The sequence below is a fragment of the Zea mays genome, chromosome 3 (genome assembly GCF_902167145.1).
Source record: "Zea mays cultivar B73 chromosome 3, Zm-B73-REFERENCE-NAM-5.0, whole genome shotgun sequence".
NCBI classification, from domain to species: domain Eukaryota; kingdom Viridiplantae; phylum Streptophyta; class Magnoliopsida; order Poales; family Poaceae; genus Zea; species Zea mays.
Window position 1 is genome coordinate 118,736,591 of NC_050098.1, and position 72,089 is coordinate 118,808,679.

General features: G+C 44.6%; 1 protein-coding gene across 1 annotated transcript; it reads left to right on the plus strand.

The window, feature by feature from the left end:
• The first annotated feature begins 19,316 nt into the window (after positions 1 to 19,316).
• Positions 19,317 to 40,352, plus strand: LOC103652139 (uncharacterized). The gene is made up of 6 exons (XM_020550872.1): positions 19,317 to 19,514; positions 19,596 to 19,808; positions 19,910 to 19,945; positions 20,108 to 20,233; positions 21,642 to 21,681; positions 40,270 to 40,352. The coding sequence occupies exons 1-6, from the start codon at positions 19,317 to 19,319 to the stop codon at positions 40,350 to 40,352; spliced, it is 696 nt and encodes a 231-aa protein (XP_020406461.1).
• Positions 40,353 to 72,089: the final 31,737 nt, after the last annotated feature.

Consider the following 72,089-nt stretch of genomic DNA (forward strand, 5'->3'; position numbering starts at 1 on the left):
AGTACTATTGCCTGCACTAGCAGAAGAGGATGATTGGAGATGAAGTTGCCCAGTTTGGGTCCTGTACATTTACGCCGAAGACCGGCAAGACCACGATGGAGGTAGTTGAGTTGGTTCCTTGCGCCCGCAACAAGTGGGGCAATTGGCATGAGTTTTGGTTTTACGTCGTGGAGGGTACAGTCGAAGACCATCCGGGGCTCGCCGTGTCCGAGATGTGCTCGCATTTTTACTCAGCATACCCGCCTTTTGAAGTGGCGGAGGAGGATGCGGACGAAGGGGCCCTTCGGTGCGCCGCCGGCCTGAGCAGCGGGCGCGATTTGGTTGAGGAATTTGTGGCATACGGGGTATGGCCTTTGGCGCATGGCTGGGCGTTGGGCGAGGTGTGCCCTCGCCAGATGCCTTCCCATGGTGGGAAGCTGGTGCGAAGTCCTGCCTTCGCGCTTGAGCTGCATAGCCACGATCCGGCTGCCTTTGTGCGTGAGGCGGAGGATGGGGCGGTGCGGATCGTTGGTCGGTACGTGCCGAGGACAGAGGGCCAGCGTAGCTGGGATATTCGCGGGTCGAATGACCGCTTGAACAGGGTTTTTGAGTTGAATCGTCTGCCGTATGGCGGTTATCCCGGCCAAGACGATGTGGATCGTCGCGGAAAGAAACCAATGGTAGAGTCTGGAGACGACCCCGCGCTGGCGGCCGCCCCGTCCTCTAAGAGGAGGAAACTAGGTACTGCTATGGGAGGACTTGGGGTAGTTTTCCGATGGTTTTGCTAGAGAATTGATGAGGACATGCGCGGCCCCGGGGGGAAGGATGTCTTCGCCCGAGCTCCGGGAGTCTTCGGCGCGGATGCTGAGGGTTACCGGGGGTTGGTGGCCTAAGAATGTTCCTATCCCCCGCGCGGCCGACGAAGACTTTTTTACATCTCGCATGGTTCGTGAATGGAAAGTGTTTCCTTACGGGCGGAATATTGCTGCTGTTGTGTCGGCAGTGATGGACAAGGATCGCCAGGGAGCTGCAGAGAAGCGCCAGGCGGTCGTCAGGCTTCATGAATCCAGGCCGAAGAGGCAGCGGGGGGCTGCGAAGGATACTGCCCCCGGTGGAGGCAAGCCACCGCTGGCGGCGAAGTCGGCCGTCCCTGCATCCAGCAGGGCGCCGGAGGCTGCGGGTGCCGCCGGTGGTTCCAAGTCTGCGAAGGCTGCACCGGCGTCCAGCAGGGTGCCGAAGGCCGCGAAGTCGGCCCGAGAGTTGCCGCCGCCGGGCAAGCGCGTCGCCGACTTCGCCACCGACATTAGTGTGGACGATTATCTTGTTGGTAAGTCATTGGCTCGATTTTTTTTTAATTTGTTGATACGTCGCAGGGTCGGACGAAGGCCAACTTGTTGTTGTTCCGCCTGCCGCGGCGACCACGGCGGCTGCCGTGGTGCCAAGGGCGAAGGGCGGTGCTCTAAGTGCCGGCGGCGAGATGCCGGCACTCACTGCCGTCAGGGACGAGGCGGGTGCTGTGTCTCGCCGGCTGAAGGAGGTGAAGGAGGCACTGAGTCAGGTACGTTGAGCTAGACTTCGGTTTTTTTACCGGCTTCGCCGGGGCTGTGGTCTTATGTGTGTCTTGTAGGCGGCTGACTTCGCAGACCGCACGGCGTCGGGGGCCCTGACGGCAGTTGTGTCTGCCGAAGTCGAGAGACTTCGGACGCAACATGCTGACGCCGTCCGGGAGAAGTCGGCCGCCGACAGTAAGTGCCGCAAGCTGGCGGACAAGGTGGCCGCGCTGGAGGGGGAGAAAACTGACCTTCGGCGCCAACTGGCGGAGGAGAGGAAGGAGGCCAATGAGGCCCTCGCCAAGGCACAGGCTGCGCAGGCGGAGGCCAATTTGGCGCAGGTGGAGGGCAGTCTTGCCAGGGAGCGCGCCGAGCAGTTGGAGGAGCGGCTTAGCGCTCTGCAGAGCCGCGTGGAGAGGGCCGAGGCCGCGATGCGCACGGAGGCTGAGCGGACACGCAAACAGCTTATGGATTCATACCATGAGCTGGGCGCGCGGACCGCTGACTTCGAAGTGCCGGACCGAGAGCCCGGACTTCGCTGCCTGGAGTGGGTACAGGAGGAGTTGCAGGCGCTCACCACCATCGTGGAGGGGTTTATGTCTTATGCCTCCCTGGTCACCTGCGAGGGGGCGATGAACGCGCTCTCTCGCGAAGGGTGCCGGCACTATGAGGTCTTCGACCAAGCTGATGAGGATTTCGAGCGTGATATCTACACGGTTGAGGACCCTATAGTGAAGGAATCCGCCAGAGCCCTCTACGACCGGATGTGGGGCCCCTACGGTCGAGAGGTGGTCAGGGAGCGGGCCGAGACAGCGAGGGGTCAGGTAATGTTTGGCTTTTGTTTGGTGTTTGTTGAATGTGGGCTATGTATGGGTTTGCTGAATTTATGTGCTGTGTCTCAGGCGGCGCGTGGTGAGAGGGTGGATGACTTCGGGGCTTTGAACAGCGTGCTGCCTGACCCGGAGCCGAACCCGACGGAGGCTGTGCCCGAGGCCTCCCTGCCGCCGCCTCCGGAAACCGCCGAAGGCGCTTCTGATGCCCCCGCAGCCACTGCAGCCGGCGGAGGCCCGTCGCCAACTGCCGCGCCGAGGGCTGAGGATCCTGTGGAGGTGGCGGCGGAGTCGACAGCGGGGGAGCCCGCGACGGCTGGGTCTTCGCAGGTGGCGTAGTGGGTGTGGGTAGTTTGGGAATTTTGGATATGTTGCTGAATCTTGGTTGCTGCGCAGGTTCAAGATTTTGGGCCTGCGCACGCAACCGCTACTACTAATTTTTTGGCGGCTTCGACCGTGGATGATGGTAATAAATCGGATGGGTCTGCATCTAAGTTTTCTGATTTTGGTGACTCTAGGAGCTCGGTTGAGTGGACTGAGGAGTCGTCGGATGAGGACTTGGACTACTTTGCGGCCTTGGATGTGGCAGCGGCGGAGGCTTCGCCGCACGCTGCGGATGCTGAAGTTGTGCCTGGTCCGAGTACTGGGCGTAGGCGGCGAAGGGCGGTTGCGAAGCGTAGGGTGAGTGGGGCGGACGGCGGTCGGCTTCGTGTGAGTAGGGCTGGCCGGCAGGAACTGTTGTCCTTGCCGGCCGCCGTGAGTGCAGGTGAGGGGGAATTGCGAAGTCTTTTTGCGGGTGAGGAGCTTAGGATAATGTTATTTAACTATAGGGAGATGGGAATTATTCCGAAGGTTGAGCCGATGTAGAGTGTGATGCCTTCGCTTGTACATGTGCAGTGGCTTGTATAATGAAGTTGTGTGTCCTCGCACATTCGGCTATGCTCGCGAAGGCGTTACGTACTTGGTCAGGTGTATTTGTTATGTTGGACTGGTGCGCATGTAGTCGGTCTTTGCGCGGACAGTTTGGTTAGTCGTTTTCACTTTTGTTACGCTTCGTCCGGCTGCGCCTTTGGGCAACTGTTGCACGGATAGTCTTCGCGGAGGACTTCGATTTTTCACACTTGTTGCGCTAGCCCGGCTGTACCCGTAGGCGACTTCTGCACGGATAGTCTCCGCGGTAGACTTCGGTTTTTCGCACTTGTTGTGCTAGTCCGGCTGCACCCTTAGGCGACTTCTGCACGGATAGTCTTCGTGGTAGACTTCGATTTTTCGCACTTGTTGTGCTAGTCCGGCTGCACCCTTAGGCGACTTCTGCACGGATAGTCTTTGCGGTAGACTTCGATTTTTCGCACTTGTTGTGCTAGTCCGGCTGCACCCTTAGGTGACTTCTGCACGGAGTTGTCGCACGCGAGGGTGGCTAGCGCTGAGCCTCGCGGTGACTTTGTATTGGTCGAATGTCGAAGACCGTCGTCGCGGTCTTTTTTCAACGTATGTTTTTGCGGGGGATTTTTCACTTGTATATTACATGGCTCTGCCTCGTTAAAAACCTCACCCCCGGGAGGAAAAGAGTGCGGGCCAGAATAAAATTGTTTTCACGAATTACAAGGGCGAATCAGCCCTGATGAGTCAAACGAAAAATTTGTGGAGATTGTCGATGTTCCAGGAGTGCTCCAGGTCTTCGCCGTTTGGCGTTGCGAGCCTGTAAGCGTTGGGGGAAGCTTTCGTCTTGACAATGAAGGGGCCCTCCCACTTGGGCTCCAGCTTGCCCCTGGACTCTGTCCGAGCTGTTCGGACGAGTACGAGGTCCCCTTCGCTGAATTCCCTCGGGATGACTGCGTGGTCGCGCCATGCTTTTGTCTGGGCTTGGTATTTATTTAGAGCCTGTTGGGCGAAGACTCGGTCTCCATCGATGAGATCCTTCGAAGTGGGCTCGTCCACGTCGGGGACGGCTGACGGAACTGTTCGCGGGGACCCATGTTTTATTTCTTGTGGGGTCATGGCCTCCGATCCATATAGAAGGCAGAAAGGAGTGAACCCGGTCGCCCTGCACTCAGTCGTGTTTAGCGCCCAGACCACCTCGGGTAATAAATCGGCCCACCTGCCCTTTCTTTCGTCGAGGAGCATCTTTTTGACAGCTGTGAAGATTTTTCCATTGGCGCGTTCCACAACTCCGTTGGACTGCGGGTGATAGACTGAGGCGAAGGCAAGCTTGGTGCTAATGGAGAAGCAAAAATCCTTGAAGTCTTGGCTGTCAAACTGCTTGTCGTTGTCAACTGTTAGTTCGGACGGTACTCCGAAGCGGCAAACAATGTTTTGCCAAAAGAATTTTTGGGCAGTCTTTGATGTTATTGTGGAAACAGCCCTTGCCTCGATCCATTTGGTGAAGTATTCGACAGCGACAAAGGCAAACTTAAGGTTCCCCTGAGCCGTGGGCAGGGGCCCGACGATGTCCAGGCCCCAGCGCTGGAGAGGCCATGTGTGGGCGATCAGCTTTGTAAATTGCGAGGTGCTGCCTGATCGAGGAGAAAACTTCTGGCAGGCTTCGCAGGACCTTGTGACCCGATTTGCGGCGCAGATCATTGCGGGCCAGTAGAAACCTTGGCGGATCACCTTAGCAGCTAGGGCCCTTGGCCCTGCGTGAGAGCCGCAGGTACCACTGTGGACTTCGTGTAGGATCTGGACACCTTCGGTTTCGGTGACGCATTTAAGCATTGGCTGACTGACCCCCTTCTTGTAGAGTTGGCCCTCAATCAGTGCGAAGTCCCGGCTTCGATGTTTGAGGCGCTTGGCCTCGCTGATGTCGGTTGGGTGATAGTACCCCTGTAGGAACATAGTTATTGGTGCCCGCCAGTCTTCGGTCATGATAAGGTTGACTATGCGGTGGCCCTCACTGTCATTGGTTATTTGGAGCCCTTCGGGGCTCCAGACGGCTGGCGTGCCGATGACATGGAAGAACACGTCGGAGGGCAGGGACTCGCCTCTGGCGGCAGCCTTGGCCAATGCGTCAGCCTCTTTGTTCTTGGCCCGGTCCACATGCTGCAAGGTTAATCCCTTGAATTGTCTCTCGAGACTTCGGATTGCCACGAGGTATTGCATAAGTGCGGGGTCCTTGCTGCATAGTCTTTCTCGACTTGGCCGGCAACTACCTTGGAGTCTGTTCTGATGATGTAGGTGGTGACCCCAAGGGCCCTCAGCTTGCGGAGGCCGAGGATGACTGCTTCGTATTCTGCTATGTTATTTGTGCATCTGTCAGATTCCAGAGCGAAGCTGAGGCGTGCTGCATATCTGTGCTTGACCTCGGCTGGTGAGGTGATGACTGCAGCGGCGCCTGCCCCCGCATGGCACCATGCTTCGTCGCAGTGGATCGTCCAAACCTTCTCTGCGGACGGGTCCGGCTGTGTTATTGGCCCAGTCCAGTCGACGATGAAGTCTGCCAGGACTTGTGACTTGATGGCTGTCCTGGGCTCAAAATTGATGTGGTAGCCGGAGAGTTCGGCCGCCCACTTGGCAATCCTCACCGATGCTTCTGGGTTTCTGAACAATTCGCCGAGTCCCCTGTCTGAGGTGACTCGGACCTTGAATGCTTCAAAATAATGGCACAATTTGCGCGAAGACATAACAACTGCGTAGGCAATCTTCTCCAGTTCTGTCATGTTACATTTGGACGGTGTCAGCACTTCAGAGACGTAATAAACTGGGCACTGCCTGATCACGCCCTCAACTGTCTGCTCCTGCACCAGTGCCGCGCTGACCGCATGCGGCGAAGCCGCAACATAGAGCAACAGGGGTAGCGAAGAGTCGGGGCTTGTAAGGACTGCCAACTCCGACAGGTATTGTTTTAGTGAGGCGAAGGCCGCTGCCTGCTCTGGTCCCCAAGCGAAGTCTTTTGCGCCACGGAGAGTTTTGAGGAAGGGAAGACTTCGCTCAGTGGATCTAGAGATGAATCTGTTGAGGGCGGCCAATCTGCCCGTCAGGCGCTGGACGTCTCTGGCGGACTGCGGAGGCGTCATATTTATGATGGCCTGAATTTTGGTTGGGTTGGCCTCGATGCCGCGGTGTGATACCAGGTAGCCCAATATTTTGCCTTGGCGAACGCCGAAGATGCACTTTTCCGGGTTTAGGCGGAGTCGTGCATCTCGCATGTTCGCGAATGTCTCGGCGAGGTCAGCGAGATGGTCCTCCTTGCTCTTGCTGGCGACGACGATGTCGTCCACATATGTGAATATATTTCTGCCAACTTGCCCTTCAAGCACTGTTTTGGTAAGCCTGGAGAAGGTGGACCCGACGTTCTTGAGTCCCTCCGGCATTCTGATGAAGCAATATGTGCCGAAGGGTGTTATAAAGCTGGTGCTAGCCTTGTCTTCCTCCTTCATGTATATCTGGTGGTAACCGGAGAAGCAGTCGAGGAGTGACATGACTTCGCATCCGGCCGCGCTATCGACTATTTTGTCAATCCGCGGCAACGGGAAGTTGTCCTTTGGGCAGGCCTTGTTGAGACTGGTGAAGTCGATGCACATTCGCCACTTGCCGCTCTTTTTCTGCACCATTACAACGTTGGAGAGCCACGTGGGGTAAGCCACCGGCTCGATGAATTTGGCTTCCAGGAGGCAGTGCACCTCTGCCTTGGCGGCCTCTGTCTTCTCGTCGGACATTTTGTGAAGCCGCTGTTTTTTCGGTCTCACCGAAGGGTCGATTCCCAAGTTGTGCTCAATTATGGATCGGCTGACCCCGACCAGGTCGAGGGCTGACCAGGCGAAGACATCTTTGTTCTTGGACAGGCAGCAGAGGAGTTTCTCCTCTTCATGCGAAGTGAGGTCTTCGCTGATAGTGACTATCTGCTTGGGTGTGGCCTGGTCGAGGGGGACAGTCTTGGTCCCGTTGTTGCTCTGCAGCTGTGCCTTGTCGTGCTCTTTGTCGGTTGGGCTGACGGACGCAGGGACCTCGCGCTGGGCCGTGAGGCAGTGCACATTTCTTTGTCCGGGGACGAAGTCCCGCTCTATGTTGCGCGCGGTCTGTTGATTGCCGTAGACCGCAATGGCGCCTAACGGACCTGGTATCTTCATGCACAGGTACAGTCCGTGAATAGCTGCCTCAAACTTGTTGATGGAGCCCCGACCCATGATGGCGTTGTACGGATATACCATATCCACAATATCAAAGGTCACTTGCTCACTTCGGGCATTAGGTGCTACACTGAAGGAGAGAGGCAGCTCTATTTTGCCGACAGGAAAAGTGCCCTTGCCGCCGAAGCCATACAACGGGTTGTCCGAAGGCTTGAGCAGGCTGTGGCTTATGCCCATGCGGTCGAAGGCATGGAGGAAAATGATGTCTGCTTGACTGCCATTGTCGACTAGGACTTTGTGCAGATCCCAGCCTGCCACGCTGCAGTTGATAACCATGGCGTCGATGTGGGGGGCGCTGCGCAGGTCGACGTCTCGTGCGTCGAAGGTTAGCGGTACGTGGGACCACTTCGTCTGCACGACTGGGCCGGTGATGGCGACGTGGTTGATGCTGCGGTAGTGGTCCCGCTTCTGCCGCTTTGTGTCGAAGTCGGTGCTGGACCCCCCAGTGATCATATGAATGACTCCGCGATACGGCTGATCGGCGAAGTCCTCTTGTTTTGGGGCGTGGGGGTGGGGGATGTTCTGATGTTGCTGGTGTGGAGGTGGCGGTGGAGGTGGTACGATTTGTACTTCCTGGTGGTGTTGGTATGCGTGGTGCGGTGGATGCGGGGCGGGGGCGTGGATGTAGGGTGGAGGGGGTTGCTGATAAGTGTGCGCGACAACTCTGGGGTTGTCGGCAGGCTGCGCCCGTGCCATCCTGTCTTTGGTGGCCTTCGTTTCTGGGCAGTCTTTGGTTTGGTGGGCGCAGTCTTCGCCATGGAAGAGACAGTAGAATCGGCGCGGCGGCTGCGCACGTCCCCGACCCCTACCGCGAGTTCCATTTCCGCGGCCCTAGGGGGGATATTCCGGGCGGCGAGGGGCGTCAGCAGCGGGGTGCTGGTTGGCGATGTTGTGCACTTGCTGTTGATTGCGGCCGTCTCGACCGGAGTCTTGCTGCGGAATCCTCGTCCACGTGCGGCTGGACTGTGGAGCATCTTTGGGCTTCCTTTGAGACTCAACCTTGCGCCGGTGGAGCTCTTCGGATTTGGCGTATTTTTCAAATAGCTGATATAATTCCTGGAGGTTCTTGGGCGGATCTCTGATGCAGTGGCTATAGAGGACGCCGGCGCGAAGGCCACTTATGGCGTAGTGGATGGCGATCTGGTCATCGACTGAGGGCAGCTGTGACTTGAGTGTTAGAAATTTGCGGTAATACTCCCGCAGAGTCTCCTTTTCCAGCTGCTTGCAGAGCGAGAGTTCGGCCAAGGCGTCGGTGTCTGGGCGGTACCCTTGGAAGTTGAGCAGGAACTTGTCCCGGAGGCTTCTCCAGGAATCAATGGATAGCGGAGGCAACCTGGTGAACCAGGTGAGAGCTGGGCCTTCGAGGGCGATGATGAAACACTTGGCCATCGTGGCGTCGTCCCCTCCGGAAGATGCAACGGTGACCTGGTAACTCATTATGTATTGTGCTGGGTTAGTGCTGCCGTTGTACTTGGGATAGGTCCCTGCCCGGAAGTTGGCGGGCCAAGGCATCACTTGCAGATGTGGCGCCAGGGAACTTCGCTCGTCGAGGTAGTTGACCCCTTGGAATGGCGCGGCGTGCATGAAGGTGTGGTCGCGCTGGGGGAAACGCGGGTCTTCCAGTTGTGCGCGCTGTTGCAGGGGTGGCCCATGCTGCAGGCCAAGGTGGCCTTCGCGCGTGTCTTCCAGTTGTGCGCGCTGTTGCAGGGGTGGCCCGTGCTGCAGGTCGAGGTGGCCTTTGCGCTGCATCAGCGCGATCTCCCGCTCGAGGTCCTGGGCCTTCTGCTCTTCGTCGCGTATCATTTGCCGCACCTTGGCTAGTGCGGACACGCGCTGGCGCTTGGCCTCCAGTATCTCTTTTTGCCTCTGGAGATTGCGGTTCTTGAGGCGTAGGGCGCGCAGCTGTAGCTATTCTTCCGCCGAGACGCCGAGGACCTCGCCGTCCTTGGTGAGGTCCGCGCCCTCCGGTGGGGCGAAGCCTTGGGGGGGTTGCGATTGTCCTTCAGGGCCGCAGGTGCGGAGAGCATCGTCTTCGCAGGTGCGGAGAACGTCGTCTTCAGTAGCCTCGTGGTGAGTGGAGTGGGTGATGGCGAGGGCCTTGCCTTTTTTTGCGGCCAGCAGTGCTGCCTTCGCAGCCTCATCAGCCTTCGAGTTAACTTTCTTGGGTGCCATCGCGGGTGGTTTTTTCGTCGCACGAACGGTGGGCGCCAAATGTTGGAACTTGCTCTCTGTTGCAAGGGGATCCAACGAGAGGTGTAGTGACGTAAACAGGGTTCTCGCGCTCGATGGCAATAGCTCTGTTAATCTAGCCTCTCAAGGGCACTGTGCGGGGGTATTTATAGGTATCTGAGTGCCCAGCGTCTTGTGTTAAGGACGCATGTGCCCTCAGACACCTAGGTTATCCCAGAATATTCCCATAAAGCGGGGTTACAGACTGTAATTATAGAGATGCCTTTATAAACTAGGCCCGTAACACGCAGCGGCCACGCAGGGCCCGTTACAATGGGCCGGATCACACGTGGGCCTCCATGCTGGACGAGGCCGCACGGTGGGATGACCTCGTCACAGGTCTTCGTCCGATGTCGTATGGGGCGAAGGGTGTCCCTGCCCGTCGTCTTGTCTCCGTTGGACCAGCGACCACGGCGAAGGCCTCGAGCGAAGGGTGGCGTCTTCGCCTTCGCCCCAACACCCGGCCCACCAACTGGAAGGGGTATTTGTTTATTTGGCAAAAAAAACTTGTGCCCGCGGAGCTTCGAACCAGAGACCTGCGCCTTTCTTCGAATCGGTGTTACCACCAGACTACTCGCTTGTTCTTGTAAATAAAGAAAGTATCGTTCTATTAACAGGTGTTCCCATCTGTCGTTCTGTTAACAGGTTTTCCCAGCCGCCATTCTGCGATCTGCATGGCTGTTCGCCTGTTCTGCTTCTGCCTTCTGCGATCTGCGCTTCTGTGATCGGCCTTCAGGTTACAGGACACAACGACGATGGCGTCTGTCGTCCGCTTGATCGGCAACTGGGTAGCGTCGCAGCGAACGAGCAATCTTGTCGCCTGATCCATTGATCCATTGGTCAGTTGGAAGAACGGCGTCGTCGTGAAAATAGCGAGGGCAGAGAAGCTTCGGGCGCGGCGTCGTGCGTAGAGCTACGACGGGCATGGACAGAACAGCGGCAGGACGGGGAGAAAAGACAAGGTTTGATGTGTTGTGTTTTTGACAATAAGGTTCCATGTGCGTTTTGAATTTTATTTCGTATATGCATGTGTTTGATGTGGTTTTCAATTTTGTTCAATTTAATCATAGTTATGGAGTTAATGCAAGTTTTAATTTATTGTCAAAATAGATGGATATAAGATGGGTTTATGGGAAACAATTCACACCTGCATATGTGAAAGGAGTTGAAGAGTTCATGAATTTTGTTAGTGAAAGATACCCAGAAGACACACACATTCGTTGTTCGTGCGTGAATTGTCTTAATCAAAGGCTGCGACCTCAGAGTGAAGTAGAAACTCATATACACATTTATGGAATGTCAGCTACATACACGTAGGGCTGACAATGGGCTATAAATTTTGCACTATAAGATTTAAGGATCGAAGCGGGTTAGGATCAGGCTCTATTTATAGTCATTTTTGAACTATAATTTATTTAGGGCTTTGACATTTTGTGAAGAACTATTTGGATCACGATCCATTACCACCCCTACATACACGAGGTGGATTCATCATGGGGAGTCAGCAGATACAGAAGTTGAGGGTATAGAGGAGGATGTCGAAGGATATGATCATGACTTTGGGATACATATGGATGTGGACGATGATGTTTATGATGATGATCATGGAGTACCTGAGATGATCGGTGAACTGTTTGCAGCGGCAGAGGCTGATGGAGAAGAGCCAAGATTTGCAGGAGTTCTTGGAGATTCAAAGAAGGCGCTTAGTCCGGGTTCTAGCCATTCAAAATTTTCTTTTATGGTGAGGATGTTGTATATGAAGTCTCGTTATTGGATCAGCAATACAACATTTTCAGCAATGATGAAGCTGATGTCCGATGGATACCCTAACAGTGAGTTGCCAAAATCATATAATGAGGCCATGAAATATCTTAAAGAATTGGGCCTTGGATACGAAAACATCCATGTGTGCAAGAACAATTGTGTGTTGTTTCGGAATGTTAATGCTAAATTGAATGAGTGCCCAGTATGCAAGGAGTCTATATGGAAAGATGAAACTGGTTCGAAGCGGGTTCCACATAAGGTTTTGAGACATTTTCCACTGTTGCCAAGGTTGAAAAGAATTTTTGCTTCAAAACAAACTTCAGAGGAAACACAATGGCACAAGAAAGTGAGGAAGCCAGTCGCCAATGTGATGAGCCATCCAGCTGATGGGGAAGCGTGGAAGGACTTTGACCGAAAGTACCCAGGTTTTGCAAATGATCCGAGGAACCTGAGGCTACCCTTAGCTACCGATGGATTCAATCCATTTGGCAACATGAGTACCCAGTACAGTATGTGGCTAGTGCTTGTGACACCACTTAATCTCCCACCATGGGAATGTGCGAATCCAACAAACTGCTTTATGTCTTTACTCATCCCAGGTCCAAGATGTCCAGGAAAGGATTTTGATTTGTTCCTTGAGCCCCTAATTGAAGAACTGCTGAAGCTATGGAAGGGTGTCAAGACCTATGATGCATGTACTGGTAGGAAGTTCGACCTTCGTGCTGCTATACTATGGTGTATACATGATTATCCAGCGCTGGCCACGTTATCTGGGCGAACAACAAAAGTGTATTATGCATGTATTTATTGCGACAAGAATCCGTTGTCTCTGGCAATAAGGAACAAGTTATGCTACATTGGACATCGTCGTTACCTTAAAAGGACACATTCATGGCGGAATAGCTTGGATTTCAATGGTAAGCGTGAAAACAAGGTTGAGCCTGGTAGGTTCACTGTGGATGAGGTCCTACAAGAGCTAGAGAAGGTGAAAGATGTCAGGCTAGGGAAGCAGGCTGACATTACTGGAAATAAAAGGAAGCGTAGTGACAGTCCAAAGATTTATAGCCGGAAATCTGGGTTGTGGCAATTTCCATATTGGAAAGATTTGATGCTTCCACATAATCTCGATGTGATGCACATAGAGAAAAATGTATGTGAAAATATTCTTTGTACACTACTTAGTATACCAGGCAAGTCCAAGGACACACATAATGCAAGGCTAGATTTGTATGATATGGGCATAAGACCTGAACTGCACTTGCAACAAGATGGCAACTCGGCCTGCAGGGCTCCACCTGCTCCATATGTGTTGGGGAAGGATCAGAAAGTCGAGTTTTGCAAGTTCCTCAAAGGTATCAAGTTTCCTAATGGATTTGCGGATAACCTAGCAAGATACATAAGTGAAGATGGTTCAAAGGTGGTTGGAAAACTGAAAACACATTCTTGCCACATACTCCTACAGAGAATCATAGCCGCTGGCCTTAGAGGACTGGTGAGGAAGGATGTATATGAAGCAATTGCAGAGCTGGGGACCTTCTTCAGGGAACTATGCAGTAGAAATCTACGGATAGATGTTGTGCAACGACTAAAAGGAGATATTCCATTGATCCTATGCAAGCTTGAGAAAATCTTTCCACCTACCTTCTTTGATGTCATGGTGCACTTGAGTGTCCATCTTCCCGATGAGTCAATGCTTAGAGGACCTGTTCAGTATGGATGGATGTACCCAATAGAAAGGTGACTAGGCACTTTGAAAAATTTTGTTAGGAACAGGGCTAGGCCGGAAGGATCAATTGCTGAGGCATATATGGCAAGTGATACCTTAACATTTTGTTCTAGGTACATGAAGGATGTTGACACTAGAGTTAACCAGGATGATGATAGTGGTACAGAGATGCCATTGCCTAATGACATGTCTGTTTTTAAGCATGGTGCTACTCTTGTTGGAGCTACTAAGACTGAGTACATTGATGATGCTATCATGAATAAGTTAGTTTGGTATGTGCTACATAATGCTGATGAAATACAGGAATATTTGAAGTAAGTTAGTTTGGTATGTGCTACATAATTTATGTTATATTTATTAAATTTGAAAATATTCTTATGAATAAAGTATGCCATGCAGTCTGTACAGGGAGGAGCTATCGCAGCAAGGTGCACGTCCAAATGATGTTGATCGAGTGGTTCAACAAGGATTTGCAAAGTGGTTTATGTCCCATGTAAGTCACTAAACTTTTATGTTATAGGTTTACTCAAGTTTTTGGTATGCATATGTAATTACTCAGCTGAGTAATTTTGTTGCAACAGATTGAGAAGAAGCGTAATGAGAATCCAGAATTGGTTAGCGAAGGACTATGGGCACTGTCATGTGGCCCAGCTCGGCGAGTTAAGATTAGTACAGCTTGCAAGATTAATGGAGTGCGGTTTAGCACAGTGGATCGTGAGAAGTTCATGCAGACACAAATTAGTGGTGTAATGACTGAAGGTGAACATAATGGGGAGAACATAGATTTTTATGGTGTCCTTAAAGAGGTAATTGAGTTACAATATAACTCAAATTATCAAGTTCGTCGGTCAGTGTTTGTATTTCGATGCGATTGGTACAACCAAGTAGGAAAGACTGTGGGCATTCGAGATGACAGACATTTCAAATCCATCAATGTGCAGTCATTTTGGTACAAGTCCGATCCTTTTATCTTGGCAGACCAAGCGAAAAAGATATTTTACCTGCAAGACACAACTCCACAATGTAAAGATTTCCGAGTTGTGCAGAAATTTGAACATAGGAATATTTATGATGTGGCTGAAAAATATGAGGGCAGTAATGATGTGCATCACGATGATTATTGTTCTGATACTGAGCATATAGTGCAAGAAGGTGATGATAATCAGGTTCTGCACAATGTTGAAGGTGGAGAAGCCAGTCTAATTGAAGGCAATTTAGAGGAACTAATAAGAAAAAAAGAAGGAAGCTGCTATTATTCTTGAAGATAGTGAGGATGAGGAGGAAGATGATACAATGCTTCAATATTTTAATGATGGTGGCGACGACAACAATGATGACATGTCCATAGAAGATGAATATGAGGATTTCTAGTATTGATAGTTGATTTATGAACTGTTCAGTTCAGATTAATACTGAATTTTCAGAACTGAATGTGTGTCTGAAATACTGAATTTGTGGTGAACTAAATTTGTGGTGAACTGAATGTGTGTTCTGTATTTTCTGTATTTTCAGAACTAACTGTTTCTTCACAGTCAGTTCATGTTCATGTTTTGACAATAAATTAAAACTTGCATTTGATCTGAGCATCTGAAAATTGAACTGACCATCTGAAAATGCACAGAACTGACCATCTGAAAATTTTTAGTTCATGTGATCTAAGCTAGGTTTATGGGAAACAATTTTCAGTTCATGTGATCTAAGCAAGTTTTAATTTATTGTCAAAATAGATGCTTAGAAGATGGGTTTATATGATCTAAGCTGGGTTTATGGGAAACAATTTTCAGTTCATGTTCAAATGCACAGAATACAGTCATTTTCACAGAACTGACCATCTGAAAATCTAAAAAATGAACTGAAAACTGACCATCTGAAAATGAACTGACTGTATTTTCACAAGTTCATTTACAGTCATTTTTAGTTCATTTTTAGACTGACTGTTTCAAATAGAAATGACAGTTCATGTTCAGATGGTCATGTTCAGATGGTCCAGAACTGATACATGAACTAGAAATGACAGTAAATGAAAATGACCATCTTTACATGTTCAGATGTTTAGAATTCAGATTTCAGATTACATTTTGTGCAGAACATGAACTGGGCAGTTAACACTATTATGCTAGCAGCTAGAATGGAGTAAGCTAAACCATAGTCGAAATTGTCAAATCGATCGGTTATTAGTCTACTGCTTGTCTGTGCAGATGTCAGGACCAAATGCGCTCGGTTACATCTGAACTGAGAGCATTCAGAACTCTGAACTTTAGACTCCTGGACAGAGGACAGTTGATGCTAAAATATAAATGCGCTCTGCTACTAATTAACAAACTTGACTAGTGCAATGGTAACCCCTTGCTACTGTGAACCATGATGTCTTGTGTTTGAGCTTGGGGTAGGTAGATTTTTTTGTGTTTTGTTGACATTTTTCAATCATTTTTGTATTTTTCTTTTATTTATTTAGATGTATAGCACCAGTTTCTCCAAATCATTTCAACTTTTTTTGGGGTGTTGATGGAGGTGTACCATGATGTTTTGTGCCGGTGCAATTTTTAGAACTAGTTTAACTTTTAATGTAATTATTTGTTATTTTACTAAAGAATAAGTGGTAAAAAACCTTAGGTAGCTAGAAAAATCTAAAAACTTGCATGTACACTTCATTTTGGTGTACAATGTTGACAAAAAAATTTCAATTTATTCTGACAAAGTGGTGACATACATCCTACAAAAATGCATACATCTCTCACATAGAGCCTAATTACTGAGTGAGAGATGTTCATGCTTGTGATGGATCTATACTACCACTTTCTCCAAATCATTTTAAACTTTAATGGGATGTTTATTGAACCAACCTATGATGTTGTGTGCATTTATGCATTTTCAGACCTAGTTTACCAATTACTGTAATTATTTGATGCATTTTGTAAAGATATTTGTTACAATACCATAACCTAGCTAGAAAAATCTAAAAACTTGCATGTACACTTCATTTTGGTGTACAATGTTGACAAAAAATTTCAATTTATTCTGACAAAGTGGTGACATACATCCTATAAAAATGCATACATCTCTCACATAGAGCCTAATTACTGAGTGAGAGATGTTCATGCTTGTGATGGATCTATACTACCACTTTCTCCAAATCATTTTAAACTTTAATGGGATGTTTATTGAACCAACCTATGATGTTGTGTGCATTTATGCATGTTTCGGACCTAGTTTACCAATTACTGTAATTATTTGATGCATTTCCTAAATATATTTGTTACAATACCATAACCTAGCTAGAAAAATCTAAAAACTTGCATGGACCATTCATTTTGGTGTACAATGTTGACAAAATAGTTTCAATTCATTCGGACAAAGTGGTGACACACATCCTAAGAAAGGCATACATCTCTCATATAAGGCTAATTACTAAGTGAGAGATGTTCATGCTTGTGATGGATCTATACTACCACTTTCTCCAAATCATTTTAAACTTTAATGGGATGTTTATTGAACCAACCTATGATGTTGTGTGCATTTATGCATTTTTCAGACCTAGTTTACCAATTACTGTAATTATTTGATGCATTTCGTAAATATATTTGTTACAATACCATAACCTAGCTAGAAAAATTTAAAAACTTGCATGGACCATTCATTTTGGTGTACAATGTTGACAAAATAGTTTCAATTCATTCGGACAAAGTCGTGACACACATCCTAAGAAAGGCATACATCTCTCATATAAGGCTAATTATTAAGTGAGAGATGTATAGTACCACTATGTCAAAAATATTTCAAAATATTATAACATGATCATAAACCAAACTAAGGTGTCCATGAATAGATAATTGCAAAAAAACATAGAGAGAAATAAAAAACAAAGAATTAATATAAAATGGTAGGCAAAACACAAAAAATGTCTCCTTGCAGGTGCTTGAACCTTGGAGCTTGGTCTCTTAGTCAACAGGTAAAACCATTGAGCTATGTACATGTTTTCGATATATACCCAGCGCTAATATACTTAAACGCATTAGCCTCCGCATTGCCAAACACATTGGGCGCCAAAAAACATGTTTCGCCGTTGTCACTAAAACAGACGCCGCTCATCCTCTATCTCCCCCACTATTTTCTCCAAACCTAATCGTCGCCACCGGGACACGACCGCCGTCGACAACCTGCCCCCTCGACCAGGTACCTCACCGCCGCCGCTGGGACACATCCGCCGTCGACGACCTGCCCCCTCGACCAGGTACCTCACCGCCGCCCCCTTACCTCTCATCGCGTCGATGAGCCGCGTCGTCGCCGACTTCACTCGCCGCATCCCGCTCTATCTCATTGCCATCCACATTTCTCTCGCCCCTTCCACCTAACACGCCCCATCCACATTGCTCTCGCCAACCCCTAAACCCTAACCATCGCTGGATTTGGGTCATCACAGACGACCTTGATGGTGAACAAAAGGAGGCACAGAAGTCAGAAAGGTCCAACCCCTAAACCCTAACCATCGCTAGATTTAGTTTAATTATTCATTCGTTGTTCTCAGAGATATTGTAAATTGATTTATGTAATCATTGTGCACTGATACAGTTGTGTTTGGTACCTTACATTGTGTTATATGCAGTCACATCCATGTTTTAGTAGAGAACTTATGTTTCTAGTACTGGTAGAAAGAGATGAGAATTTCTCCAATTTTTTGTTCATCAGCTTGTGTAAATCTACATCGCCTAATCAATGTACTAGCTAGTACTTTGAACATTGTTTAAGCCTGCTTAAAGATTTCCACAACCAAACAGGCGAAGTACACTGCAGAAGCCTAGATACAGGCTAATGCAAGCCACCAAAGAGTCCCATAATGCCTTTTTCCTTTACTTAGAAGCCAACAATTACGTAAATCAGGGGAAAAACAACGGTTATAGTGCAACCACAATTATGAAATTGCACAATCATAAGCAAGCTTCATTATGACTGAATCTACACATCTTATCTATTTGCTTTTAGTAAAATCCTTCCCTGCAAATAGTAGTACCTCTTAGCTTTTAGTAAAATCCTTTGCATTATCTAATACGCACAATATGCTTGTTCTTATCTATCTTGCAAGTAGTTCAACATGAGCGAACTGCTTATGAGAGAAGACGGGATAAACAAGTGGAGGAGAATATAAAGAAGATGCAAGATTTGGGTCTGAACAAATATACTTCTGTTCTAAATAATTCTGTATCACCATCTGCATCAACAAAGGGGAAAATGCAGCAAACAAGATAAATAATAGTTCAGATTCGGATTCATATGTCTCTTTCTATCTCCTTGACGATGATGATCAAGGAGATACTGATGATGACACTGAATCTTATGAGCAGCCAAAACCCCTGGCAATGAAGGTGCTCCTTCTATCTTCAAAGTAGTGGATGGCAAATAGTTGCATTGCATTTCAATGTTTTTAATCTGGTGTTTAATATATGCTCATGCTTTTTAGATTCATCTTCTTTACTTCATACCTCTTAATTAATATATGGTCTTGCTTTTAAATGCACATGACTATTTTTTTGTGGACAGTATCCTAGAAGAGGTAGAAACACAACCCTTGCTTCAAAGAAGAAGATAGACCCCAACATGGCTCCAGGAATTAGGTTCAGCAAGAGAGTGAGGGCAGGTCCACAACTAGAGGAGCAATCTTCAAAAAGGCTTCACTCTATAGAGACAGATGGCCACAATGTACAGGAACCAACAGATGGTAATGATGACATACCAAACAGCCCTACTACACCTAGACTTGCTGATCATTTCAGCAGAGCTGCAGAGGAAGCCATGGCATCTGCTGCTCATGACAGTACAGGTGATGCTAAAGGCAACAACCGTACTACACCTGGACTTGCTGATCATTTCAGCAGAGCTGAAGAGGAAGACATGGCATCTGCTGCTCATGACAGTACATGTGATGCTCAAGGCAATGTAGCTAGAGATGAAGAAACGGAAGGCAAGTTCTAGTTTTTTCAGTCAAATATGGCATCTCTTTTGCTGATTTGCATGAAACAAAACAATTTCATTATTCAATAAATGTGAATTCTATTTTGTAGCTCCTACACAGTGAGCACCAAGGAGACCCAGGGCAGCAACTAAGGGAAAACAACTGGACATGATGACTAAAGTTATGCAAAGGAGACTGCCCATAGCTGTTGAGGAAGGCAAAAAAAGGCCACATGAACCTGTTCAAGCTGCCAAGTTTGCATCAGAGGCTGGCATCATTATTCGGGAAACCATGCCTATCCTAACTCGTTGGAAAGATTACAAGGACGACCAGAAATACTACAACAGCTTTGTGTCACAGCTAAATGTAAGTGCATTACTGATTCTATGGTTCACTTGTATACTGCTTAACCTGAATTGACTAACTCTGGAATTGTCATATGCATAGGGGCGCTTGTCCGTTAACACTGAGGACAAGGCAACAAAGGAAGCTTGCACCGATATGCTACGCTCTGCGGTAAAAAACCAGCGTTATCGGCTCAAGCAGAAATACTTCAATGGTGTACCTGCAAATGAGATTAGGACAACTTCTCCTGTATCTTACATGACTGATGAACAGTGGAGGGCATTAGTTGCAAAGTGGTCTGATCCAAAGAACATGGTATGGATATCTTGTCATATATTGTTCTTTCACTATAAGTTTGCAAAGGATCTTCACATATTGAACCTATGATCTAATCTGACATGTTCATTCTCTTGTAGGAAATAAGTGAAAAGAACAAGCAGAACCGCAGTCAAGTTAAGTTTCATTAGGCTACAGGTTCTCACTGCTATGTGGCACACTTACATGCATATGTAAGTAAATATTACCTTGTACTACTACCTGCACTTTTGCACTCAACAACTTCTATTGCATTTGATCTGAGCAAACTTCGCTGTGATTGTTTATCCACGAAACAGAAGCAGAAGAGAAACAGAGAAGAACCCAGCTTAGATCAGACTGAAGAACTAGATGCGGTGGACGCCTTCAAGACCTGCCATACCAGCTCCAAACGTGGCCTGAGTGAACCGGCAAGAGAAGCACTTGTAAGTTCATTTGTTTGCTTTATTTAGTGTAATTTTTATGAGATCATATGAGGGAGGTTGGCTGTGGGTCGATGGAATGAAGGGGAGTGAGATCGATGAGTGAGATCGCGTGTCCCATCCCAGGGGAGTTCAGATTTTTTGACTTCGTATGATTCGTTCGTGCCAAGAGCTTAGAGAGGCTACAATTTGTGAAAATGCAATTTCATCCAGTAGTGAATCGATCTGCCATCAAATTATTACCTCCATTTGTCTGCTAGATAAAGTTGTCCTTGGCTTTGACTTTTTTTTAGATTATAGGGTATATACACTTATTTCAAAAGAAAAAGAATTTCCCATCATGAACAATCCGATGTTTTGCCATTCCCTTAGAATTTCAAAAAACAAATGTTTTCCTCGGCTTGAAGAGCAATTATGGTTTGTTAATCGCTTTAACAGCTAACTAATTTAGGACCCCTTCTTCGAGTTCTATTTTTTAGTGTTTTCTCTTTCTGAAATGAAAGTAAATATCATAGTCTATTTTTTGTAGGACCCGTGCACTAGAAATGTATAGCTTTTAGAGTCTTTGTTAAGCAAATCTTCTTACAAAACCTATGGTTCTCTGGAACAGTCTTTAGCATACAGAGTTTTTATGAAGGTTGTTTGATAGACAAAGCTATCAGTGACCCTGTTATTGCTTCTTCGTAAATGCAGAGTATGCCAACTTTTGTGAAGACTCAAGAGAATAAAAGTCAGTCATCAAAAAGCAACCCACTACTTAGCCATTCCCTTCTAGTATAAGGACAGAAATATTCTTCGTAGCTTGGAGTAAAAATGTTGGTTTGCTAATCACTAAAACAGATAACTAATTAAAGCCCTTCTTCTCCCATTTCCCTTATGCTTCCATTTTACTCAAAAGAATTTGTGCTGTTGTTCAAGGGAGTACTGTTTCTAATCTAATGGAGGCATGTTTGTAGATCGCCCAGCATTAATGTATCTGCACTTTTCAATAGAAATCATTTGGTTCTATTTTTCACTATTGATTCCTGAAATATAATAAATAGTCTTGGTTTCTTACTTTTTTGTCCTCGAACCTTCTTACTGTTTATACGGCAAACCAGGTGCTTATGGTGTGGTTACATTGCCATTCTCAGAGACTAAAGCAAGCGTTGAGGAGATTGGGACAGCGCCCGATAGGGCGCTATCTTTGTCTAGTCTGCTATAATTTGTCATCACTAGATGTCACATCTTATCAGTTTTTAATTTTCAGAAACTATATATTTCAGTAACTGTTTTCACATTATTGTCAACGACAAATCTGCTATAATTTGTCATCTCTACATGCCTCAAATTATTGCAATAACTAACAATTGGAATCTTGCTGTTGCTCATTAGCATTAACATGTAATTGTTTCTGTCCATGATATTTCAGTCTCATATGGAGGCTTTGAGGGATGAACCTGTTGCTGAAGGTGAGACGATATATACAGATTCCGTGACGCAATACGAACGTCATCAATGATAAGATCTCTACTAGTGTCTAACCACCCAAGTGGTGGTCATCTCTAAATATGGTGTTATGTCATATTTGTTTCTTAACTCGTGCACGTTATGTTTTTCGTGAACTAAACACTTTAACTTATCTCGTTGTTCCTATTTGAAATGTTTGTGTAAACTATGTTGGTGATGTGAAGTTTGTGATGTGTGAATTGATTGTCAATGTATGTGTTTTTAATGTGTCTGTTCTATGTGATGATTGATATATATGTTATGTGTGCAATTGTGGAGAAATAATGACCTCATTTGGTGCTGGTTTTGCAGCAGCATAGGTTAATCCCCGTCGGTTATGGTCAAACAGACGGGGATTAACAATTAATGCCCGTCGGCCCAGTAACTCCCGTCGTCCACGGCTGGCCGACGGGAATTAATTGTTAATCCACATCAGCCAGCTGTGGCCGACGGGAGTTGTTGGCCGACGGGCATTAATTGGTAATCCCCGTCGGTCAGCCATGGCCGACCAGAATTAACCATAATGCCCGTCGGCTTGTAAGTGGCCGACGAGAATTACTTATTCCCATAAGCGCCCGACGGGAATAAGCGTATCCCCAATAACTGATGCCCGTCGGCTTAGGACCGACGGGAATTAACCATATACCGACGAGAATTAGTAATTCTCGTCGGTTTAGAGCTTATTCCCGTCGGTTCTTAGCCAATGGGAATTAAGTGGATTCCTGCAGTGGTAGGGCTCTCTAGAAAAGTGGTCCGATGCACACGAACACAAGGTCCGGTGCACCAGGCCACCGAATCCTTCTTCTGGTGCTTCTGCGTAAGTGGTCCAGTGTGCACGAACGCAAGGTCTAGTGCACCCAGACTGTGTACTCATCTATTCTTCTAGTTTTTCTTCTCCAAAATATTTTTGATTATTCCAAGAGTATTACCATGACTTAGATAAATAATTCTAGTGACAATCCAACTAATCTAAGTCATGTAACTTTATTTATTTGTTCTCCAACTTAGTTTCTATTTATATGAGTTTAATTCATGGATACACACACTTAGCAAACAAGTTAGTCCATCTGTTGTGTTGGTCATTAATCACCAAAACATTTAGAAATGGCACAAGACATATTTCCCGTTTCAATCTCTTTCTTTTTGGTGATTGATGCCAATATAACCAAAACAAATAAAATATGACTAACATAAAATAATTTCCTATGCTAGATAGGTTCATGAGTATGCAAAATTAAGTTGAATTTTGAATGTTTTGGCAAAATTAACATTTTGGACCACTTTGTCTCACCAGGATTTAAGGGATAAAGCCGGGTGCGTCTCATATGTGCGCCAAAGACGAACATCACATATAATGACAATATATATAGATTTATCATAAATTTCATTATTACATAACGGAAGTCTTACAACAATAAATGATAATAATAAAGCGAGCTAAGTATTATTCCTGGGCGCCACAAAGCTGACTGGGAGACGCCACCTAAATCAACTCATACTCCTCATTATAGGGCAGCTCCTCTTGGACCACCTGCTCTTCACCTTTGGGGGGGGTTTATATACCGCAAGAGTGAGCTCACAAAATATCATAGCTCAACAAGTTGTGTGGAATAATGTGCATGAACTCACCAAAGGTGGGAGTTCATGTGAAGTGTAAGGCTGATCAACAATAGGGGTTAAAGTTGAGCATTGCTTTTAATAAGTTGGTCAAATTTTATTAGCAGTTACTTAATGTAAGTAAATACCAAACCAGAGTAATAATAGATCAAAGTTAATTATAAATCCCAATGTGATGCAAATGACAAATTGAATTTAATTCTATAATTTAATCATGCAAGAGTCTTGAGTTGCTCATGACCTCGAGCACGGGTAGTATACCAGTTTTACACTCTATAGAGGTTGTACCTTGTACCCACAAGTCATGTATCTTGTCTAGCCTGGGTTTGCAAGGCCCTTAGACACTGCTGAGGTGAATGGCTAGGGATCCACTACGAGGCCTTTACAAAGTTCCACTAGTTTCAGAAAATAGGCTACAGATTCTAGGAAGAGCAATGCAGGAATCCCCCGTCTGACCACCATCGCAGAAAAATCAACCCGAGAACCTCCCTACACGCCTACTCCCCTACTGCCCTTGCCCCTTTCGGGTAAGGTAGTCCTCCACTAGCTTTCCTAGTTAGTCAGCCAAGGGCATCCCATTCCACCCTTGTGGTGGTACATGTTTCTCAAGTTAAGTTCGATGTTCCAATTAATATGGTTGTCTTATCATGAATAAGAATAAAACAATAATAAAGAATGATCAAGTGTAATAGTTATCTCAACATCCAAAACCATATATAGCAATAGCAAAGACTACCCAAAAGTTCAGGGGTAAACAAGGTGAAAAGATACCCATCTAGGGTGACCTATTGGGTCCCACCAAAATTAAACATATGCATGATAAAATGATTATATAGAACATTATTGGGTAAATAAAAGTGGTCAAGAGCACAACTTGCCTTTAATGAGCTCCTGCTCAGCAACTTCTACCTGTTGAACACCAGAGTCCTCGACCACTGGCTCTTCTACACGCCACAATACAAATAAACATGGAACCAGGGAGAAATTAACATCACACCAAACATGAATACATAATACATAATAATAATCTACGCATCCAAACGAGATCGTAGGAAAAAATCACTAAATTCGGAGTTACGGATTTTAAGTTATGATTTTCCGAAGTTCTTAAGTATTTGGTACAAAATTAATTAAGTGAAAATTTTTAATATGGTTTTCATGCTAGAACAGTGTTACTCAGTGATAAATAATATTATTACCAAATTATAGGAACTAGAATGGACTAAAAAGAAGTTAGCATGAATTTTCTATGAATTATACAAGTTTCTACAATTATTTTTGCATTAAAAATCACTTTCGAAATGAATTTCTCTGATTTTATATTTCTCTAGACCGCTCTTATAATACCGAGAAGCTCGGGGGTTAGTTCACAAATTATCCTAGACTCAGCCTACAGCCGCACTGGACGGTGGGTTTATTCTTAAAATCACCAGGGTTTCTTACGCAAAATGCCCAGGGCGAAGGGGTACTGTCCGGCCAGGACCGTTCGATCAGAGAGCAACCACCAAGATTAGATTATCTAATAACTGAACTGTTGGGAGTCTGCTTCGTCGCCAAGGTCCTGTAAGAAGAAATACATTCGGAAGATCAACACAGAAGCAATGCCGAAGCTACCATCCATGGAGCTTCGGCATAGTGACACGCCTTGAGACGAAGGGCTGCACCGACTTAAAGAGGAAAAGATCGATGAGTCCATGATAATTTGTGTCATGATTGTAACTTGTTATCAAGGACATAAATATAATTTTGACCGGGCTACGCCTCGTGCCTATAAATAGGTGAACAATACCCCCATACTATTCACGCTAATTTGTACTCGCTCGTGCGTCACGCTTGTACCGACACCTCCTGTCAAGCCGAAGGTACAAATGTAATCATGTGTTATTCTTATTCATTCATGATTATATAATAAAAGATATATTATGATGTAATATGATTATCCATGTTATTTCTCATGTTTCATATGCTTCATCTTTCATTGATATATGCTGTGATGATGAAGGTACGTCCTTCATAACCTTCGTCCGAAGATCATTATATCCTTAGGGAAATAATGCTTCGCAGGACGAAGGGCATTAACCATTAACCTATTTTTGTGTTGCCTTGTTCTTAATTCATAGCATTTGAGAACAAGTCCCCAACATTGGCGCCCACCTCCGGTGAACTCACTTCCACTTTTGAGCTAATGGCTTCGTTCAACAACCAAGCTGATGTACCTTCGGCTACGAAGCTGGTACTTCCGATAACATGTGGCTCAGGTTAAGAGCCGGCTAACAAGAAGCAGAAGAAAGAAGCACAGAGAAGGGTACAACATGTTGGGGTGCAGGGACCCTTCATCAAATCAAAATGGTCCCATATCCCAATCACCTTCTCCTAGGATGACCTTCAGCTCAAAGATTACCCTCACAATGATGCTATGGTCATATCTTGTGTCATCAAGGGATTTCTGGTCCATAATATTCTGGTTGATACAGGCAGCGCAACCGATATCATATTTGCTAGGGCCTTTAGACAAATGCAAGAACCAGAAGATAAGATTCATGATGCTACACATCCTCTATGTGGCTTCAGAGGAAGGCAGATTGTAGCACTCGAAAAAATCACAATGCTAGTAACCTTCGGCTTCGTTCATAACACAAGGACTGAACAGGTCGTATTTGACATTGTTGACATGGAGTACCCCTATAATGCAATCATTGGTCATGGGACACTTAATGCTTTCGAAGCAATACTTCATCCAGCATATCTATGCATGAAAATACCTTCGGAACAAGGGCCCATTGCTATTCATGGGAGTCAAGAAGCTGCCAGAAAGGCCGAAGAAAACTGGACAGATTCAAAGGCAATCCATAATATAGATGGAGCTGAAGCCTGTGAACAGTATATATACAAAAGAGAGAACGCTGCTTCGGCAGATCAGCCGAAGCCTATGCTTCTGTGCGAAGATATAGCAAAACAAAAGGTACTGCTGGGGTCTCAGTTATCTAAAAAGAGGAGAAGAATTTGCTAAGATTTTTATTCAGCAACAAAGATGTCTTCGCTTGGTCAGCCAATGATCTTTGTGGCGTCAACAGAGATGTCATTGAACATTCGCTCAATGTGGATCCATCTTTCAGGCCAAGAAAACAAAGGCTTCGGAAAATGTCTGACGATAAAGCTGAAGGTGCTCGGAACGAAGTAAAGAGGCTTTTAGTGCTGGCGTTATCAGAGAGGTGAAATACCCAGAGTGGTTAGCCAACACTGTTATGGTGAAGAAGGCCAACGATAAATGGAGAATGTGCATTGATTTTACAGATCTTAACAAGGCTTGTCCAAAGGATGAGTTCCCATTGCCAAGAATAGATTCTCTAGTAGATGCAGCAGCTTCGTCAGAGCTCATGAGTCTACTAGATTGTTACTCAGCCTACCACCAAATCCGGATGAAGAAGGAAGATGAGCCAAAGACTAGCTTCATAACCCCTAGTGGTATATATTGCTATCTTCGGATGCCTGAGGGGCTTAAAAATGTTGGAGGAAGTTTCAGCAGAATGACAGCCAGAGTCCTTCATTCTCAAATAGGCAGGAATGTGCTGACCTATGTTGATGATATCATAGTTAAAAGCACGAAGCAAGAAAATCACATTGCTAATTTGCAAGAGACATTTGCCAATTTCAGGCAAGCTGATTTGAAGTTAAATCCAGAAAAGTGTGTTTTTGGGGTAAAGAAGGGCAAGTTCCTTATCTGTCTGGTATCAACGAAGGGAATTGAAGCTAACCCAAGCAAGATTGAAGCTATCCTTTGGATGGAACCGCCAAGTACAAAGAAAGGGGCTCAACGGCTGGCAGACAGATTAGCATCATTAAACAGATTCATATCCAGATCAGCAGAAAGAAATCTGCCATTCTTTGAAATACTGAAGTTAGCCGAAGTCTTTCAATGGGGCCTAGCTCAGCAAAAAGCCTTCGAAGAATTGAAGCAATATTTGATTGATTTAACAACATTAACTCCACCTTCGCCAGGGGCTCCATTGCTATTATATGTTGCAGCTTCGTCTTTGAAGTTTTAAGTCTGTCAAAGAAAAATTATATAGAATTGGAGAAGGTGCTATATGCTATGTTAATGGCCTCCAGAAAGCTTCGACATTATTTTCAAGCATATCGCATAATTGTTCCTTCGTCACAGCCTCTGAAGGACATTATGAGGAACAGAGAAGCTACTAGAAGGATTGGGAAATGAGCTGCAGAACTTAATGAATTCACCATTGACTATGTGCATAGATCCTCAATTCAGTACCAAGCGTTAGCAGACTTCATTGCTGATTGTACGGCAGGGGCTCAGGAAGACGAAATTAACAAAGACGCTGAAGCTTGGACGGTGTTCTGCGATGGATCCTGGGGAACCTTCGGTGCAGGAGCGGCTGCTATCCTAGTGGCACCTTCGAAAGTCAGAACATGTTATGCAGCCAAGCTTGACTTTAGTTGCACAAATAATATTGCTGAGTACAAAGCACTTCTGTTGGGGCTTCGGAAGTTAAGGGCAATGGGAATAAGAAGGGCCATCCTGAAAATTGATTCTCAAGTCATTTCTGGCCATGTAGACAAAAATAGCAAGGCAAGAGATCCGAAGCTTGAAAAATATCTGGATACAGTTCGAAGGTTGGAGGCTTCGTTCGAAGGTTTTTCTATCAAGAATATTCCAAGAGGTGAAAATGAGCATGCAGATCTGCTAGCCAAATCAGTGGCTCAGGGGCTTCCTCTACCTTCGGAAGTGTTTTTTGAAACGATAAAGGCACCTTCGCTTGAACTCATGGAGAGAGCAGTGCTTGTCATTTCTCCAGTACATAGTGAAGATTGGAGGACTAAAATTATATCTTTCCTCCAAGGTAATTGCCTTTCAGATGACGAAGCTTATAATAAGAGGATGGAGGCAAGGACAAGACCGTATGCGATAATAGAAGGGGAATTATATAAACATGGAGTCTGTTCTCCACTTCTCAAGTGTTTATCAAGAGCTGAAGGTGTTGAATTAATGAAAGAAATACATGCAGGTCTGTGTGGATCTCATATTGGGTCTAGGCCATTGCTGGGAAAAGTGTTTAGACAAGGATTCTACTGACCGAAGGCAGCTTCGGATGCAGCAAAGTTAGTTCAAAAATGTGAAAATTGTCAAAAATGTGCAAGAGACTAGAAACAACCTTCATCTCTCACTCAGTTAATACAGCCCACCTAGCCATTGCAAAGATGGGGCCTGGATTTGCTAGGCCCACTTCCGCCAGCGCAAGACAATTTGAGATATGTTGTGGTGGCTATAGAAAATTTTTCTAAGTGGATTGAAGCGAAGTCTTTGGCAACAATAACTTCGGTTACAGTCCAGAAATTCTTCTAGCAGAATATTGTTTGTCGCTTCGGCGTGCCGAAGGCTATAACTGTGGACAATGGAACATAGTTTGATGCCGAAACTTTCAAGGAGTTCTGTGATCAGATTGGCACGAAGATTCATTTTGCATTAGTTAGGCACCCGGAGTCAAACAGGCTGGTCGAAAGAGCAAATGACATTATAAGACGAGAATAATGAAGCTAATCTTCAATCAGCCTAGAGGAAAGTGGCCATATGAGTTGATTAAAGTGGTGTGGAGCCACAATACAACCATATCAAGATCAACAGGTTTTACACCTTCAAATTATTATTTGGCGACGAAGCTATAACCCTAGAAGAAGCTAAAGCGGGGTCAATAAGAACAGCAGCTTCGGAAGAAGACAAAGCTGATTACCATGTGGCAAAAGATACTATAGAAGGGACCAGACTTTAGGCTATGGAGAATATCAATAAATATCAAGCCGAAACAATAAAATGGCGCAATAGAAAAGTTCGATTGAAAAATATTAAGCCAGGGCATTTGGTGCTTCGGAGAATGGCTAATCCGGACACAGTAGGCAAACTACATCTGAAGTGGGAAGGACCTTTTCTGGTGGTATCTTCGTCAAGGCCCGGTTCTTACAGATTGAAGGATATGGACGGCAATGACATTCCTAGATCTTGGAATGCGGATGAGCTTCGACGATATTATATGTAATTTGATGTAATCTTTTTTCATTTTTTTCCTATGGCAACCTTTTCCTTTCCAAAGGGGGAGAAAGGTTTTTAATGGGGCCATAGCTTGTAATTTTTCTTTTCTTATTCAGCTTTACGATAGCAAAATCCCCCAAAAGAATGTAAAATGTAAAATTTGAGCATGCACCATCGAGTGCAGAAAAAGAAAAAAAACCAGGGAGAAGCTCAAAAGTCGTCCCTAAGGGGATGTAGAGCATGACAAAGCTACAAAAAGTCGTTCCCAGGGGAGCGCAGCGTATGTTTTCTGCTCAAAAGTCATTCCTAAGGGAATGCAGAGCCAAATACCACCGAAATATAAGGCGAAGAAGTTCAAAAGACGTTCCTAAGGGGATGCAGAACTTATACCGCCGAAATAGAAGGCGAAGAAGTTCAAAAGACGTTCCTAAGGGGATGCAGAACTTACACTGAAAAGTCAACGGTGAACACCGAAAAATAAACGGTGAAGAAGACTCCAAAGTCGTTCCTAAGGGGATGCAGAGTCTGGGTGTGGCTTCGTAAGCGTGTGTTTGGACATTCATTTGCACATTACATCACATCATTCATTGCATTCATACACATTCATTTAGACATTCGTAGGATCATCATCATCATATCATAGTGTACAGACAGTTGCTTTGGCTCTAATGACAAGGCTTTGATGAGTACAAAAGAAGCAAATTTACGCTTCGTTGTGTACGAAAAGAAGGGAAGGTGTTTTTCGCCTTCGGCTCAAAAAATACAAGTTTTGTCCACATCAAAGCGGTTCATACATGGATGGAAAGGTAAAAATATATTACAAGGTATGGACAAATTTACAGAGTAATGTTTGATTCCTAAATTATAGTATCTTTTACAAGGTTAATTCAAAAATTTCTCTAGAGCTTTTTCGCAGCAGTGTCTTCAGCTTTATCACTTCATCATTATCCGCCAAGCTTCGGATCATTGCTCTTCGGCTTCGGCATCCTGTACATAACAAATCGGTATAAGGTAAACACAAATCTCAAGGACAAGGTAAGCAATAGGTACAAGTGTATTACCAGCTTGAGATGACTTCGAGCTTCGTCACCAGCTAAGTCTCGCCCACCCTTCGTCCATATTTGAGTTATGAATCTATTTCCAATGCTTCGGGCTAGACTAGGGATGTCAGTTAAATCCGCTGGTGACAGGCTGAAGTTTGGCCTATTCACGATCTTCCCATGCGTGCAACCAGTCTTCATGAAAGCAACAGCTGTGCCGTGAGAAGCTAGCAGGGCACAGAAGTCAACGTGCCTAGCTACAACTTCGTCAAGTGCATCAACTTCGCCCTCAATGTGTTCGAAGGTGCCGGGCAGGTCTTCAACCGAAGGTTCAAATTTTTCAGAATTGGCTCCAACTGAGTTGAAGACCTATTTCAGCAGTTGCACGCACCGGTTGCCGAAGTCTAGACATTTGTCTTTTAAGCTCCTTCAATAATTTTTGCAAATTCGAACTATTTTTGACTTCGACTTTAAGCTTCGTATCGAAAACCTTCCTTTCTTGCTCAAAGCTTTCTGATTTCAGGAGGAGTTCACTTTTTAATCTGGCAATCTCGGCTTGGGCTTCTGTTAGTGAACCCTCCATAGTTTGAAGAACAAAATCTTTCTTTTCAAGAGGAGCTTCATGATCTTTAATTTTGCTTTCCAAACCTTCAATTATAACCTCATTTTTCTTATCTTCGAGGTCCTGTTGCATCCTCAAGGCTTTACTTAGTAGCATACTCTGTGCAAAATAACCTTCATCAGCAATCACCTTCATCGTAAAACAATGAAAAACTGAAGAAAATTTTTTACCTTGAAATTAGAATAGAATAAACTACCGACGATATGTTGTCGTCGGTAGCGACTGATGTCAGCTTCAAGCTTCGGGAAACCAACACTCTTCGACAGAGTACTGATAACCTTCGCTCCAGTTTGATCTCGGATGCATCCTAAGCTTTCTTCGTTAATGCCGCCGAACAGTAACGCTCCTGGCTGGTAGCCACAGGATATAACATAATCCCGCAGCTCCTCTTTCTCAGCCTTAGATAACTCTTGACCAATTTTGTTTTGAAAATTGAAGTCTTTTTTCCTCCGAAATATCTTCAGCAATCTCCTTCCCTTTTCTAGGCACTATGGCCAGGGTTTCTTCAGCAGCTGCAGCAGCTTCTTCTGCGGCCATATCCAAGAGTATTCTACCAATATCAGATAATGTGCTCTCCAGATTTGTGGCTTCATCTGTTGTAGCTTCGACAGTTGTAGCTTCGGTGGGAGCAGCTTCGGTAGATGTAGCAACTTCGGCAGCTAGTGTTATTTTTGACGCTGAGGTCGGTGGTGGCGTTTCTTCAATTGCTTGCATAACAATAACAATCCTTTGCTTTTTTTGCCCAACCGTCTTCTTCGATACCGAAGGCTCGTCCTTCTTCTATAAAAGCTTTGTTAGTTCTGGCCCCAGGGGACTTAGCAGCCTAATAGGTAAGGATTCGGTCATTACCTTTAAAATTTCTTCCACTTCAGTAGCAGAAGGTGTCGAAGGAGATTCCTCTTCTATCTCAGCCCTCTTTGGCTTTGGAGTTGCTGTTTTCCTCTTCTTCGAGGTTGTCACCTTCGACTCAGGACTAGATTTTTTATTTTGCAAAATTTTTTCATCTTCTTTTATCATCCTAGCAGCTTGTCTGTTCTTAGCACTGACAACTCTTTTTTGCTTTGACCCTTCAACACCCTTGCTTAATCGTTCATAGTCAGGGTATTCAAAGTTCAGCGCATCCATTACTCGATTCAGCCTTCGCTTCGGTCGGGTGCCGAAGGCTGCAGTCATCAATTGATCTTCTTTTTTAGTATAGTTGCCCAAAATTTCGTTGCACATAGCCTCAATCATTTCCAGCCACTCTTGGCAAGGCTCTTTGAAATGTTTCTTGAACTTGAAGTGGTAGGGCAATCGAACAAGTTCATTCTTTTTTCTTTTCTCCCTTCAGCTTCGGCATATTCCATTCACTTAACGTCGGAAATACCCCATTGGCTAAGTATTCTTGTACTAGATCTCTAGTGCCGATCTGCTTAGTCACAACTCTAAATTCTGCCATAGCCTGTTGGCATGGTGACCCCGATAACATGCGGCACAGGGGCCTGGTTAGCCCGAAGCTTAAACTCAACGGGCTCATTATCAACGTCTTCAATTTCTCTCTTTTCTTCTCATTAGCTTTGATATAGAACCACTCACTTTTCCAGCCGGTTGGCCACTTGGTGCGGTAGCTTAGCACCGGGGCCTTCATATCCTTGCGGTAAGCGAAGTTGTAACAGCCAAAATTCTCATGAAGCCCATCTTCCCTGGCCTTCGTCTGATAATGTAGCTCATTTACTCGGTAGAAGGCTTCAGCATTTGGATCCATTCCCTGGGTTCGAAGGGCCCAAATGAATATACTGAGCCTAACGATAGCGTTAGGAGTCAGCTGATGAAGATAAATTTCATAATTATTCAAAACTTCACCACTCATCTCATGAAGCGGAAACTGCAATCTAGCTTTGAAAAAGCTTTTGAAAACTACTACTTCATCATTTTTATGCTCAGGGGTGGTTTCTTCGCTGGCAAAACGAAGAAGCTTCTTCTCTGTCTCCCCAAAGTAACCGAGCTTCATCATCATCGGCACATCGGCCTCCGAGACAGTAGATTTTTCAAAGTCCAAGTGGCTGGGTTTGGCTGGCATGAGAGTGTTATAATATTCCTCTTCTTCATCAACATCATCTTCTTCGATGTCAGCCTGTTCAGCTTCGGTAGCAGGTGCACCTTCGTTAGTAGCTCCCTCTGTCACAACCAGTCCCGATTGTCTCATCACTTCAGAGATCGGGGCAGTCTCTGTGGCTTCGGCTTCCTCTCCGTCACGGGTCACTCTAGCAGTTGAACATACTCTGGCCATCAGGTGTTGAATTTCTTGCAGTTCTTACAAGTGTTGATGATTTTTACAACTGTGAAGAAGCTCCCTATTATGCTGAAGCTAAATCAAAATGATGCTTTGCTTGAGAATGTGATGAGAAAGCTTCGGCTATGGTTCAATTTTTCAGCAGCACAACAGTGCAATGGCAATGAATGCTGTGGTAACTTCACACCTACCCGTCTGTTCATATAGTGCTGCAGATGTGAAGGTGAATCGTCAACTCGCCCGCACCCGTTCAATAGTCACCCGTACCCACTGAATGGTGGACCACGGTGCGTGGGAGATGAATCGCCAGATTGCGCGTACCCGCCGCATGGTGGGGCCACCTAACGCTCGGAATATTTTAATCGTTTCTCGGCAACGAGCTCAGGGAAGGTGTTTTTCGGACCTTCGGCATTCCGAAGCCTAGGACAATTTTTCACAGATCAAGCTCGTTACGAAAAATGATCTAGCACCGCGAAGGGGCTATTGTTGGAGGTCTGCTTCGTCGTCGAAGGTCCTGTAAGAAGAAATACCTTTGGAAGATCAACATAGAAGCAATGCCAAAGCTACCATCCAGGGAGCTTCGGCATAGTGACACGCCTTGAGACGAAGGGCTGCACCGACTTAAAGAGGAAAAGACCGATCAGTCCATGATAATTTGTGTCATGATTGTAACTAGTTATTAAGGACATAAATATAATTTTGACCGGGCTACGTCCCGTGCCTATAAATAGGTGAACAGTACCCCATACTGTTCACGCTAATTTGTAATCGCTCGTGCGTCACGCTTGTACTGACACCTCTTGTCAAGCCGAAGGTACAAATGTAATCCTGTGTTATTCTTATTCATTCATGATTATATAATAAAAGATATATTATGATATCATATGATTATCCATGTTATTTCTCATGTTTCATAAGCTTCATCTTTCATTGATATATGCTGTGATGATGAAGGTACGTCCTTCATAACCTTCGTCCGAAGATCATTATATCCTTAGGGAAATAATGCTTCGCAGGATGAAGGGCATTAACCATTAACCTATTTTTGTGTTGCCTTGTTCTAAATTCATAGCATTTGAGAACAAGTCCCCAACATGAACCGATATCTAATTCTACCCGTGGGATTACAGATCCACGGTGCCCAAGCATCCACGTCATTGACCAATCCCCAAACCGTTGGCCGCACGATCAACGATCCAGATTACTTCTGCAAAACAGCTACACATCCCCTCGCCCTAGCCATTCATCCCTAGATCAACAGCCACGATACTATGAACCGGAATCTAATCTTGATCCATTCGTCATCACGGATCAACGACCTGGATCAAACCCCCGAACCGGTACTCTACATTTAATCTCAACCGTCTCTTGTCGTATTAACGGATCACGTTTAACTCCCTATCTAGGCGACCTCGACGGTACCGCCGCCCTTGATTCGCGATGGCGCCATCGCCGGCGCACGCCAACCTCGCCCTCACGCACCAATACTCCCTCCAGAGACTTCCTACGCGTTGCAGAGGATGATTCAAGCACAAGGGGTGGACTTACAGGGAGCGAACTACGCACACGAGGTCTGACCAAGGCGCGCGGTGACTTTGCTTCTCCGGCGAGCAATTACCGGCGCACCGAGCTCCGATCGCGCCAAATAAGGCCTCGCACGCACACTAGAGACCGTGCATGGACACCCAGGCCAACTATTGCGACCACACCGGTGATGTCGACGCGGAACCACGATGGTGACGAGTTATCCCCGTGCGAAACGCGGTGGCGCAATGGTGGCAGGCGAGAGATTGGGGATAAAGGAGGTAGAGGGAGAAAGGAGCACACAAAACCCATTTGTACCTAGTCCGGGAGGGCGGACAGGTCAGCCCACGCCCGTGAGTTTCGCGGTGGAGCAGTTGCATCGGCCGAGTTCCACGGCGGGAGGGTGGAGCTGAAAACGCGGAGGCTGATAGTGGGTCCCGACCGCCAGCTATCAATGTCCCATGCCCGAGCACTCGCGAGGCACTCACTAGGGGGCCCGCAAGTCAGTGCGCCAAGTCGCGCGTGGGCACGGTATCGGGCCACGCGGAGGCAAATCGCGCAAGTGGGTCGAGTATCCATCACTTCGGGCCCAACATGAGTTTTCCTATTTTCTTTCTTTTTCCTTTTATGGTTTCTTTTCCTTTTTATTTTTAGAATTCAAATTTGAATTCAATTTTAACTGTGAACTTATACTCATTTTAAATGTACAAATTGAGCATAGTATTATGGAAGGGGTTTAATTATTTATATATTTGTATTCTTTATTTTTGTTTAGTATCCTTCCTTCCTTTTTTCCAAATTTTAATTTCCAAAGTAGGTTTAAATGCCTATTTCACCCTTTGTATAATTCTATTATCATTATCTTTAGGAGTGAATGCACAAACAAATAAACTTTAGCATGATGCATTAATTATTCACTTAGAATATGGTTGTTCTCATGTTCTAATAAATATAGACAAAACACATAGAAGAATTTTGTCCTTTAATATGGTTTACATGTTTGAGTATTACAAATTTTACCCCCTTAAAAAGAATCTCGTCCTCGAGATTAGGAAGGACTAGGGAAAAGATGGGGAAATTCGATTCGAAGCTCTTCTTCTCGCTCCCAAGTAGCCTCATCTTCACCGTGGTGACTCCATTGCACTTTGCACATCTTTATCACCTTATTCCTTGTAACACGAGTCAAAGTGTCGATGATCTTGATAGGATACTCCGTGTAAGTTAGATCACTCTGCACACTGAGCTCTTCCATTGGTAGCTGTTCCTCGGGGACACGGAGACACTTCTTGCGTTGAGACACGTGGAATACATCGTGTACATCAGATAGATGATCAGGTAGCTCGAGCTGATAGGCCATCTCCCCAACTTGCCTAAAGATTCTGAAGGGTCCAATAAAGCAAGGGGATAATTTTCCTTTGACTTTAAATGTCCTCATTCCATGAATTGGTGACACCTTTAGATACACGTGGTCACCGTCTTCAAACTCCAATGGTGTTCTTCGATTATCAGCATACCTCTTTTTCCTAGTTTGTGCTACTCTCAAGTTCTCCCGGATTATATGGACTTGTTCTTCTACCTCTTGAATAATCTCAGGCCTAAAGAATTTCCTTTCACCAGTCTGATCCCAATACAGAGGAGTCCTACACTTTCTGCCATATAAAGCTTCAAATGGTGACATCTTCAGGCTGGCTTGGTAACTATTATTATAGGAGAACTCAGCATATGGTTGACTCTTGTCCCAACTGCATCCATGTTTAAGGGCACAAGTTCTTAGCATATCCTCAAATACTTGATTAGTTCTCTCAGTTTGGCCATCAGTTTGAGGATGATAGGCCGAACTGAAGTTCAACTTCGTAGCAATGTTCTCATGAAGGCCTTTCCAAAACCTTGAGGTGAATTGGGATCCACGATTAGAAACAATCTTCTTCGGTGCCCCGTGTAAACACACAATTTGAGCCATGTATAACTCTGCCAGTTGAGAACCTTTATAAGTAGTATTGACTGGAATGAAGTGAGCCACTTTGGTCAATCTGTCCATGATCACCCATATAGAATCATAACCCTTCGAGGTGCGAGGCAACCCGGTAATGAAATCCATACCAATTTTTCCCACTTTCATTTGGGTACCTTTAACGGGAGCAGTAGTCCAGCTGGTCTTTGGTGTTCCGCTTTGACTCTTTGACATACATCACACACAACCACGTGTGCAGCTACATCTCTTTTCAGCCCATACCACCAGTACTTTTGCTTCAGATCCTGATACACCTTAGTGCTACCAGGATGAATAGAGTAATCACAGTCATGGGCTTCCTTCAGTATAGTCTCACGGAGGCTATCAATCTTAGGAACACATATCCGATTCTTGAACCATATTGTGCCTTGCTCATCCTCCGTGAATTCTAGACCTCTACCTTCAGTAATCAGATCTTTGATCTCTTGGATTTTAACATCACCAATCTGACCCTTGTGTATTTCTTGCTCCAAGGTAGGCCCCACTTCAATATTTACCCCTTCAGTGTGTAACTATTCCCAGGTCGAGCCTTCTAAAATCTTAAACTAACTCATCGGGTAGCTGGGCAACAATAGCTGCATGGACACGCTCCTTTTGACTCAAGGCATCCGCAACCAAATTCGCCTTGCCCGGATGGTAATGAATATCCAAGTCATAGTCTTTAATGAGCTCCAACTAACGGTGTTTCCTGAGGTTGAGATCTTTCTGAGTGAAGATGTATTTCAAGCTCTTGTGATCGGTGTAGACTTGACACTTAGTTCCCATTATATAATGTCTCCATATCTTGAGCGCATGTACTACGACTACCAGTTCTAAGTCATGAGTGGGGTAGTTCAACTCATGTTTCCGCAATTGGCGAGACGCGTAGGCGATAACATGTCCTTCTTGCATAAGAACACATCCCAAGCCCTAGTAGCTTGCATCACAGTATGTATCAAAACTCTTCTGTAGATCTGGCATAATCAACACTGGGGTTGCCATCAATTTAAACCTCAGTTGATTGAAACTCTCTTGTCATTCCCAGGTCCATTTAAACTCCTTTCCCTTCTCAAACAGTGAGGTCATAGGCTTAGCAATCTTGGAGAACCCTTCAATAAATCGCCGGTAATAGCCTGTGAGTCCCAGGAAACTCCGGACCTCCATGATCGAACTTGGTATCTTCCAACCTACTATCGTTGTTACTTTAGTCGGATCCAATGATATTACACCCTTGGAGATGATGTGCCCAAGGAATGATATTTCATCAAGCTAAAACTCACACTTGCTATACTTAGCATAAAGCTGATTATCCTGTAGCTTCTGTAGCACCATCCACAGATGTTCCTCGTGATCACTATCATTCTTAGAATAAATAAGAATATAGCCGATGAATACCACAGCGAATCTATCAAGATATTCCATGAACACCTTGTTCATCAGATTCATGAAGTAGGCTGGTGCATTAGTTAGTCCAAATGACATGACTGTGAATTCATATAGACCATATTGGGTTGAGAAAGCCGTCTTGGGAATATGAGATGGCCTAATCTTCGTTTGATGATAACCCGATCAGAGATCAATATTAGAGAATACCCTAGCACCTCTCATCTGATCAAATAAATCCTCAATGCGGGGTAAAGGATACTTGTTTTTAATTGTGACATCATTAAGTGATCTGTAATCCACACACATCCTTTGTGATCCATCCTTCTTCTGTACAAACAGAACCAACGCTCCCCAAGGTGAGGAACTTGGACGAATGTACCCAGCCTCCTATAACTCCATTAACTGATTCTTAAGTTCTTTTAGTTGTTCTACTGACATCCTGTATGGACTTTTTGAAATAGGAGCGGTCCCAGGTAAGAGATCAATGACAAACTCAACTTCCCTATCTGGTGGCATCCCTGGTAACTCCTCTGGAAAGACATCGGGGAAATCTCTAACCACACGAATGTTGCTGCCTACAAACTTCCTATCTACTAGAAATACGACGGGTCTGGTAGAGGCGGTTATGGTAATTTTGACTTCAAATCTTTCTCCTTTAGAACTGGCGACTTCTACAGTTCCCCTAGCACAGTGTATAACTGCCTTTGCTTTTCTCAACCATGACATACCAAGGATCAGGTCTATACTGCTTTCTTCTAATACTATAGGGGTAGCCCATAATTCTCTTCCCATAATTGTCAAGGTTAATCTGTTGGTCAAATAATTTGCTTCAACATGCCCTTTAGGGGTAATTACTACTAGTGGCTTTTGCATATTTTGTAATGGTAACTCATTTGTGTTGGCATATCCAGCAGAAATAAATGAATGTGTAGTACCAGAATCAAATAGTATTGCTGTAGGAATTGAATTAATATAAAACATACCAATAGAGATGTCAGCTCCATCAGCTGTAGCATCAGCACTGACTCGATTGACTCTGGTAATGCTGAATCCCTTGCCAGAACCTGGAGTTTGTTGCTTGTTTTGGACGGGGGTGCTGGCAATCCTCTGTGGATAGACATTGGCATAATTCCCAACCTGACCACACTTGTAGCATGTGGTGCCTGCACTCTGTCCTGCGTGTCTCGTCGGGGTGCCGGTGGTGTCAGCCTGACGATTATGTGGAGTCTGTGGAGTACCTTATGGTGCATACTGAACTGGGCGCTGACCTCCTCCAGTACGAGCCGGTGTACCCTAGGGTGGAACATAGCGAGGACGAACACTATTGCTCCCCTGCCCCTGGGTGATAGCGTTCCTCTTCATTTCTCCCAGCTGAACACGCTTGTGTTCAATAGCTAGAGCCTTGTCTAGGAGCCTCTGGAATGATGGAAAGGTGTGAGCAACCAGTGAATACCGAAGTGGTCCATTAAGTCCCTCCATGAAGTGTTCCTGCTTCCTTTCACCGTCAGCAACTTCATCTAGAGCCGTGATAGCTGAATAAATTTGTCATGGTATTCACTAACTGACATATTACTATGCTTTAGCGACAAAAATTCCTTCTTCTTTATCTGCATCAGTCCAGCAGGAATGTGGTAGTTTCTGAACTATGTAGTGAATTCTGCCCAAGTGATATTATTGGCAGCATCATGAGCAGCAGTGTAAGAATCCCACCAATCAGCAGCAGGGCTAGTAAGACGACCAAAAGCATAAAGCACCTTCTCTCAGTCAGAGCATTGGGGGATATTCAGCATCTTTTCCACTGACTTCAGCCAATCATCAGCATGCAGAGGATCTGGAGAGCTGGCAAATGTCAGTGGCTTGTGACTCATGAACTCCCGGTGCTTGTCCTAGGGTGGAACTGGTGGTGGTGGAGGAGGCATTGGTGCTTGTTGCTGTCGTACCATCCTTTCTTGCCTCATTTTTTCTCTCATCTCCTGCCTTTCCTGGTGCATCTCTTGACGTTCCTGCCGCATCGGAGCTTGCATATCCGTCATAGTATTCGCCATATGTTGCAGCATCTGCATCTGAGCTGCAACCACTGGATCTGTCCCAGCCGGTGGAGGATTTAGAGGTTTCATTTCTGCTTGCTGTTGTTTAAGCACCCTCCGGTTGTGTGGGTTGGCAGGTAGATCTATTTCGCCTCCCTTCCTGGTATTGACCATCTGAGTTAGAAAACACATGGTAAGAAAGAATTGTAGACAAGACGGGTAACTACGAGATATGATCTTTTGGGGGTTTTATTAGCTAAGTAGATTAGTGTGTCACCTACTAAGGCTAATACATTACCTTATGGTGGTACATGCTAGAATGCCATGGTATACTATTTCAGTCAATCAAAGAAGCAAATCAAGCATTTATCATCACAACAATCATCCAAACACTTTAGATAGAGAAAATAATTTTAATTTTGTCTTAGGTCTCCTACCTCTTTAAAGGGTCATAAAGGTAGGATTCCAAGGTGTGAAATCCTTCTTGTCTTTCTTGAGTAGAAAAGATAAGAGTAGTCAGAGTAGAACAACAAAAGGTGAGACATGACCAAGATAAGTATAGAAAGAATCAGAGTAAGATAAGTAGTTAAGGGTTTTGTCTAGTTCTATCTAGGTTTCGTCCTACATTCAACATTTCCTCTAATACCACTTCTGTCACACCTAGATTTAAGGGATAAAGCTGGGTGCGTATCATATGTGCGCCAAAAAAGAACATCACATATAATGACAAACTGTATAGAGATAAATGTCAAAATATCATAAATGTCATTATTACATAGTGGAAGTCTTCAAAAATAAATGATAATAATAAAGCGAGCTAAGTATTATTCCTTTGCGCCATAAAGCTGACTGGGAGACGCCACCTAGATCAACTCGTACTCCTCATTATAGGGTGGCTCCTTTTGGACCACCCGCTCTTCACCTGTGTGTGTGTGGAGGGGGTTATATATCGCAAGAGTGAGCTCACAAAAGATCATAACTCAACAAGTGGTGGGGGATAATGTGCATGAACTCACGAAAGGTGGGAGTTTATGTGAAGTGTAAGGCTGATCAACAATAGGGGTTAAAGCTGAGCATTGCTTTTAATAAGTTGGTCAAATTTTATTAGCAGTTACTAAATGTAAGTAAATACCAAACCAGAGTAATAATAGATCAAAGTTAATAATAAATCCCAATGTGATGAATGACAAATTGAATTTAATTCCATAATTTAACCATGCAAGAGTCTTGAGCTGCTCATGATCGCGAGCATGGCTAGTATACCAGTTTTACACTCTGTAGAGGTTGTACCCTGTACCCACAAGTCGTGTATCCCGTCTATCCTGGGTTTGCAAGGCCCTTAGACACTGCCGAGGTGAATGGCTAGGGATCCACTACGAGGCCTTTACAAAGTTCCACTAGCTTCAGAAAACCTGCTATAGTTTCTAGGAAGAGCAATGCAGGAATCCCCCCTCTGACCGCCATCGCAGCAAAATCAACCCGAGAACCTCCCTAGACACCTACTCCCCTACTGCCCTTGCTCCTTTGGGTAAGGTAGTCCTCCACTAGCTTTCCTAGTTAGTTAGCCAAGGGCGTCCCATTCCACCATTGTGGTGGTACGTGTTTCTCAAGTTAAGCTCGATGTTCCAATTAATATGGTTGTCTTATCATGAACAAGAATAGAACAATAATAAATAATGATCAAGTGTAATAGTTATTTCAACACCCAAAACCAAATATAGCAATATCAAAGACTACCCAAAAGTTCAGGGGTAAACAAGGTGAAAAGATAACCAGACTAGGGTGACCTATTGGGTCCCATCAAAATTAAACCTATGCATGATAAAATGATTATAGAGAACATTATTGGGTAAATAAAAGTGGTCAAGGGCACAACTTGCTTTCAATGAGCTCCTGCTCAGCAACTTCTATCTGCTGAACACCAGAGTCCTCGGCCACTGGCTCTTCTACTCGTCGCAATACAAACAAACATGTAGCAGGGAGAAATTAACATCACACCAAACATGAATACAAAATACATAATTGTTGGGGACTTGTTCTCAAATGCTATGAATTAAGAACAAGGCAACACAAATGTTAATGGTTAAAGGTTCTTCGTCCTTCGAAGCATTATTTCCCTTAGGATATAATGATCTTCGGACGAAGGTTATGAAGGACTTACCTTCATCATCACAGCATGTGTTAATGAAAGAAGAAGCATATGAAACATATAAGAGACAATATGAATAATCATATGACATTATTAATATACCTTCTTTATATTAACATGAATAGACAGAAACAATATTGAATTACATTTGTACCTTCGGCTTGGCAGAAGGTAAAAGTCCAAGCGTGATGCACAAAATAAATACAAGTCCGCGTGAACAGTACAGGGGTACTGTTCATCCATTTATAGGCACAGGGCGTAGCCTGTGTAAATTTACATTCATGCCCTTCATACTTTCTATTGTCTTATGGACAACGCAATGGGGACTAGATTGCCTTTTCCTCTTTAAGTCGGTTCCTTTTTCCGCTGTTGTGCCGAAGCTCCCTTGCGCATAGCTTCAGAGCAGTATCAGTCTTTGTCTTGGTCACACTTTTCACATCGTATATGGTTTTGGCCCAAGTCCGAAGGTACCTGTTCATGTGTTACACTTGGAAAGCTTTGTTAAATCATATTTTTGAGGACCTTCGGAAGACGAAGGCCCCCAACAGTAGCCCCTCGCAGTATTAATTTGTTAAGATAACGAATTCAGACTGACATGGACGAAGGCCTTAAGCCGAAGGTCCGAAAAAACATCTTCCCTTTGCTAGAATAGCAATAAACAATGACAGATGGGACCCTCCACTTTTGCAGCGCGCTGGGCGTATAAATAAGAACTCACACCAGTTGCAATTGATACGTTGCTTGTGTCATTTGCATTATTTTCTCAATTTTATAGCTCTTGCTCACTAGCGCTTGCTAGATTTTCAAGCTCTCTGAGCTTCGGTTCAAAAGACACGTTTTCACCATGTCTAGAGAAAAAATGTCTCCGGAAAAGAAGGTTGCTGCGGAGACGAAGCTGACTGAAGAGGCGAAGCTGTTTGAGGAGAAGAAGGCTATGGATCCTTATATTGCTGGATTTGTTGAGTCGATGGCAAAAACAAACACATAGAAAATTACTTAAGAGATACTAGAAGGCTTATCTGAAGATACTGGTGACAGCGATAGCTATGATGTGGAAAGTGGGGACGAATATTCTGAGGATCGGCCCTAGAGGCCAAGTCATTGAATCTTCGGAAAATTGACCATCAAATAGAGTCATCTTGAAAACATGAGAGGAAGGTACTTTCGGGATATGTCTATTGTCAGGGCCGGTGGAGACAACAACGTCCCTGCCCCTGAAGAAAACGAAGTTGTTATTTACGGAAGCTTCTTCAAGGCTGGGTTTCGGTTCCCTTTGAGCAAGTTTGTAGTTGAAGTGTTGAAAACCTACCAGATCTTCCTCCATCAGATTACCCCTGAAGCTATAATAAGGATGGGGATTTTTGTCTGGGCAGTAAGGAGTAAAGGGCTAGAGCCAAGCGCAAAGTGCTTCTGCAGTATGCACGAACTTCTATATGAGACAAAGGCCATGGGTAAAGAACAGTACCAACAACAACTTCGGTTATTATGGATTTATCGCTCGCCCTAACGCAAGGCACCCGGTGCCAACATTTTGGAAGAGATGGCCCGGAGCTTGGATGGAAGAATGGTTTTATGTGAAGAATGATTTGAAAGCGAGGGAAGACATTAAGGAAGTCATCATGTGCCCCATTTGGTCCCGCTTCGGCCTCCGAAGGCCGAAGATAGAAATTGATGAGACAGTTGAAGAGTGTCAGAGGGCCTTTAGCACTGTTTGCTCCTTTATTGGAACAAGAGAATTAATTCAAGAACATATAGCCTTCAGGGTATGGCCACTTGTAGACAGCTGGGAAACACCGAAGGAGACCATTACTGACTCTAGCGAAGGTGGTTTGGTCCGATTGAAGTATACCTTCAGGTTCGGAGATAAGTTTGATGAACCAAATGATGACTGGCTGAAGTGTATTGAGGCTACAAGTGATGAACTGCTTGGAGCATATTCCAAGGCGGAAGATAATGTGCTGTCCGCAGCCTTCGGAGGTCGAGGAAAGAAAAGACTGAATAGAGTTTTTGACGCCATCGGCTTCGTATACCCCAACTGCCGCTACCCGCTGCAGGGACAGGGGGTAAAAAGAAAAATTGCTGCTTCTGGAAAGGTTTCCGCTTCGGCCATCACAGCTGAGCCAAAGGGCAAAAAGATAAAGGTTTTAACTCACCGGCCGCGTTACATTGAACCGGCCGTGATTCCTGAATTTGGCGAAGGGGCCTCTTCGGCTGCCGAAAAAGAAATTGTTCCTCCTGTGAAGAGGACTGAAGAGCCGGCTATAATGCCGAAGTTACCTTCAGTCAAGCTGGTTGAAACGAAGGTTGATAAGGCTGAAAAGCCAAAAATTGAAGAAATAGTGAAGATGGCAGAGATTTTGAGCCCTTCAGCAGAGGCAACAATGTCGAAGGCACAAAAGGGTTCTGCTGCAACTCCTAAGAGGAGAAGGATGACGAATGTGCTGGATGTTGTGTTAGAAACAGCAAAAACCTTAAGTCCTGCTCCTATAAGAAAAATTGCCGAAGCTCCCAAGGCACATCCCAAAGCTGAAATGAAGCAGGTAGAAGTTGAAGCTGCAACAATTCAGGCTGAGACCGAAGCTGGGCCTTCAGTGCCCACCGAGATGGAGCATGTTGACCCGACAGAAAAATCAACAGAGCAAATTGCAACTGAAAAAACCGAAGCTCCTGGTCTCGAAGCACCGAACAAAAGTATTGACTACATTATTCGTCATGCTTCGGGGAAGGTATTATCCCCAGAAGAAATGTTGGAAGCGCAACATTATGCCCAAAAATTGAAGTATCCGAAGGGGGCACTAGTGTTCAATGGCAGTGGCGAAGAAGATTTTTTGTACTGTCTCCCGGATAACAAAGAAATATCCGTTTGTCGGGAGATAGGTAAAAGCATTGGATTCCCGAAGCTGGAAGACGGTCTTTCGATTTTATCGAAGGACGAACTTGCTGCCAGCCTAGCATACAATAGCATAAAGGTATAAAAACTAACTCTAAATTTGAAAAATGAAGTATTTTACTTGTCATACTTATTCTTTCCTCCTCTCGCAGGGCTTGATTCTTAGTAGTGCCCTTAGGGCACAGAAAAATATGAAGGATGAAGGCTATACAATGGCCCTGAACAACCTTCGTTCAGAGGTAATTGAACTGAGAAACGAAGGTATTGAAAAAGACAAAATCCTATTTTCTCTGGTTAACAAAGTCAAAGAAGACGAAGCTAGCTTCAAAGCCCAGACCGAAGCTCAAAAAACTGAAATTGAAGACCTGCGAAGGCAGCTGGCCGAAGTTAAAGAAAAATGCGCACTCGCAGAGGCTAACCGAGAAATCAGCGAATATTGGAAAAATCTTTAGAGAAAACGTTGAAGAACTTCGCACATCCAAGGAAAGGTGCTTTGAAAAATCCTTGGACTGCGTGAAGAAATTTAAGACTAGCTTCGCCAACGTGGGCGCCTACTCTTCCGAAGAAAACTTCATTCGAGGAGACCCCGAAGGTGTTATTGAGTGGATAAGTGGAGAGGCCAAAGCCTTTGAAGAGATTTTAAGTGATCGCGGGGATGTTTGCACGTTTTCTGGTGCGCGGGGAATTTCAGCCATCCTGGAGAAGGCGGGATGCGACCATATCAAGACCCTGGCCCAGGCCGAAGCTGCCTTCTCCGTGGATGATACAAAGGATCTCTCAGTTGAAGCAAGTTTAATGGGCGGGAAATTTTACAATGACATCTGGGTAAATGGTGGCCAAGAGATGGCTCATGAAATTATGAAGAAAAGTGAAAAAGACATTCATGACGCCCGAGTAGAAGCAAAACAGGCTGAAGAAGCTGCAGAGCGTGAAAAACGTATAAGTATTGTTTCGTGGCCTTTAGCTTCAGCATTTATTTTTATGGCTTCGGACTAATTAATTTTTTCCTTCTTCAGCTGAATTATCTCCGCTGCCAAAACCGTTCGATCCCCTGGCGGATCCAGAAACGAAGGAAGCACTGGAGATCATTAATATGGCTGAATCTATTGTTGACGAAGTCGTGAATAAATTGCTCATTGAAGTTGCGGAGAAAATCTTGAAAGAAGACTAGCACTTATTGTAAAAACAATTTTAAATGGTCGATGTAAGAGACAATAGAATAAACATTATGCTTTTATTGCAATGAAGCTATAACATTTGATGTGTGTAACTTTAGATCGAATATGTAAATTATTATATTCTATTTCTTTACGATGCATGAAACTTAGATACATACCGTTTTTGAGCCTTCGGCAAAAAAACACCTTCCCTTCTTTTCATGCGTCGTGAAGAAAAAGATCCATGCTTCATAAAAATATCCAAGCTTCATAAACAAGGGATATCTTCTTTTGTAACATGGCTGATGAAGCTGCATTTCTCAAATCTTATTTTGTGCCTTAGCATATTTTCATTTTTATGAATCATTCGCCGAAGATCAACTTTGTATCCGATTCGTGTCATTGATGTGATATGATGTATGATGTGATGCTATGCGGAATGATGTGATGATATGATGCAAAATGATGATGATGCCAAAGGCACACACTCACACTTCCACACTGGAACACAATCTTTGCATTCCCTTAGGAACGACTGAAATCTCTTTGCCGTTTATTTTTTGGCTTCACCGTTTATTTTTCGGTGTAAGTTCTGCATCCCCTTAGGAACGTCTTTTGAACTTCTTCGCCTTCTATTTCGGCGGTATAAGTTCTGCATCCCCTTAGGAACGTTTTTTGAACTTCTTCGCCTTATATTTCGGCGGTATTTGGCTCTGCATTCCCTTTGGAACGACTTTTGAGAAGAAAACTTACACTGCGCTCCTTTAGGAACGATTTTTTGTAGCTTCGGCAAAACATACGCTGCGCTCCCTTAGGAACGACTTTTTGTAGCTTCAGCAAAATTTACGCTGCGCTCCCTTAGGAACGACTTTTGAGCTTCGGCAATTTTTGAGCTTCGTAAGTCTGTGAAGAATATATATTTCATTCTAATAGAAGCGAAATTATTACAAGGAATTATAACTAGATTTACATTACTTGTTCCTTATTGAAAAACAAAATGACATAGAACATAAAAGTATCTCAGAGGTAGGATATCGCTCAATAAATGTGCTTTGATTCTGGCACAGTACTGTTGACTGTGCGAGCTTCGGAGTCCTCCCTGAATTCTCGTTGCTATTGGGACTTCTGGCGCCCTTCTGGCTGCTCGCTTCGGGAATAGGTAGGTTCAAGTGGTGGTGGGGGTGGGAGTTGTGGCCAGGAAGCCTATGAATGGCTAGCCGAAGCAACAAAAGCTGCCGGATGATTGCCCACATATTCTGGTATGTAGGGAGAGTGGCACGAAGTAGTGTGCAAGACCTGCTTTGGCTGATTCTATTGAGCTTCGGCTTCTGCGATCTCCTTTTGCTTCAGAATGGTGATTTGGCACATTCTTGTAGTATGGCCCTTGTCCTCACCACAGAATAAGCAGTAGATCTTCCTAGGCTGATCCCCATATCTTCCTTCGAAGCCCCTGGCGCCTCTGCCCCTTGGAGCTGGCGGCCTGAAAGAGCTTTGTTGTTGCCCCGAAGATTGTGAGGTGTATTGTGGCCTCTAAAGCTGGCTCCCCTTGTCATCATTCTGACTGGAGTTGTGGATTGACCTAACATGCCTCGGGTGGATTCTTCCTCCGAAGCCCCTGGTCATTTCCGAGAATCTGTAAGCTTCCTTCCTTCTTTGGCGGAAGTCGTTGTCGGCCCGAATGTACTCATCCATCTTCTGAAGTAGCTTCTCCAGAGTTTGTGGGGGCTTCCTGGCGAAGTACTGAGCCGTGGGTCCTGGCCGAAGACCCTTAATCATGGCTTCAGTGACAATTTCATTGGGCACTATGGGCGCTTGTGCCCTCAGTCGCAAGAACCTTCGGACATACGCCTGAAGGTATTCCTCATGGTCTTGCGTGCACTGAAACAAGGCTTGAGCTGTGACTGGCTTCATCTAAAAGCCTTGGAAACTGGTCACCAGCATGTCCTTGAGTTTCTGCCACGACGTGATTATCTCTAGCCAAAGGGAAGAATACCATGTCTGGGCCACGTTCCGGACTGCCATAATAAAGGACTTAGCCATGACAGCTGCATTGTCTCCGTATGAGGATATTGTTGCCTCATAGCTCATCAGAAATTGTTTTGGGTCTGAGTGCCCATCGTACATGGGTAGTTGTGGTGGCTTGTAGGATTGTGGCCATGGGATAGCCTGCAATTCTGCTGCCAAGGGAGAAGCATCATCAAAAGTAAAGGTATCATGATTAAAATCATCATACCATCCATCTTCGTTGAATAAGCCTTCCTGACGAAGCTCCCTGTGTTGGGGCCTTCGGTCTTGTTCATCTTGAGCAAGATGACACACTTCTTCAGTAGCTTCGTTGATCTTCCTTTGAAGATCGGCTAGCCAAGCCATCTTCTCCTTCTTCCTTTGAACTTGTTGATGGATGATTTCCATGTCCCTGATCTCTTGGTCCAACTCCTCCTCCTAGAGTGTTGGACTAGTAGCCTTTCTCTTCTGGCTTCGAGCCTCTCGGAGAGAGAGAGAGTCTCTTGGTTTGTGTCCAGTGGCTGCAGTGCAGCAGCCCCTGGCGCAGCTATCTTCTTCGGCAACATGACGAAGGTTAGTGCTTGCCGAAGGTGGTCGAATGAGTTCACCGGAGGTGGGCGCTAATGTTGGGGACTTGTTCTCAAATGCTATGAATTAAGAACAAGGCAACACAAATGTTAATGGTTAAAGGTTCTTTGTCCTTCGAAGCATTATTTCACTTAGGATATAATGATCTTCGGACGAAGGTTATGAAGGACTTACCTTCATCATCACAGCATGTGTTAATGAAAGAAGAAGCATATGAAATATATAAGAGATAATATGAATAATCATATGACATTATTAATATACCTTCTTTATATTAACATGAATAGACAGAAACAATATTGAATTACATTTGTACCTTCGGCTTGGCAGAAGGTAAAAGTCCAAGCGTGACGCACAAAATGAATACAAGTCTGCGTGAATAGTATGGGGGTACTGTTCATCTATTTATAGGCACAGGGTGCAGCCTGTGTAAATTTACATTCATGCCCTTCATACTTTCTATTGTCTTATGGACAACCCAATGGGGACTAGATAGCCTTTTCCTCTTTAAGTCGGTTCCATTTTCCGCCATTGTGCCGAAGCTCCCTAGCGCGTAGCTTCGGAGCAGTAATAGTCTTCGTCTCGGTCACACTTTTCACATCGTATATGGTTTTGGCCCAAGTCCGAAGGTACCTGTTCATGTGTTACACTTGGAAAGCATTGTTAAATCATGTTTTTGAGGACCTTCGGAAGACGAAGGCCCCCAACAATAATAATAATCTACGCATCAAAACGAGATCATAGGAAAAAGAATCACTAAATTCGAAGTTACAGATTTTAAGTCATGATTTTCTGATGTTCTTGAGTATTTGGTACAAAATTAATTAAGTGATAAATTTTAGTATGGTTTTCATGCTAGAACAGTGTTACTCAATGATAAACAATATTATTACCAAATTATAGGAATTGGAATGGACTAGAAAGAAGTTAGCATGAATTTTCTATGAATTATACAAGTTTCTACAATTATTTTTGCATTAAAAATCACTTTCGAAATGAATTTCTATGATTTTGTATTTCCCTGGACCGCGCTTATAATACTGAGAAGCTCGAGGGTTAGTTCACAAATTATCGTAGACTAAAACTACAGCCGCACTAGACGACGAGTTTATTCCTAAAATCACCACGGTTTCTTACGCAAAATGCCCAGGCCGAAGGGGTACTGTCCGGCCAAGACCGTTCGATCAGAGAGCAACCACCAAGATTAGATTCTCTAATAACTGAACTAGTATCTAATTCCACCTATGGGATTAGAGATCCACGGTCCCCAAGCATCCACATCATAGACCAATCCCCAAACCGTTGGGCGCACGATCAATGATCCAGATTACTTCTACGAAACAACTACACATCCCCTCGCCCCAGCCGTTCATCCCTAGATCAACGGTCACAATACTATGAACCAGGATCTAATCTTGATCCGTTCGTCATCACAGATCAACGACCCGGATCAAACCCCGAACCAGTACTCTACATTTAATCTCAATCGTCTCCTCTCGTATCAACAGCCCACGTTTAACTCCCTATCCAGGTGACCTCGACGGCGGCGCTGCCCTTGATTCGCGACGGCGCAATCGCCAGCGCACACCAACCTCGCCCTCACGCACCAATACTCCCTCCAGAGACTTCCTACGCATTGGAGAGGATGATTTAAGCACAAGTGGTGGACTTACAGGGAGCAAACTGCACACAAGGTCTAACCACGGCGCGTGGCGACTTTGCTTCTCCAGCGAGCAATTACCGGCACACCGAGCTCTGATCGTGTCAAATAAGGCCTCACACGCATACTAGAGACCGTGCAGGGACACCCAGGCCAACTATTGCGACCACACCGGTGATGTTGATGCGGAACCACGATGGCGGTGAGTTATCCCCGTGTGAAACGAGGCGGAACAATGGTGGCAGGCGAGAGATTAGGGATAAAGGAGGGAGAGGGAGAAAGGAGCACACAAATCCCATTTGTACCCAGTCCGGGAGGGCGGCCAGGTCAGCCCATGCCCGCGAGTTTCGCGGCGGAGCAGTTGCGTCGGCCGAGTTCCACTGTGGGAGGGCGGAGCTAAAAATGAGGAGGCTGACAGTGGGTCCCGACCGCCAGTTGTCAACGTTTCGTGCTCGAGCACCCGCGAGGCACTGACCAGTGGGCCCGCAAGTCAGTGCGCCAAGTCGCGCGTGAGCGCGGTGTTGGGGGCCTTCGGCTTCCGAAGGTCCTCAAAAATGTAATTTGACTATGTTTTCCAAGAGAAATATGTGAACAGGTACCTTCGAAGTCAGATTGCGAGTATACAAGAGCATGGTTAAGACGAAGCTTGACTGGGACGGCGATCACGACGAAGGATAAGACGATCACGAAGCTATGTGCAGAAGAGGTTTGGCATAACGGCGGAAAGGGGAAACCGACTTAAAGATGAAAAGCCCAATTAGACCTCAAAGAATTATTATAGAGTTATTGACAAATGTAAAGGGCATTAATGTAATTTTGCATGGGCTGCGACCCGTGCCTATAAATAGGTGAACAGTATTCCCGTACTGTTCACGATGACTTGGCATTTGCTTTTGCGTCACGCTTGTACTTTTACCTTCTTTTAAGCCGAAGGTATATTTGTAATTTGATATCATTTCTATTTTTTCCATAATAATAAGATAGAAATGAGTTGACAATAATACATAATTGTTTACGTTATCCTTTACATTTCATATGTTTTCTTCTTCATTATTATGTGCTATGTTTATGAAGGTATGTCCTTCATAACCTTCGTCCGAAAATCATTATATCCTCAAGGGACATAATGCTTCGAAGGACGAAGGACTTTAACCTTTAACATTTTTTGTGTTGCCTTGTTCTTAACTCATAGCATTTGAGAACAAGTCCCCAACATTGGCGCCCACCTCCGGTGAACTCACTTCCACTCTTTGAGTTTTGAACACCTTCGGCAATCATAAACCTTCGCTATGGCGCCGAAGAAAGCTTCAGCAGTTGGGGCTGCAGCTCTGCAACCGCTGGACCCCAATCAGGAGACTCTCTCCCTTCGGGAGGCCCGAAGCCAGAAGAGGAAGGCTGTCAGCCCGACACCGCCAGAAGATGAGCTAGACCAAGAAATCAGAGACATGGAGATGCTTCATCAACAGGTGCAGAGGAAGAAGGAAAAGATGGCCAGGCTAGCTGAACTGCAAAGGCAGATAGACGAAGCCTCTGAAGAAGTTCGTCATCTTACTCAAGATGAGCAGAACCGAAGGCCTCAGCATAAAGACCTTCATCAGGAGGATTTCTTCAACGAAGATGACTGGTATGAGAATTTCCACCATGGAAATTTTGCTTTTGATGATGCTTCTCCTCTGTCCGCTGAGTTGCAGGCTACACCTTGGCCTCCGTCCTACAAGCCGCCTCAGCTTCCTATATTCGACGACCATTCAGACCCGAAGCAGTTTTTGATGAGCTACGAAGCAACAGTATCTTCGTATGGTGGCAATACTGCAGTCATGGCAAAATCTTTTGTTATGGCTGTCAGGAGTGTTGCTCAAACCTGGTATTCCTCCCTTCGACCAGGAACGATCACTTCATGGCAAAAGCTGAAGGACATGTTGTTAACCAGCTTCCAAGGGTTTCAGACGAAGCCGGTCACTGCTCAAGCTCTATTCCAGTGTACCCAGGATCACGAAGAATACCTTCAGGCGTATGTCCGGAGGTTCTTACGCTTGAGAGCATAGGCACCAACAGTGCCCAACGAAATTGTTATTGAGGCCATGATCAAGGGACTTCGGCCAGGACCTTCAGCTCAGTACTTTGCTAGGAAGCCTCCTCAAACTTTGGAGAAGCTGCTCCAGAAGATGGACGAGTATATTCGTGCCGACAATGATTTTCGTCAAAGAAGGGAGGAGGCTTTCAGGTTTTCCGAAATGACTAGGGGCTTCGGAGGAAGATTTTATCCGAGGCACGTTAGGTCAATTCACAACTCTACTCAAAATGATGATAAGGGGAGTCAGCAGCAAAGGCCACAGTGCTCCTCACAGGCTTCGGGGCAACAGCAAAGCTCCTTCCGGCCGCCAGCTCCAAGAGGCAGAGGCGCCAGGGGCTTCGGCGGAAGATTTGGAGATCAACCAAGGAGAATATTTTGCTTGTTCTGTGGTGAAAACAAGGGCCATACCACCAGGATGTGCCATGTTACCATCCAGAAGCAAAAGGAGATAGCCGAAGCGGCAGCACAACAGGGTCAGCCGAAGCAGATCATGCACACTGCTTCGTATCATTCGCCTTATATCCCAGAATATGTAGGCAACCACCCTGCAGTTTCTGTTGCTTCGGCGAGTCAACCTCAAGCTTCCTGGCAATAGCCTCCGCCTCCACCACCGATGCAACAAGGCCAGCAGCCAGAAGGGGGCCAATATGCTCAACAACAAAGGGACTTCAGAGAACAGTCCGAAGCTCGCACAGTCAATAGCACTGTGCCAGAGTCGAAGCACATTTATTGACGAATATCCTACCTTGATAGTAGTCTTTTCCATTCAGTTTTATTTTCTGTGTAATAAAGGACACTTTTTAAATCTCATGTAATAGTTTCATTGTTTGTCACAAGGAAAATATATCTTCCCCACAGGCTTAAGTTGTTGAAGCTTAAAGATTTACGATAGCAAGGAGGACCTTCGAATTATCAAAAAATTATTTTAAAAAGGCACAGTATGAATTCTTCAAAGCAACAAAAAGTCGTTCTAAGGAACACAGAGTAAGTTTGCTGGAGTTACAAAAAGCCGTTCCAAAGGGAGCGCAGTGTAAGTTTTCTGCTCCAAAGTCGTTCCAAAGGGAATGCAGAGCTTACAGCGAAAAATAAACGCTGATTCCGCCGAAAGTAAAAGGCGAAGAAGCTCCTAAGGGAGGCTTACAGCGAAAAATAAACGCTGATTCCGCTGAAGTAAAAGGCGAAGAAGCTCCTAAGGGAGGCTTACAGCGAAAAGTCAACGCTGATTTAAAAAGATTATGTGTTTTATTGCGGGAATGTGCGTGTATCTTCAGAATAAATACCATTTTACATAGCATAACATCATCACATCATTTCACATAGCATAAGCATCATACATCATGCTGCATATGGCACAAGAAGGAGACACAATATCGATCTTCGGAAGAATGCTTTGAAAAAGGGAAAATATGCTAAGTCACAAGGAGATACAATATTGATCTTCGGAATGTAGCTTCGGAAAATATTTTCACGAAGTTTGGATATTCTTCATCAGAGCACTATGGGTATTGTTGTGATAAATGAAAATTCTTCTTCACGAAGCATGAAAAGAAGGGAAGGTGTTTTTTCGTCAAAGACTTAAAAACGGTACGTATGTAAAATTTCATGCATCGTAAAGAATTGAACCATAAAAAACAAGTATATTATATTCAGGGTTACAAGATATTACACATATTACATTTCAGAAGTTTTTACAATAGCACTTAGTCTTCCCTAAGTACAACTTCCGCAGCTTCGTTCAGGAGTTGATTAACAACTTCATCCATGATAGCTTCAGCCATCTTTTTAATTTCGTCGTCTCCTTTCGGGTGAGGGCCCGGAGACGCTTTAGTAGGATCTGAAGGAGGACAGGATACGGTTACATTGCTATTACAAATTGCGAACGAAGTTTAAAACCAAAAATTACAACACAATAAAAACCATTAGTTAATACCTATTTGCCCTTCGGGCTCTGCGCTTTTCTCAGCATCCTCTGCTACTTTTCTAGCATCGTGGATGCCCTTTTCGCTTTTTTGGATAATTTCTCGGGCCATTTCTCGACCACCATTGTCCCAGACATCGGTGAAAAATTTTCCACCAACCATGCTAGCTTCGGCTGAAGGATCTTTTGCATATTCGAAGGACAAGGTAGCTTCGGATTGCGCTAAAATTTTTACATGCTCACAGCCCTTTTTCTCCAAAATGGTGGCAATCCCCCTGGCACCCGAAAAAGCACATATATCTCCGCAGCTATTTAAAATTTCCTCAAAGGCCTCAGCTTCGTGATTAATCCATTCGATGGGACCTTCTGGGTTGCCTCTTGTAAAGTTTTCTTCGCTCGAGAATGCGCCAACGCTGGCGAAGCTAGCTTTCATTTTCTTAACACACTCCATAGATTTGACATAGCATCTCTTCTTGGACGAACGAAGCTCTTCAACAGTTCCTTCTAAATGATTTGCCCATTGGTCGCTAAGTTCTCGCTTCGTTTCTTCAAGTATACGTTCCTCTTTAGCTCTGGCTAGTTGTTTTCGAAGATCTTCAATTTCACGCTTCTGAGCCTCAGCTTGACCTTTAAAAGTAGCTTCGTCTTCTTTTATTCTATTTATCAATGAATGTAATATTTTTTCTTTTTCGAGACCTTCGTTCCTTAGTTCAATTACTTCAGAACGAAGGTTGCTCAGGGCCATAACACACCCTTCGTCTTCGGCATCTTTTTGGGCCCTGAGGGCATTGCTAAGTATAAGGCCCTGCAAGGAAAAATGTGTGTGCGTCAATAAATTTTAGCAAACAAAAAATTTTGGTCTCAAGGAAAAATACAAAGACTTCATTTTTTGCACCTTTAAGCTATTGTACGCCAAGCTGTCGGCCAGCTCGTTTTTCGACAACACCGAGAGCCCGTCTTCTAGTGTTGGGAATCCGAAGCTCTTGCTCATCTCCCGACAGACAGAAATCTCCTTGCTGTCAGGGAGACAATACAGGAAGTCTTCTTCTTCGCTGCCATTGAATATCAACGCTCCCTTTGGATATTTCAGTTTTTGGGCGTAAAACTGGGCCTCTTGCTTTTCTTTTTCAGACAACTTTTTTCCCCGAAGCATGTCGAACAATATAATCAAGGGCTTTGGGGGATGCTTCGGGGGCAACAGCACTGATTTCTTCAACAAGAATTGGCTCCGTCATTTTTTCTTCCTCGGTTTCCAAGGATTTTACCTTCGTGGGCTCTGAAAGCCCAGCTTCAGCCTCAGTTTGTTACTTTGGAGCTTTAGTATCAAAAATTTCAGTTTCCGCTTCGGAAGTTTCAACAGCCTTTTTCGGAGTTGTGCTTGAGGACTTAATTGTCTCCAGAACATGTAGCACATTGACCATTCTTTTTCTTTTCGGAGTCACCACTGGGCCCTTTTTAATTCTTGCTACTTCAATTTCTACTGAAGGACTTAAAATTTCTGATATTTTTGATCCCTCAGTTGATCCTTTTGTTTCTTCCATCTTTTCTGTCGATGGCGCTTCGGCCATCTCTTTGGTTTCTGGTAATAAAATTTTTGGTTCCTCCAATTCTGTTGTCGTTGGCGCTTCGGCCAGTTCTGCGACTTCTGGCAGCAAGGTTGGCTCTTCAGCCTCGGTGGCCGAAGAGGTCTCTCCGGTGAACTCAGGCACCGAGGCTGGTTCAATATAGCGTGGCCGATGTGTGAAGACCTTTATCCTTTTTCTTTTCGGTGCTGGCTCACTAGGAGCAGCTGCAGCTTCTTCTTTCGCAGAAGTTGTGCCTTTTCTTTTCTGCCCTCGAATGGGATAACGATAGTCAGGGTAGACGAACCCAATTGCGTCAAACACTCGGTTCAGTCTTTTCTTTTTCCGGCCTCCGAAGGCTGCCGACAATGCAGTATCTTCGGCCTTGGAATAAACCCCAAGTAGTTCATCACTTACATTTTCAATGCTTTTTAGCCAGTCATCATCTGGCTCAACGAATTTATCTCCGAACTTGAAAGTATACTTCAGCCTGATAAGTCCACCTTGGTCAGCCTCCTTTATGGTCTCTTGCGACATTTCCCATTTTTCTGCGAGCGGCCATACTCTAAAGGCAATATGCTCTTGGACCAAATCCCTCGTTCCAATAAAAGAGCAAATAACTCCGAAGGCTCTCTGGCATTCTTCGACAGCTTCATTCATTTCAACCTTCGGCCTCCGTAGGCCGAAGCTTTGCCAAATAGGGCGCATAATTATACCTTTAATATCTTCCCGTGTTTTAAGGTCATTCTTCACATAAAACCATTCTGTCATCTAGTCGCCGGGCCATCTCTTCCGAAAGGTTGGCACGGGACAGCTTGACCCAGACCGAGAGACGAAACTGTAGCAGCCGAAATTATTGTGATACTGCTCCTTACCCCAGGGTTTTGTCTCGTATGACAATTCGTGTATATTGCAGAAACTTTTTGCATCAGGTTCCAGACCTTGGCTTCTCGCGGCCCACACGAAGATATTCATCTTTATGATTGCTTCGGGGGTAAGTTGGTGAAGATAGATTTCAAATATCTTCAGCACCTCTACGACAAAGCTGCTCAGGGGAAATCGTAGCCCAGCTTTCAAAAAGCTTCGGAACACCACGACTTCATTTTCCTCAGGGGACGGACAAGTTTTCTCTCCTTCATCGGCCCTCACAATGGACAAGTCCCGGAAATATCTTCCCCTCATGTTGACAAGATGATTTTCTTTGACACTTGATTTGCCGAAAATCGCATGGCTTGGTCGCCAAGGGCGATCTTCGGAGTCTTCACCACCACTATCCACATCATAACTGTCGCTGTCATCAGTATCTTCAAATAAACCTTCTAAAATCTCTTTGGTGATCTTTTCTGTATTGGTCTTCGACATTGCTACAAGAAACCCCAGGTTTTTCTCTTCAGAGAGACTCAGCTTCATCTCGGCAGCAGCCTTTTTATCTTCAGACATCTTCGAAAATGCTAAAAAACTGTTTTCAAAGCCGAAGCTTAAAAACTTAAAACGCCAAGCAAGTGTTGGTGCGCGAGAGTTAAAAGTTGAGTAAGCAAGAGCAGATGGCAAGAAAGCGTACCAAATGAGCTCGTGGTATGCTCTTATTTATACGCCCAGTGCATTGAAAATTGGAAAACCCCGCTTGTCAGTGAATGTTGCTATTCTAGCAAAGGAAAGGTGTTTTTTCGGACCTTCGGCTTAAGGCCTTCGTCCATGTCGCAATCTAAATTTATTATTCTAACAAATTAATATTGCGAGGGGCTACTGTTGGGGGCCTTCAACTTCCGAAGGTCCTCAAAAATGTAATTTGACTATGTTTTCCAAGAGAAATATGTGAACAGGTACCTTCGAAGTCAGATTGCGAGTATACAAGAGCATGGTTAAGACGAAGCTTGACTGGGACGGCGATCACGACGAAGGATAAGACGATCACGAAGCTATGTGCAGAAGAGCTTCGGCATAACGGCGGAAAGGGGAAACCGACTTAAAGATGAAAAGCCAAATTAGACCTCAAAGAATTATTATAGAGTTATTGGCAAATGTAAAGGGCATTAATGTAATTTTGCATGGGCTGCGACCCGTGCCTATAAATAGGTGAACAGTATTCCCGTACTGTTCACGATGACTTGGCATTTGCTTTTGTGTCACGCTTGTACTTTTACCTTCTTTTAAGCCGAAGGTATATTTGTAATTTGATATCATTTCTATTTTTTCCATAATAATAAGATAGAAATGAGTTGACAATAATACATAATTGTTTACTTTATCCTTTACATTTCATATGTTTTCTTCTTCATTATTATGTGCTATGTTTATGAAGGTATGTCCTTCATAACCTTCGTCCGAAAATCATTATATCCTCAAGGGACATAATGCTTCGAAGGACGAAGGACTTTAACGTTTAACATTTTTTGTGTTGCCTTGTTCTTAACTCATAGCATTTGAGAACAAGTCCCCAACACGCGGTGTGGGGCACGGAGGCAAATCGCGCAAGTGGGCCGTGGATCGATCACTTTGGGCCCAACACGAGTTTTTCTTATTTTCTTTCTTTTTCCTTATCTAGTTTCTTTTCCTTTTTCATTTTTAGAATTCAATTTTAACTGTGAACTTATACTCATTTTAAATGTACAAATTGGGCACAGTAGTATGGAAGGGGTTTAATTATTTATATATTTATTTTCTTTATTTTTGTTTAGTATCCTTCCTTCCTTTTCCAAATTTTAATTTCCTAATTAGGTTTAAATGCCTATTTCACCCTTTGTATATTTCAATTATCATTATCTTTATGAGTGAATGCACAATCAAATAAACTTCAGCATGATGCATGAATTATTCACTTAGAATATGGTTATTCTCATGTTCTAATAAATATAGACAAAAACATAGAAGAATTTTCTCCTTTAATATGGTTTACGGGTTTGAGTATTACATTTTAGCACCACTTAGCCTTTTGATTTTCAAATCAAATATTTTTCTAAATCTTGAAAAATCTCTTTTGTTTTGAAATTCTCCCCTTTTGGTAAATTCAAAACTTTGCTCTTCTTTTGTCATTCCTTTTCCAAATACATTTTCCTTAGCCAAGATAAGAGAGCCTCCGCTGAGAGGGTTTTCACAAACCAATTGATAGAATTTAGAAACTAGTTGATAGAATCCTCAAAGATGATAGCAATTGATAAAATATTCAAAAACTTTGTAGAATATTTCAAAGAATATTTGAAAAACAAAGTGGTGGGTTGTTCTTTTTTGCTTTGGCCTATAATTTCTTCCCCTTTGGCATCAAGCACGAAAATTGAGAAATTCATGTGGTCTTTCACATTACTCCAAAAGAATTAACAACTAAGAAATAGAAGTAATGCAAACCTTGTGAATTGGAGCAATCTTTGATACCAAATGAGTGGAAGCATCTTGCTCAGATTCACCATTTCCTTTTCAAAACTTGAGACTACACACATGGTCAACTTGAAAGCATTGTTAGTCTCAAAGAGGTAAACTTGTAGGCTATCCTCCCCCTAAATGCGTGCATCAATACACTTGGACTTGTGAGGTCCAGGGTGATTTTCTACAACTTGAAACTTGGTATAAATATGAATATTAATAATTAAAAAATAGTATCAAATTAATCCACGTTTCAAAAATCTAGGACATTTAGCTCACTTCTAATCTCACAAAATCATTTTTCATCCAAATGCTTTGTGAATGTTTCAGCTAACTGGTTATGGGTGCTCACGTGGTCTATTACGAAAGCTCCCCTTTGTGAGTGGTCTCTCAAGAAGTGATACCAGATGTCTATGTGCTTGGTGCAGTCTTGATCAATAGGTTTATCGGCAATTCAGATAGCACTCTCATTCTCACATAAGAGGGGAGACTTTGATTAGATTGTAGCTAAAGTCCTTGAGGGTTTGCCTCATCTAAAGTAATTGTGCATGACAATGTCCTACAACAATGTACCCAACCTCAATGGTGGATAGGGCAATGAAATTTTGTTTCTTTGAACTCCTAGATACCAGTGATCTTCTCAAAAATTGGTAAGTCCCAGATGTACTCTTCATATCTACCTTACATCTGGCATAGTCGACATTAGAATATCGAATAATATCAAAGTTTAACCCTTAGGATACCAAAGCCCAAAATATAGGAGTGTAAACTAAATACCTCAAGATTCTCCTAATGGGCCTAAGCTAGCATTCCTTAAGATCAGCTTGGAATCTTGCACACATGCAATGCCCGATCTAGATGCTCATAAGTACAAAAGAGAATCTATCATAGACCGATATTCCTTTTGATCTACAGTTTTACTTCCAAAGTCAAGATCGATATGCTCATTTGTTTCCATGTGTGTCTTGATGGGTTTAACATCCTTCATCCCAAACTTATTTAAGATACCTTGTGTTTAATTAGTTTGGGAGATGAAGGTGTCATCCTTGAGTTACTTGACTTTAAAACCTTGGAAGAACTTCAACTCCTCCATCATAGACATCTCAAACTTCTTGACCATTTTCCTACTAAATTCTTTACAAGATGATTGATTGGTAGAACCAAAAATAATATCATCCACATAGATTTGGCATATAAACAAGTCATTATTAATTATCTTGGTGAACATGGCAGGATCAACTTTCCCAACTATAAAAGAATTATCAATAAGAAAATCTCTAAAGCATTCATACCATGGTCTACGTGTTTGCTTAAGCCTATAGAGTGCCTTATTGAGTTTAAATACATGGTCGAGATACTTATCGTCTTCAAAGACAGGAGGTTTCTCAACATAGGCATCTTCCTTGGTAGGTCCATTGAGGAATATGCTTTAGATGTCCATTTGAAACAACTTAAAGCCATGGTGAGTAGCATAGGCTAATAAAATACGAATAGATTCAAGCCTAGCTATATGGGTGCTAAGGTTTCATCAAAATCCAAACATGTGAATTATGCATAACCTTTTGCCACAAGTCTAGTCTTGTTCCTTGTCACCATACCATGTTCATCTTGTTTGTTGCAAAAGACCAACTTGGTTTCTACATCATTCTGATTTGGATATGGCACTAAGTTCCATACTTCATTCCTCTTCAAGTTATTTAGCTCTTCTTGCATGGCCATCACCCAATCTGGATCCTTCAAGGCGTCTTCAATCCTAAAAAGGCTCAATAGAAGACACAAAAAGGTAATACGCACAAAAATTAGGAATTCTAGAATGATTGGTTACTCCCTTGTTTTTGTCCCCTAGGATCATGTCCACCAGATGATCTCTCTAAATAGTGTGATGGACTCTTGGGTAGGGCACTTGGCTTGTGGATGGTGGTACTTCATTTCTTCCTCTTTCACTACACGACTGTTGAGTTTTAGCGACCCTTATTTGGTACCAACAGTTGGTGGCTAAAAGTTATGGACTGATGGTTGGTCGCTAAATACATTTGTAGCCATGGTTTATTGGTCGCTAAAAGTCTAGAAATTAACAACTTGTGGTGGGTTGCTATAGAGGCTATTAGAGACTAATGGTGGGTCGCTATATAGCAAGGTCGTTTTGGTAGTGATGATTGACTTACACATCACAAGAAATTCGATGGCAAAAGAGCATAATTAAAAATATAAAAAAGTAAAAAAAATAATTCAAAATAACTAAAAATTAATTAAAACAAATAAAACATTGATGGACAAAATTGTAGAAAAAAAGAATTATAGAAAAAAATAGTATTATCAGTCTCCACTTCATGGGTGCCCATCACCTTCTCCTTGTTCTTCTAGGATTCATCACGCGACATCACTTCGAGTTGTTAGACTCATAAATGAAGCGTTGGGCTCCAATATGAATTGATAGTCACCTAGAGGGGGGTGATTAAATATGTGACATCTTAAATTTCACAACTTAAACAAAAACTTTTGAATCCTAGATTAAGGTTAGCTCAAAATCTAGAACAAAAGAGTAGAGAGAGAGGAAAGTTCTTGCACTTGATTGCTCTCTTGAATGTAGAATTAATGCTAGAGCAATATCACAAGTGAAGATAACTACTATAACTTGGAGATAGAGAGGAAAAACAAATTGCAGAAAATATGGAATTCAAGCCGCGACAATTTGTTTGACCGAGGTTCAACTCCGAAGAGCCCACGTCCCCTTTGTGGTGTCCAAAAGGACAAGGTTGTACCCAAGCCTCTCAAGTGTTCCAAAGATCAACTTGAGGCCACAAATTCTACTATAATTGTCTCCTCACAAGGATCTCCATAGATTAAAGTCTCTTGCTACCCTTACACAAATTGATGAGAGCTAGAACTCCAATGGAATCAAGGGGAGGAAGAAACACACACGAGCCCAATCACAACACTAAAAGATTGAAGAACACAAGCGCAAAACTAAAGGAGATCTCTCTCGCGAATATGGGTGCTTCGATCACTTTGGTGTGTTTCTCAAATGCTAGGAATGAAAGCACTTGCTCTTGGGTGAGTTGGTGTATTGAGGGTCTGTTTTGGGGGTCTATTTATAGCCCTAAATTCTCAAAGAGCCCTAGATCTGCTCTGCGTGGATGCAGTGCTAAACCGAGAAATTGTTGTCCAATCTCTAGGATCCTGACCATGCCTTCCATCTAACGCAGTGTACCACCGAACCCCATGCCACATTAGCTAGCCGTTGTGCCGCCCGTTGGAGCCTAGAATAGCCATTAGACTCTGGTGGTCTGGTGCACACCGGACTGGGCCGGTGTGCCCAAGCTTTTGGCGTCTACTGCGACCCTCTCTATAAAATTGGTCCGACGCACCACCAAACCGGCCCGGTCAGCCAGGTTGCTAGAGCCCTTCTGCACGGCTTGAAAGGGAAATGTGCCCTTGTGTCATTTCTATAATGTTTTGGTGATTAAGTGTCCAACACATAGTGAGTGAAATATTATGTGCCAAACAAGCAAATCATGTAAAAAGATACGTTTCTATACTTAGTACATTGTTTTGAGTACTAACATATTTTGTCTAAGTGCTAGAAATAGAGAAAAGAAAAGAAGAAAAGGATTGCAAGTGACTTGGTTGTGTACAGCCGAAGTCAAGCTCAGTCTGGCACACCGGACTGTCCGGTGGTGCACCGGACACTGTCCGGTGCGCCAAGCTGGACTCCGGTGAACAGGCCACTCTCGGGAAAATTTGGCGGCGTAAGGCTATAATTCACCGGACTGTCCGGTGAGCCAACGGTCGCCAGCACAAAAGTCGGTCGTGCAATCCGCGAGCGACGCGTGGCTCACGCCAACAGTCGGCAGGGGGCACCGGACTGTCCGGTGTGCACCGAGCAGTGTCTGGTGCGCCAACTGCCACGAATCTGCAACGGTCGTCTGCGCCAGAATAGGAAGGAAATCGCACACCAGACATGAACAGTGGTTGTCCGGTGGTGCACCGGACTGTCCGGTGCGCCACCCGACAGAAGGCAAGGATAGCCTTCCTTGTTGGCCTCCATCAGCTCCTAGCTGCCTTGGGACTATAAAAGGGACCCCTAGGCGCATGGAGGAGTAAAAAAAGCATTCAAGAAACATTCTAAGCCTCCAGGACTCCAACTTCGCGCATTTGATTCTTTGAGATAGTGACTTGAGTTCCATTTGAGATGTGAACTCCATGGGTTGTGTTTTGAGCTCAAGTTGTGACTTGTGTGCGTGATTGTGCTGTGATTTGAGTCTTGTGTGTGTTGCTCTCCCCTCCCTTACTTTCGTACATCTTTTGTGATCTTCATTGTAAGGGCGAGAGGCTCCAAGTTGTGGAGATTCCTCGCAAACTGGAGAAAGACAAAGAAAGGAAAAACCGTGGTATTCAAGTTGATCATCGGATCACTTGAAATGGGTTGAGTGCAACCCTCGTCCATTGGGACGCCACAACGTGGAAGTAGGCAAGTGTTACTTGGCCGAACCACGGGATAAAAATCGCGTGTCTCTTGTGTGCTTTACCTCTAACTATCTGTGTTCACAAGAACTCGTTTCAAGCTACTTAGCCGTTCTAACTTACATGACAAAGTTTTTGTGGATATAAGTGTTGATTTTTACAGGATCACCTATTCACCCCCCTCTTGGTGCTCTCAATTGGTATCAGAGCCGTTCTCTTCACGTAAGGGACTAATCGCCCGAAGAGATGGATCCTAAGGGAAAGGGGATGGTGGTCAACGACAAGGAGAAGGAGTCCCTCTTTAATGAGCCAAGGGACGACAAGCCCACTAACTCTGGCTCGAGTCATAAGAAGAAGGACAGGAAGAAGAAGAGGCGCATCAAGAAGATCGTATACTACGACAGCGACGAATCCTCTTCTTCACCAAGAGACGACGACAATGACGATTCTTTGTCAAAGAAAAAGACGGTTAATCAAAACTATTCCTTTGATTATTCCCGCATTCCGTACAATTCAAATGCCCATTTACTTTCTATTCCTCTTGGAAAACCCCCACACTTTGATGGAGAGGATTACTCATTTTGGAGTCATAAAATGCGTAGTCATCTATTTTCTCTCCATCCTAGCATTTGGGAAATCGTGGAAAATGGAATGCACTTTGATAGTATGGATAATCCTGTTATGATTAATGAACAAATTCATAAGAATGCACAAGCTACCACTGTTTTGTTAGCATCTTTGTGCAGGGATGAATATAACAAGGTTAGCGGCTTGGACAACGCCAAGCAAATCTAGGATACCCTCAAGATCTCACATGAGGGAAATGATGCCACCATGATCACAAAGATGGAACTGGTGGAAGGCGAGCTGGGGAAGTTTGCCATGATCAGGGGAGAGGAGCCAACTCAAACATACAACAGGCTCAAGACCCTGGTCAACAAGATTAGGAGCTATGGAAGCACAAGATGGACGGACCACGACGTCGTCCGACTAATGCTAAGGTCATTTACTGTAATTGACCCTCATCTTGTCAACCTTATTCGTGAGAATCCCAGGTACACCAAGATGACGCCCAAGGAGATTCTTGGAAAGTTTGTGAGTGTGCGCATGATGGTGAAGGAGGCTCGATATGTGGATGATGCACTAAATGGTCCACTACCCATCTACGAGCCTCAACCTGTGGCACTTAAGGCTACGAGCAACAGGGAGACGCTACCAAGCAAGGTGGCACAAGTGGAGGCCGCAGGCCTCAACGAAGATGAGATGGCGCTTATCATCAAGCGCTTCAAGACCGCATTGAAAGGACGCAAGGAGTACCCCAACAAGAGCAAAGCAAGGGGAAAGCGCTCCTGTTTCAAATGCGGTAAGTCTGGTCATTTCATAGCACAATGTCCTGATAATAATGACCAAGAACAAGAAAAGCATGGGAAGAGGGAAAAGAAGAAGGTCTACAAGAAGGCGAAGGGCGAGGCGCACCTTGGTAAAGAATGGGATTCAGACTGCTCTTCATCCGACTCCGACGATGAAGGACTGACAGCCTTGGCCTTCAACAAATCTCCGCTCTTCCCAAATGAACGCCACACCTGCCTCATGGCCAAGGAAAAGAAGGTGAGTGTTCGAGATTCCCCTAAGTACTCTACTTCTAGTGATGAGGATTCTAGTGATGATGAAGTAGATTACTCTAGCTTGTTCAAAGGATTACTCTAGCTTGTTCACTTTATTGCTCAATGTCCCGATAATGAGAATGACCAGGCACAAGAAAGACACGACAAGAGTGAAAATAAAAAGAACTACAAGAAGGTGAAGGGCGAGGCGCACCTTGGAAAGGAGTGGGACTCTGACTGCTCTTCATCAGACTTCGACGATGAGGGACTAGCCGCCTTAGCCTTCGACAAATCTTCACTCTTCCCCAACGAACGCCATACGTGTCTCATGGCCAAGGAGAAAAAGGTAAGTGTTCGAAACACCTCTAAGTATACTACTAGCGATGATGATTCTAGTGATGATGAAGTAGATTATACTGATTTATTTAAGGGCTTAGATAGAGCTAAAATAGATAAAATCAATGAGTTGATAGATGCTTTAAATGAAAAGGATAGATTGTTAGAAAAGCAAGAGGATATTTTATATGAGGAGCATGATAAGTTTGTTAGTGTGCAAAAATCTCTTGCTTTAGAGATTAAAAGGAATGAAATGCTATGTTCTGAATTATCTGCTTGCCATGAAACTTTGTCTAGTTTAAAGAGTGTAAATGATGATTTAAATGCCAAGCTAGAGGAAGCAAATAAATCTAGTTCATGTGTAGAGCATGTAAGTATTTGTAATAGATGTAAGGATTTTGATGTTGATGCTTGTGATGAACACCTTATGTCTATTACCAAATTAAATGATGAGGTGGCAAGTCTTAATGCTCAACTTAAGACTTGCAAAATTAATTTCGATCAATTAAAATTTGCTAGGGATGCCTACACCGTGGGTAGACACCCCTCTATTAAAGATGGACTTGGTTTTCGAAAGGAAACCAAGAACTTAACAAGCCAAAAGGCTCCCGTTCTCAACAAGGAGAAAGGGAACACAACAGCAATCCAGGCTATTCCCGTCGGCCGGGTACCGATGGGATTTACTCTAAAACCGACAGGATTTAGCTATTCCCGTCGGTTTTAGAGTAAATCCCGTCGGTACCCGGCCGACAGGAGCTACCCGACGGGGATTGCATTAACTCCCGTCGGCCCCGACGGGAGATAATTAACTCCCGTCGGCCCTAGGTAGCCGACGGGAGTTATCGCGCCCCGGCCCAGGGCTGACGTGGCGGGCGCTTAACTCCCGTCGGCCAGGGCATGGGCCGACGGGAGTTATGGGTCCGCCACGTCAGCCCTGGGTGCCGGGACGGGGGAGCGACAACTGCCGTCGGCTTGGCTAAGCCGACGGGAGTTATCCTGGACAGTACCAGTTTAACTCCCGTCGGCTTTGCAAAGCCGGCGGGAGTTAAACTGTCCCCCCCCCAAAAAGCCCATATTTATGATCAATGGCACAGAAAATATACACAATATCATCATGCACATTCACACATCAATCACATCCATCCAGGGCCTCAATCACATCCATCGACACACATATATATAAGAACATTCATCCACATTCATCCACATAAGAAGTGTTCATCCACATAAGAAGTGTTCATCCACATAAGAAGTGTTCATTACTGAAAAGGTAGAGATCGAAGTGTTCATTACTGAAAAGGTAGAGATCAAAGCACATTAACGAACTTCCGCGGCTAGGGTTGTTGGAGCTTTGGCCACTGCCTGCGTCCGGAGTTGGGTACGCGAATAGGGAGTTGACGAAGCCATCCATCGTTCCACTTCCTTCCTGATTGTCCTATGGAGCGAGAATGCAATTTGTCAGAAATCGTACATATTAACTGTTGAACTGTCGGCGATAGCTATAGAGTTAGAATACAAACCTGTGCTCCAGGGGCAGGTAGCTGTGCCGGCGGTGTGCTAAACTGAGGCTGCTGCGGCACAAGTCCCTATTGAATACAAGAATAATACATATTCATGTGAGTGCAGTGCGGCACAAGTCGTCGTTTTTACTATGTAACTAGAGAATGGACATAGAATTTCTTACCGGAGGTGGAGGAGGGCCCATAGGGACGAACGTCCATTGCGGCGGAGGCGGAGGGGCCACGTACGGAATGCCCTGCTGCTGAGCTAGTAACTATTGACCAAGCATATTAGTAGTACGCATTGGATGTGTAAAGCAATGAATAAACAGTAATAATGCAATGGGCTTACTTGAAGCATCTGCTGTTGCTGCGCGTGGACTGAGGCATAGTACTCACTTTGAGCCCTCAACTGCTCAGTTTGAGCCTTCAACTGCTCATCGCGCTGACGGTTCTCCTCACGCAGCCTCACGATCTCAAGCTCTTGCTCAGTGAGCCGACGAGAGCTACGACCGGAGCTCCCGGACCCGGATGCCGACCGCCGAGACGCTCTAAAATCCGTCGTGTTGATCATTCCATCAAAGAGAGAGAATCTACAATTGTTGTCAAAGAAAGATTAATTAAGGCATATGCTCATGTCACTATATAAATGGCATGTAATGTAACATCTCACCGTCCATGTGCCTTTCCTCCACCGGATTTATGCACGGCTTGAGCATCGATCGGCATGGTCCTCTAATCGCAGTCTTCTCCGTGACGGTCCTTCATCTCTTCCGCATATGCCGCCTGTATCGATTATATAACCTTAGTTAGTATGTTGCGAGCATTAACCGAATATTGAGGACAACAGCTCACCAGACGCTCCCTTTGTGTCTGGCTGCACAAAGGGTTGGAAGGGTCGCTTCCCCTATGGCCAGCTTCCCACACCTCGATGGGAGTCGGCTCGCGACCTAATTGAGCTTCCTACAACACAGAGTTAGTACAATAAATGAATATATGACATCTCAACATATTTGTTAGTTTTCTTACCAGGCGTTTCGCCTTTCGCGTGAAGTTGTCGCCACCGAAGGTGTGGTTCGGCATGGTGCCTCGATTGTCCCTGTGACTTTTTGACTTCTGTTGGAAGGCTTCAGAAGCCCATACCCCACACCAAGCTGCGTAGGCCTCTGGCCGGTTAGACATCCACGGAACCACCACCTTCATAAAAACAAACATATATCAGTACCTATTCAAATGAAACAAACACAAAGGAAAGGATTGAAATATAACCTTACGATACTCTTCCTCGCGAAGGTATATACTCGAGGCCCCTGTCTTCTTGTTCATCTTTTGCCCTAAAATTTGTTGATAATACATGCACGTGGCCTGAATCCTTGCCTCGTACAGGGCCTCCTTCACCAACCGATAGGCATTTACTTGAAACACCTTCTCGGCGTGGTTCGCGTCATCCCCGTCGGCCAACCGAAAACGTGCCTACAAAAAGAATGCAATGTTATCTAACTTTTTAATGATTGCTTCCATATAACACACACAAGATTACGTACCCAGCGCGAACAAGCCCCTGGGCATCGCCATAAGTGACATCGACCTTCAGCTTGTAATCGTCCCAACATGAGACGAGGACCGGCGCAACGTCTGCATCGTCGGACGTCTTCACCAGTCCAGGGTAGTGAAACTTCAGGAGCGAACTCAACACAGAGTTCACCTGCTTTTGACGACCCTGGCCGGTGAAAGAGTAGTCCAACCACTCCCTGCAAAAAGACGGGCAAGCATCAAACATGCTTACATTTGATGAATACAGCTGATTCAAATCAAAAGATACAACACTTACCTATCTCCGACGGGGGAGATCACCGTCTTCCCTGTCTCGGAGCTCGGAACAGGTGGAGGTTGTATGGCATGGGGCCTTCTAAACTTACGTGGACGCCTTGCTGGAGCTGCCTCAGCCTCATCTCCACCCTCAGCCGCACCTCCTGCCTCAGCCTCAGTCTCATCTCCACCTCCACCCTCTCCCTGCTCACCTCCTGCCTCAGCCTCCTCACCTCCACCCTCAACCTCATCCTCATCCTCATCCTCATCCTCATCCTCATCCTCATCCTGATCCTGATCCTCATCCTCATCCTGCAAATAAGTAACTCAAGTGTCACATTCACGCGTTAAAGTCTTACACAAATTAAAAGCAACAATACAATGATTCTTACATCGCCTCTCTGAAACCCCAAGGGCTGGCCCTGTAACTCTGGGTGTAGGCTTCTGTAGAGCTGCTCCTTCTTACTAGCGCTCAAGGAACTCCCTCGGAAAAGGGAGTCCCTAAACCCCTTCACCACCTGCTTAAACTTTTTAGGCATCCTGCAACAATTGAAAGTTTTTATTAGTACTGAGTAATGTAAATAAATAAACAAATGGTGCAAAATAAACCAACATTAAACAAATAAACATTCATATGGAAATAAACTTAACTTGTTACTTATCGTTTCGTTTCCTTTTCTGTGGCAATGATATATCATTGAGGTCTCCAACTAAACAATCCAATGTAGGAGCAGGGTCTATATCAAATGAGGATGGCAACTCAGCTTCTTGGAATACCCCGTCAGCTTGTTGAGCCTCACGATTGTAATCATCGGGAACAGGAGTGGACAACCGATCACGGGGGTAGGTTTTGTATACGACCCACCAAGCGCTCAACTTAGGGCATGGATATGACGAGTAATATACCTGCTCCACCTGATGAGCAAGGACATATCTATCGGCCCCTTGAAGTATTTGCTTGTGTTTAACCTGCGCCATTCCAAATTCGGTTCTATAATGCTTCGGGTCAAACCATGTACAGTCAAAAAACACCACCCTCAGATCCTTGTTCCCTACAAATTGGCACTCGAGTATATTGTTTATGATTCCGTAATACTCGGATTCGTGCCTTTCCATATCTTCAGCCCGGATTACGACTCCGTTATTTTTCGTAGCTGCTAAAGGACGGGAAGCTTCAAATTTGGTTGTACGGAAGCGAAACCCGTTTACGTCGTAACGGCCATAACTCTTCACTATCACACTACCAATAGAAAGCTGACGCAGGTCCGAATGGACACTACGCCGACGTGCGGGAGAATCAATGCCCTCATGTGAAGGAGATCCCACAGGACACTTTTGTGAGTCATCCGGTACATTCCCGAACTGACAGTCAATAAATGAAAAAGTGTTACAATTGTCATACCTATACACGATGTATGAGGACAAAGTATACAAGGCTTACATGGTCTCGGATCCAGGAGATAAAATTAGGTCCCCCGTGCAATCCATTTAGACGCAAGTTGTCTAGCTGTTTCGCCGTTGGTTGACGGTTACGAGAAGACCTCCAGTTTTCTTTATCGAACTCGCTAAAAAAGAACGAGAGTAAGAAAACATTGTGTTTCCTAAACATTGAATATACAATTCCTTTAAGCCTAGTAAACTATTACCTGAAGAATTTCTCAGCCTCTTCTATATTTGACCACATGTAGAGCAAAGCAGATTTCCGTTCGTTCTCACTGAATTCATATGCCACTGGTGGACCAACAGCCTTGCCGTTCCATTGAAATATGCTAATGCGACTGCACGGATGCACCGTTTCATCTTCATGGTACCTCTTCGTATGGGCAAATACATTGTGGTCTTCAGTCAAGTAACCACTTGTGAGGAAAGCTATCTCCTTAAATTTGAACTCCTCTACTATACAACCTTCAACCTTTGCCTTGTTACCCACCATTGATTTCAGTTTTTTCAACATTCTTTCTATGGGATACATCCACCTATAACACACTAGCCCACCTACCTTTGCTTCATATGGGAGATGGATAAGAAGATGCTGCATAGGATTGAAGAACGCAGGCGGGAATATTTTCTCCAACTTGCAAAGAAGCACCGGTGCCGATTCCTCTAGTTTCTGCATCATCTCCTTTAAAATTTCTTTAGCACAAAGCTGCCTGTAGAAATAGCTAAGTTCAGCTATCGCTTTCCACACTTCCTCGTTAATGTAACCACGCAACATTACTGGGATCAGCCTTTCCATCATTATATGGTAATCATGACTCTTCAACCCATTGATCTTCATTGTTTTCAAGTTCACAGATCTTCTGAACCCCGCACCATAACCATCGGGAAATTTTAAATCTTTCATCCACTTCATCACTTCTTTTCGTTCATTGGGTCTCAAGGCAAATTCAGCACGAGGCTTGCCTCCATTTTCTCTGAGCATGAGAGTTGGGCGGTTACATATGTTACCTAAGTCCACTCAGGCCTTGAAATTGTCTTTTGTTTTATCTGGGAAATCCATGACGGTGTTAAATAGTGCTTCACACATGTTACGCTCTTGGTGCATTACATCGATGTTGTGCGGGAGCTGCAATGCCCTCATGTAAGGGAGCTCCCAAAGGCCACATTTGTGAGTCCAGTTATGGGTCTTCCCGAAACCTGCAAACCCATCCCCATCCTCATTTCTCACTAGATTACTCAGCTCCTCAGCGATTTCCCACCTGGTGCGACGCTTCGGGGGTTCCTTCGTGACAATGGTGTCCTTCCTGAACTCGTGTGCCTGGAGCCTGAAGGGGTG

Coding starts and splice junctions, on each gene's coding strand:
- LOC103652139 (XM_020550872.1), top strand. CDS start 19,317: ATGATGACTAAAGTTATGCAAAGGAGACTGCCCATAGCTGTTGAGGAA. Junction 19,809..19,909: donor GGTCTGATCCAAAGAACATG/GTATGGATATCT, acceptor ATTCTCTTGTAG/GAAATAAGTGAAAAGAACAA. Junction 20,234..21,641: donor AACCGGCAAGAGAAGCACTT/GTAAGTTCATTT, acceptor ATGATATTTCAG/TCTCATATGGAGGCTTTGAG.